The sequence below is a fragment of the Argiope bruennichi genome, chromosome 9 (assembly GCF_947563725.1).
Source record: "Argiope bruennichi chromosome 9, qqArgBrue1.1, whole genome shotgun sequence".
NCBI classification, from domain to species: Eukaryota; Metazoa; Arthropoda; class Arachnida; order Araneae; family Araneidae; genus Argiope; species Argiope bruennichi.
This window is the reverse complement of record NC_079159.1, coordinates 124878830-124950918: the sequence shown is the minus strand read 5'-3', so window position 1 is coordinate 124950918 and position 72089 is coordinate 124878830. Positions and strand designations below refer to the sequence as shown.

The 72089-nt window shown below is 28.5% G+C and overlaps 1 protein-coding gene across 1 annotated transcript; it reads left to right on the top strand.

Annotated features, from left to right (window-relative positions):
- Positions 1-33293: 33293 nt before the first annotated feature.
- Positions 33294-68077, top strand: LOC129983841 (E3 ubiquitin-protein ligase UHRF1-like). Its single transcript, XM_056093500.1, has 17 exons — positions 33294-33432; positions 39376-39529; positions 43449-43601; positions 44412-44468; positions 46200-46402; positions 47908-48126; positions 50292-50407; positions 50483-50669; positions 54107-54338; positions 55132-55236; positions 55659-55765; positions 55861-56020; positions 56991-57128; positions 60743-60827; positions 63623-63759; positions 64522-64620; positions 67636-68077. Exons 2-17 carry the CDS (start codon positions 39377-39379, stop codon positions 67780-67782), a joined length of 2298 nt encoding a protein of 765 aa, XP_055949475.1. The 5' UTR covers positions 33294-33432; position 39376; the 3' UTR covers positions 67783-68077.
- The last annotated feature ends 4012 nt before the right edge of the window (positions 68078-72089 follow it).

Here is a 72089-nt window from a genome sequence, read left to right as displayed (position 1 = left end):
GTCCAACAGTTAATCGAGATCCTAAAATTTTGAACGACGTTTCATTGTTGTAGCTCAACGAGTTTCGATTATGGCCATATACAGACATCTCTAAAGACAGTTTCCGAAATCGTGGAGCACTGAAACATGACGATTCATCAAAAACTCTAGTTCGAATTTTAGCGATTATAATAAGCTATGAGAAATGGCAGGATAAATTAAAACCCATCAAAACGCAAAGCATAACTAATTAGATGCGACTTAATCCAATCATTCAACTGCCCCTAGATGAAATTTCATTTAAGATTGAAATTTTTCAGGAACAAAAAGCAATGGATAATTGCAAAGTGTATAATTTTGAAATGAGAACTCCACAAAAAATTTCTACATAAATAATTGAGCAATCCACAAAGTTAGCGGTGTTTTTCCCTTGTAACCATACGTTGCATTTTCGAAATCAGAGTGGCTCGTTTTGGTCCATTTATCTTCAAAGGTTAACACTACGCTTGCATATAAAATCTTTGTATCCAACGCATTAGAGAATCTACTAAGCTCAAATTATAGTTTTAGGCGTATTTTTAAAGTTAAAACAATATCTTCCAGCTTCAGAATCCCAAAGGATCGCGACTTGCAATTCTCAATGACGAATACAGGCGCTTTCAGGTTGGAGAGTATTGCAGACTAACCACTAATTGATTTCCTAGGAATATTGCTTTCGCTTTATGTTGAATCTCGTAAATACAACTTAACGCTCATGATTCTCTCCTCAACTGAAGCATGTTCTTAATGAAGCATAATTCCATCATTAATTGTTTATTTTCTCAAAATTAAGTTTCCACGTATTCTATATCAAATTTCAAGTGATCTTTTAAGGTAATGTAATTACCAGTTTGTTCCAGTCTTAGCAGAAGCGTTTTTTCCTGAAGCTTTCAGAAATGGAAGGAAGCATGCGATTGCTATTTGGAAAAATATAAATGGTTTGAATATCATTACAATAACGCAAGAAAGACTAATAGTTATTTTAAAAATTGTCAAAATTCAGAAAAATTGTATGGTAATAAGATTTCCTTAAACGATTTTTTAAATTTTAAAAAGACGCATAAACTGAATTTTTGCTTCGATGTTCCAGGAAATAATGACCCAAGAAAAGTCAGGTTTCATTTAATATGCTATTAAAGTTTAATAAAATCGCTTAGAGATAAACATTTTCATCTTATAAAGTATACCTGTGCCGAAGTTAATAGTTTTAATGGCTGTCCTGTAAACTTCCGTCACAAATATATACACTTCCTTTTTAAGTATAGATTTCACTGTTCAGGAGAAAACCAGCCGAGATAAAAAAAAAAAAAAGTAACAAATAAACAGTTAGAATTGAAATATACTTTAAGAGATTCGAAGTTTCATGAAAAAAATTAGTCGGAATATGTTTGAATTCGATTTTTCAAATTCTCGTAATTCTATAGTTTCAGAATTCATATGTAGAGATAAAAGGCAGTTAGAAAGTTACTGTTTTGCATTTGCGTACTAAATATTGCACATACTGATCCAGCCATAAAGGTTTTGAACTTAAAGGCTGTGACCCAAATAGACAAGCAAATTGTTTGTCGGGATATACCGTTGAAACTTTTAATTGATAAATTTCTTATTCGAACTTCAATTAAAAATTCTTCAACTCTAAAGCAATTGTTATAAGCAAATAATTGGAGCTTAATCCACATATTTCGCTTAAATAAGAAGAGCAAATGCTCAAAAAACATCCAGAAAGTGTCGAAAATGAGAAATTAATTTTCAGAACAATGGTTCATAATTACCAACTTGGCATTCAATAAAATTGCTTAATAAAACGTTACAAACGCGGATACATATTATACGCTGGCTGAGAATGAATATTCCATAGATAACTAACTACAGAAACATTAAAAACTAGCGTCAAACATTATTCACTTTCATTTGCAGCAAAATATTTACAGGGTTATGAAAAAATTCACTACTCAGAAAAACTAGGTTGCAAAAAAGAAAATTTTCAGAACGGCGATGGTCTATAATTATCAGTTTATAACCTAAAGCAAAGTACAAGAAAACATCCGCATTGTAATGATATTTATATTTACCGAATATAATAAACAAATTGCGGTAGAAACACGAGAAAAATTACCTTTTTTCAGATTAACAGGAGACTGTCTCAATCCTAAGAGAGTCGGGAACTCCCTTCTCCGACTCAGATGAAGTGAGATATCACTATACCAAAAATCTTTGCAAATTATAATCTACTTCACTTCAAATCAATGGACTAGAGCATAACTCCTTAAGCTATGGGTACAGGTTAATCATGATTGTTTGAAAACTTTTTATGCTATTAAAATTTCGTCAGCCTTTGCAGTATCGATTTTTTTTTTAATTTATCAAGTTACGATAAATAACTCCATTTAATTCTAAGAATTTCATTCCAGTTTTACAAATAAGCACAATAAACTATATTTCTTTTAAAATTCTTTTATTGCAGATCAGTTATTTGTTTTTGTTTTCAATTTCCTTGATTATGAATACACTTGAGAACGCCAATAATATGAACTCAAATGAGGCTACATTTGTAAAAAGTATTTGAACCCCTGGTAAAGAACTCCAGGATAGAATAATATTCTATTATTATGTTCGTGACTTTTTAGAATTTAAGAAAGAATTTTAAAATCAACAATAACAAAAAAAAGATGAGTTAAATACTAAATTGTAATAATAAATAAATACTAAATACTTAATAACACAAATAGCAATCCAGAAAGCAATTTCAAACAACCGAACTTGAGATTATTCACTATCTACCAAAAAGTATTTGGACACCCATGCAAATGAGATTATCTGCCGTCATGATGACGTCACATCTTCTGTACTTAAATATCGTGTAGGATCCAGCAATGGCATTAGCCACGTAATTCAGCTCTGTCTGACTTCGAGAAAGGCGTAATTGTTGCATATCATTGAAATGGTCGATCTTTGGAAGGCATATATAGCGAGTTAAACATACCAAAATCGTTAATGGCTTTTGTCGTTAGGAAGTGGTGGTGATGGTGAAAATACACTTAAACCCAGCAGCCCACATAACTAAGAGGTAGATTGTACCAAACCGATGGCGTACAGATTCGAGGAGTTCCAATAAGTATCTGCGACTATTTATTTAATAAATAAACAAACGCGAGGAAGCCCACTTGCTTGGCTTCCATGGCTTGTTGCCGTCCATACGCTTTCGAATACAAAATCCCACCAGCTCTGGAGCAAGGCACGTCAGAATTGTATCCTAGATTAGTGTAAACGGGATTTCTGGAACAATGATCAAGGTTCAGTTGGATGACAATATGGGATTATAATATATATGGAGAACGCTTTCGACAGAAAATATTATGCTTACAGTAGAGCTTGGAGGAGGAATTATAATCTCGCGATATTACTTGTGGTATAGACTAGGACCTTTGATCCCAATTCATGGTAAGCTCATCGCCGACTCCACTATTCTGAACGACAATGTGCCTCCTCGCAATTTTAAGAGTGGGATCATTGTTTTTTCTAGGATGACGATGTCGTTTGTCATATTGTTGTGATTTATGGCACTTTATGAGACATATAAGCGATTTAAGCCGAGTGAGTGTCTCGCGTTTTCCGTAACTCAAACTAGGGCCAAGAGTACGACTCGGCTACTTCATGCGTCGCTTTCGCTTGCACAATCCCGTTTCTACAAGGAGGCACATTCACACACATCACCGATAGAACACAGAACAACCATGCCCGAACCGGCACCTCCAGATCACGGGAAAGTAGCGCTACTCCTATGCTAGAACGCTGGTATTATTTTGAGGGGTCCACCATGGATTGGTATGATAATGAGGTGAACCGATTGGACTAGCCAGAACAGAGTTGAATCCTATAAATTCTGTCGGAAGAGTTGGATCGTCGAATTAAGGAGTGCAGAAGCCGTACAAAATCGGTGAATGGGCTTGCATATCTAATCCGATCCGAGTGAAAGAAAATACCCCTGCTTACTATCCAAATATTTGTTTAAAACATACCCTGAAGTGTTGATCTGTAATTGCTTCAAGTGGAGGCTAGACCAACAATTGAATTTGAATAAATTGTTTTTATCACAAGTGTCCAATTATTTATTGGTAGAGTGTATCTTAACGGAATATTGAACTCGAATATTCTTTTGCATCTCTCGTACTTTTCTGCTGGGAAACCGAGACCCGCTGTTCTACTATCATGCAATTATGGCACCTAAACTATTTTTATGGATGCCTGGCAATAGCGGTACCAATACTTAATGAAAAAAATAGTTACGAATCATAGGTTAGTGGTAGAATCTCAAGTTGGTAATTGGAGTGGGTCATTACCATGACATGTGTATCTAAACTATTTTATGGATTCCTAACAAATGTGGTAGCAATAAAAAGAAATTACTTATGAACTATAGGTTAGTGGTAAAATCCTCAATGGGGTCAATTCATGTGACCTAAAAGTCACAAGTCATGAACTTCTGCGCATGACATTTAAGATTCATCCGCATCGCTTTCATCGATTAGTCTGCCATTAACGTTCTCCGCTAAGTATGAAGCGGATTTTTTGTTTACATTACAAGTTATAATTTTTGAGTCATTTTTTTTCCCTCTTAATATGTGTTAAAAGAAGAAATACTGGTGTGCTGATGGATTCTTTAATGCGAAACACAAGAGTGACAATCATGATAAAATGTTCTCTTATTTTCCTTTCGACAATCCTGTCTTGGGTTGATAGCTTTGGTTTAGATTTTTTCAAGCCTTCGAAGTCGATGACATGCTTCGCTCATTTTGAAGAATTCCTTCAGTGTGTGTGTCCATTTCTTAAATATAGCTGTTTCAGTAATTTTTTAGAAAATTTCTTCGCAAAAAAAAAAAAAGAATTCAGTAAACGATTTGCCAACAAAAACAAACAAAATCGTGAGTGCATTTCCAATTTACTTTTTTCACATTTGATGAAATTTCTGATCATTTTGAATATGCTTAGAAGGTTTTAAAATGTTTACATGAATATTACATTGCATTTTCTGCAATCAGTTTTTTACAAATTTAATTAATGTAAGTAAACAAACTCCTGTTGCAAAAATAACTGTTATAATGCTGAACTTAAATGGAAGTGAATAAATTTCTTTCAGATTTTTTTAATTAGGGAATCCTTTACTAAGTATTGAAAATCCAATTTTCTTATTGACTGTTATAATATATATATAGATTTATTTTATTAAAAGTGCTCTTAATTTGATAAATTGAATACTATATATATAAGAAATATATATATATATATTTAAGTTTTGAAAACACATGTCCTTTAGTTAAGTATATAAACGCAAGAGAATGGATTACTAAGCAAAAATATATAAATTCTGATTTCAGTGGAATGTACTCTGCTACTTTCCAGACTAATTTTTTTAAATTTTTTTTTTTAATGAAATAATCCACAGGATCAGCAATTTGCAAAATGAGTCCACAAAAACTTCAGGATTCTGCAAGAAAGAGATTCATTACAGAAAATATTGCTAATGATATGAAAATGAGGGCATTGACAGATTTCACTGAAGAAAGGTTTTACTCTATATATGTTCTTCTTTTTTTAATTCTGAAGCAGATCTTCAAAAATTAAATTTGTTGAAGCATCCAATTGATTTATATGTTGTGTTCTTCATGAAATTAAGGACTGGAATTTCAAATGAATTTTTGTTTTGTTTGAAATTTTAGATTCTACAGTTTCAAGGTATTTTAATTTTGTAACAGCAGTTTTTTTTATGAAAAGTTAACAGTTTTTTGCATTATAATGACATGCATTTTGAGGTTTTACTTTTTTATTATGAACCTTAAGGTTTTCTTTATCTTTTAGATCACTAAAAGATGTTGTTCAGTTATTGCTGGGTAATCATGTCTAATAAACAAAAGAGCAAAATGGATGGTCCCAGAAAGCATTATTTCTAATTCCATTTGCAGAATTGTGATGGATTCAAAATAAATTTATATCAAACAACTTCTCTATTGTTAAAAATGAAATGTCAATAGTTTATTGTATTTAAACTGAAATTGATTGTTATCGTAATATCTTGTTATACCATTGTGCACCTCAGTGATTTCTGTTTTAATAAATACAGCTCTTTTCATTGAAAATCTATTTCCATATAAGCATTTATTATATAATTTTTAATCCCAACTTCATTGCTACATGCATGTTTCACTTTTTTTTTTTAATGTATCTATTTTGAATTATAAAATTCTGTAAAAGCATAAAAGTGTTTCTTCCAACTCCTCTTTATATCCTATTTAACTTCTCTCTCTCTCTCTCTCTCTCTGTTTATATGTATATATATTATGACCTTATTCTTGTTTATTAAATTTACTGCATTGTATGTTTTTGTTTTATTTTATGATATTCATTCAATGTAATTTTTATCAATGTAACTTTAGTATTAAAAAAAATTTCATAAATATTCTGCTTTAAAAGTATATTGTTCAACATTATGCTTTTATCTTAATATATATAAATTACGTGTCACGTTGTTTGTCCGCGATGGACTCCTAAACTATTTAACCGATTTTAATCAAATTTGCACACCGTGTGCAGTTTGTCCTAACTTAAAAGATAGCATAGCCCTTTTTTTGAATTTTTAATTAGAATTTTAATTATTAATTAAAAACTAACTTTCCCGCCCAAAAAATCTTTTTCATTTTCCCCACCGCCAAATGAGTACGGCTTCAGTTTTTTTTTTGCAACAGTCATGAGGCTAGGCTTAAGATTTTTCGGCTGATTATTTGAAACGATTCTATTTATTTTCTTAATGTTTGATGTATTTAAAATTAAACATTGTTAATTAATCAATCCTTCAGATTCATTCTGAAGTACTTTTGAATTAAAATAAAACAGAATAAAGGAAATTAAAAATTTCTAATCTGCATAGCGTTACCCCAACTGGCGTAGAAAAACTCACGCATTTGCGTTACGTTTCGAATCCGAATGTTCGAATTATTTATGATCTTATCCGAAAACGTTTCTCAGGAATAAGATATCATTTTCCACAATTATTTTTTAATGCATACAATAAATTTGATACGTTGCAACGGATAAAGTATCACGATCTTATGTTTGAATTTTGTATTACTGTGCACGGTGGCAATTCTCAGAAATAAGATATTTTATTTGAAAATGATTAATTACAAACGTTTTAACGGATTTGTGATTAATATAACATACTAAAATTCTGCTTTTTTTAATTATAAAAGTAGTGGAAAAAGGAGAGTTCTGGCACAGTTTGACCTCAGTTGACCCCGGCTGAATTGGAGATAGCGAAACCCCTTCTCTGCAGCTCCCCCCCCCTTCCCCTCCACAACCCCTTCCAAGACAGATAAGGCTTATCTATCTTTTAGGACTTTGAAGATTTTTGGAGTGTTTTTTATTTTTGAAACTTAGAATTTTTTCAGAATAAAATAATTACTAATTAATTTTTGTTACTTCTCGAATTTAAATTCTGCTTTTCAGGAATACCTTTAGATTTTATTCATTGAATGAAAATCTTTGATTAATTCTCATGAAAGCTGTTTTTATTGATTATATAAGGCATTATTTTCCTTTATTTTTTTATTTATTTTAATGCTGTGATAAAATTTGAATTTAATAGGATTGGATATAAGTATTATTCAATAGAATAAAAATTTTAAATAATAAAATTTCGTTATTATTTTTTTTTCTTAATCTGTTTTAATGAAAATGTTAATATTTTGCCCATTTGATATACATAATATATATTTCAAAATATATTAGCTTTAATTAATTTTTCTAATCTGATTCAATTGACTCGTCATGTTGAATATAAATTTTCCAATGACAAAGGTGATGATGAAACATTCCTTCAATAAAATATAGAAGTGATCTTTTAAGAAATTCTTTTAATGGCTAAGCATTTCTTAGATATTGAAATTCAACCCGAAATATTAATTTTCTAATGATTTAGAAACATTCTAAATTGAATTTTTTTAAAGCTTAAAATTGTCCAAATCATTTTATCAAATAAATCTTAAAAGCGATACCTCTCACATTTTTATTTCTTAAATGAAGATTAATGTGCTTATAGATATATAAGTCTACCTTCAATCATAAAAGTATATTCTAGATGTAATGCCTATATTAGCCAAGACACATAGAGACTCTCTTTCGAAATGTTATGATAAAAGAGTTGTATTTTATCTCGTGCACATAGTTTTCTGCGTCACTGAATATTTTATCGTAAAAATTTAGTGAATCTTCGACAGTACACACTTTTAACCTAGATAATTCAATTTTATAAGGATTTTTTTTTTCCTGACTTCGAATTTTTACAGTAGTATGAAAAGATTTCTAGAAATAGAGTTAACGTTTCATATATTTAAATTCCATTTTTAAACCTTTATGATCGTGAATATTTTTAATTTGTTTTTTTTAAAAAAAATATTATAACTGAATTAATTTTTTTCCACTTCTATGAAAAGTTTGCCTAGAAAAATCCTCATAAAAGCTATTTTTTTTTAAATTTCAAATCAGTTTTATAAGGAATTTTTCATTCAATTTATCAGCTTTGATTGAATTTTAAGTTCTGATTCAAATTTACTCTTTGCATTGAACATAATTTTTCCAATGAAAAGGCATTGAGTGAGTATTTCTTCAATAAAATAAAAGACTTATCATGAAAAGAAATATCTTAGATGTGAATAAGTTTTACTTAGATAATGAAAGTAAACTCGAATTCTTAATTTTCTATCGATTTCAGTATGAACACAACACGAAATTAATTTAAACTTCACCGCTGCAAGTGAAAAAAAAAAATTTAGTTAGAGAAATAGATTTTATTTTAGCGATTTTTCAAGAATTAGTTTTTTTATGAGGATTTATTCTTCTAATTTGTTAGCTTTGACTAATTTTTCTTGCAAGTCTCAAATTCTCTCTATTGTATTAACATAATCTTTCAGTAACAAAACTGATGCCAGCGTAAATCGTCAATAAAATATAAAAGTAATTATGTTATAACTTCTTGCGTATGAATAAGTGTTTTCTTGCATAGTGAAATTTGTTGAAATTAAAATAAGAATTTCATCCTTTTATTAATTCAAGCATAATAAAACTGTGCACTATTTTTAAAGTTCAAGGCTGTTGCTGAAAAATTCTTTCGACTTAGAGAAACAGACTTCACTCTTTCGTTACAAGATTGCGTTATTATCTTAATCTTTAAACATTTTAAACATTTCTAGCGGAAATGCTAAAAGTTAAATATATTACTAATCGAGTTTTAATTCCTTAAAATAGATCAATGCGCTAACAGATACATCGATTTATCTTCAGTAATAGCAACCATCAAACCTTTTATTTTATATTCAATGCATATTTTGTCCACGCACTTGCACTGGAAGCAGATTACTTACAATTTTTGCAAAAATTAACAATAAAAGCATTGTATTATAATCCGTGTCCGCGTTTACTGGAGTACTTCTTTGCCGATTATTTTATCTTCAAAAGTTAATCTTTATGCCAAAGAAGTCAAAATGTCTTATCGAACACTGGTCTTGGCGATTACGAAGTCGCTGACCATAGTATTAAATTATAACAACTTAGAATTAGGTTGGAAAGACAAAATTTATAAAATATTACTCGTGGTGAAATATATCAAAATAAACGAATTAGAAATTTAATATATTTTATGTTTAATTTCATTTAGTTTTAGTTTATTAATTTTCACATTTAGTTTTATTAGTTTCTAGATATTTGTTTCAGCATTAAAAAAATGATTATTTCCGTTTTTTTTTTTTTTTTTTTTTTCTTTTCTGTAACATTTTCTTTTCTTTCTTTTTTTCTTTTTTAAATTTTTGATATCTAATCCGAGAAATGAAAGTCTATTGCTCGGAGATTTTTTCTTCTTATTTTTAACAGGAATCTGTTTTTCCCAGTAATCTGTAATGTCCCAGTTTTCCTATTCTGTAAAATTTCGTTTTAGAAAAGTAAGATCAATCTGAAAAGAGATTCTTCTAGCTTTAAAGAAAAAACGGAGTAGAAAGAATTTGTTATTAATTTTCGATGCTTAATTCTTTTCCGAAAAATCGATCAGTATCATTTTGATGTATAACGAAATTTATCAACTTTACCTCAGTATATTCTCATCCATACACTTCTAAAACTTTCAATCGCTTTCACAAAATTTCATTAATTTCCGCTAATATTAACGATCATTCGCCTAAATATTACCGCACAAACCAAAAATTAGAGATTTTTTTTTAAGTCTTTGATTATTTAATTTCGTTTTAAGTTGAAACTTTTATCGATATTTTAAAAATGTAATGCATTAATTGAATCTCATCTTTTCTCAGGTTTTAATTCTATATGCATATATCAGATCTATGAATTTACTATCATTCATGCTTCCCATAAAAGAATATTTTATATATGATGAGGATATTAATTCTTTTCATAAGCTGGAAATTCATAAGTTATATTCATAAGTCAAAGAACTTCTCAATATCCATACATACTTTTTCAAAATATCTGTATCTTTTGGTTTCGAACATTAAAAGTTTTCATCGTTGAATGTTAAAACTAACAATTACAACCCCTCAGCCATGAAGACTTAGACAGACAGCTTAAAATTTGCTTCAAATATGATAGAAAAGATTTTTTTTTTTAAAAAAAATGCATGTTACAACTCTTTAAGGTGATTACTTGTTTACTTTAGTGTTTCACCGTTTATTTTCATCAAAATGGAATATTCGATCATATATTACTAGTCATCATGATAATTTTTATCATGCATTCTTTCACATGAATAATGCGTTGAAATCCCGACATCTTACTAATGTATAGATACCAACTTAACGAAAGAGGAATAAGGACCCCAGCACATTCAATATATGAAAAAAAAAAAAAACCCAAATCACTTATGGTTGGTGATTTCTTTCAAAAAAGTTTTATTCAAATGTCGAAATGCTCCTCATATTCCTTGGGAAATGGGATTCGCCGACATATCTATGGTTTTGTCAACCTTATTGGCGAAATTTCTATCCTTCAAAAGAAAGATCTTATCAAAGATGTCTTTTGATATGTCTACAATATAAAAACAGACAAATTGAGTCATGAACTAGGAAACAAACATAATCTATAAGAAAACTTTGCCATTCTATTTATTGAATTAAATTTTTGGTAACAGACCTTATTCAGAAAAATGTGCAGATGTTAAACAAATGATTCATTTCTTTTTAATAATATTATTTTGAATATGTTAGCAAATACATCCGAGATGTGTATTGTCTAGGATTCAATGCCCTGGTCAGTAAATAAAAGTTGTTTCTTATAAATACGACTATGTTTAGCGATAGATAATATATACATATATATATAAATTATCTATCTTGAAAAGTTTGTAATAGAATATATATATATATATATATTCACTCTGCTATACGTTTTTCATCATGAAAAATTAGTTAGTGTTTATGCATTTATTACTTTATATAAATACAAGAAACTTGCTTTATCATCCTTTTAACCTTAATGGAAAATGAATGTGGAAACAATTTGTATAATTTCAGAAATTCCTGAATATTTAATCGGTTTTGTAGAAAATATACGAATGCAATTATTTGACACAAACAATGTTAACTTTTTCTATAAAACCGATTAAATATTCAGGAATTTCTGAAATTATAGAAATTGTTTCCACATTCATTTTCCATTAAGGTTAAAAGGATGATAAAGCAAGTTTCTTGTATTTATATAAAGTAATAAATGCATAAACACTAACTAATTTTTCATGATGAAAAACGTATAGCGGAGTGAATATATATATATATATATATATATATATATATATATATATATATATATATATATATATATTCTATTACAAACTTTTCAAGATAGATAATTTATATATATATGTATATATTATCTATCGCTAAACATAGTCGTATTTATAAGAAACAACTTTTATTTACTGACCAGGGCATTGAATCCTAGACAATACACATCTCGGATGTATTTGCTAACATATTCAAAATAATATTATTAAAAAGAAATGAATCATTTGTTTAACATCTGCACATTTTTCTGAATAAGGTCTGTTACCAAAAATTTAATTCAATAAATAGAATGGCAAAGTTTTCTTAAAGATAATGTTTGTTTCCTAGTTCATGACTCAATTTGTCTGTTTTTATATTGTAGACATATCAAAAGACATCTTTGATAAGATCTTTCTTTTGAAGGATAGAAATTTCGCCAATAAGGTTGACAAAACCATAGATATGTCGGCGAATCCCATTTCCCAAGGAATATGAGGAGCATTTCGACATTTGAATAAAACTTTTTTGAAAGAAATCACCAAACATAAGTGATTTGGGTTTGTTTTTTTTTCATATATTGAATGTGCTGGGGTCCTTATTCCTCTTTCGTTAAGTTGGTATCTATACATTAGTAAGATGTCGGGATTTCAACGCATTATTCATGTGAAAGAATGCATGATAAAAATTATCATGATGACTAGTAATATATGATCGAATATTCCATTTTGATGAAAATAAACGGTGAAACACTAAAGTAAACAAGTAATCACCTTAAAGAGTTGTAACATGCATTTTTTTAAAAAAAAAAAAATCTTTTCTATCATATTTGAAGCAAATTTTAAGCTGTCTGTCTAAGTCTTCATGGCTGAGGGGTTGTAATTGTTAGTTTTAACATTCAACGATGAAAACTTTTAATGTTCGAAACCAAAAGATACAGATATTTTGAAAAAGTATGTATGGATATTGAGAAGTTCTTTGACTTATGAATATAACTTATGAATTTCCAGCTTATGAAAAGAATTAATATCCTCATCATATATAAAATATTCTTTTATGGGAAGCATGAATGATAGTAAATTCATAGATCTGATATATGCATATAGAATTAAAACCTGAGAAAAGATGAGATTCAATTAATGCATTACATTTTTAAAATATCGATAAAAGTTTCAACTTAAAACGAAATTAAATAATCAAAGACTTAAAAAAAAATCTCTAATTTTTGGTTTGTGCGGTAATATTTAGGCGAATGATCGTTAATATTAGCGGAAATTAATGAAATTTTGTGAAAGCGATTGAAAGTTTTAGAAGTGTATGGATGAGAATATACTGAGGTAAAGTTGATAAATTTCGTTATACATCAAAATGATACTGATCGATTTTTCGGAAAAGAATTAAGCATCGAAAATTAATAACAAATTCTTTCTACTCCGTTTTTTCTTTAAAGCTAGAAGAATCTCTTTTCAGATTGATCTTACTTTTCTAAAACGAAATTTTACAGAATAGGAAAACTGGGACATTACAGATTACTGGGAAAAACAGATTCCTGTTAAAAATAAGAAGAAAAAATTTCCGAGCAATAGATCTCGATCTCGATCTCGATGATAGCTTATCGGGGTACCCGTCTTTCATTTCTCGGATTAGATATCAAAAATTTAAAAAAGAAAAAAAGAAAGAAAAGAAAATGTTACAGAAAAGAAAAAAAAAAAACGGAAATAATCATTTTTTTTAATGCTGAAACAAATATCTAGAAACTAATAAAACTAAATGTGAAAATTAATAAACTAAAACTAAATGAAATTAAACATAAAATATATTAAATTTCTAATTCGTTTATTTTGATATATTTCACCACGAGTAATATTTTATAAATTTTGTCTTTCCAACCTAATTCTAAGTTGTTATAATTTAATACTATGGTCAGCGACTTCGTAATCGCCAAGACCAGTGTTCGATAAGACATTTTGACTTCTTTGGCATAAAGATTAACTTTTGAAGATAAAATAATCGGCAAAGAAGTACTCCAGTAAACGCGGACACGGATTATAATACAATGCTTTTATTGTTAATTTTTGCAAAAATTGTAAGTAATCTGCTTCCAGTGCAAGTGCGTGGACAAAATATGCATTGAATATAAAATAAATGGTTTGATGGTTGCTATTACTGAAGATAAATCGATGTATCTGTTAGCGCATTGATCTATTTTAAGGAATTAAAACTCGATTAGTAATATATTTAACTTTTAGCATTTCCGCTAGAAATGTTTAAAATTTTTAAAGATTAAGATAATAACGCAATCTTGTAACGAAAGAGTGAAGTCTGTTTCTCTAAGTCGAAAGAATTTTTCATCAACAGCCTTGAACTTTAAAAATAGTGCACAGTTTTATTATGCTTGAATTAATAAAAGGATGAAATTCTTATTTTAATTTCAACAAATTTCATTATGCAAGAAAACACTTATTCATACGCAAGAAGTTATAACATAATTACTTTTATATTTTATTGACGATTTACGCTGGCATCAGTTTTGTTACTGAAAGATTATGTTAATACAATAGAGAGAATTTGAGACTTGCAAGAAAAATTAGTCAAAGCTAACAAATTAGAAGAATAAATACTCATAAAAAAACTAATTCTTGAAAAATCGCTAAAATGAAATCTATTTCTCTAACTAAATTTTTTTTTTCACTTGCAGCGGTGAAGTTTAAATTAATTTCGTGTTGTGTTCATACTGAAATCGATAGAAAATTAAGAATTCGAGTTTACTTTCATTATCTAAGTAAAACTTATTCACATCTAAGATATTTCTTTTCATGATAAGTCTTTTATTTTATTGAAGAAATACTCACTCAATGCCTTTTCATTGGAAAAATTATGTTCAATGCAAAGAGTAAATTTGAATCAGAACTTAAAATTCAATCAAAGCTGATAAATTGAATGAAAAATTCCTTATAAAACTGATTTGAAATTTAAAAAAAATAGCTTTTATGAGGATTTTTCTAGGCAAACTTTTCATAGAAGTGGAAAAAAATTAATTCAGTTATAATATTTTTTTTAAAAAAAAAACAAATTAAAAATATTCACGATCATAAAGGTTTAAAAATGGAATTTAAATATATGAAACGTTAACTCTATTTCTAGAAATCTTTTCATACTGCTGTAAAAATGCGAAGTCAGGAAAAAAAAAAATCCTTATAAAATTGAATTATCTAGGTTAAAAGTGTGTACTGTCGAAGATTCACTAAATTTTTACGATAAAATATTCAGTGACGCAGAAATCTATGTGCACGAGATAAAATACAACTCTTTTATCATAACATTTCGAAAGAGAGTCTCTATGTGTCTTGGCTAATATAGGCATTACATCTAGAATATACTTTTATGATTGAAGGTAGACTTATATATCTATAAGCACATTAATCTTCATTTAAGAAATAAAAATGTGAGAGGTATCGCTTTTAAGATTTATTTGATAAAATGATTTGGACAATTTTAAGCTTTAAAAAAATTCAAGTTAGAATGTTTCTAAATCATTAGAAAATTAATATTTCGGGTTGAATTTCAATATCTAAGAAATGCTTAGCCATTAAAAGAATTTCTTAAAAGATAACTTCTATATTTTATTGAAGGAATGTTTCATCATCACCTTTGTCATTGGAAAATTTATATTCAACATGACGAGTCAATTGAATCAGATTAGAAAAATTAATTAAAGCTAATATATTTTGAAATATATATTATGTATATCAAATGGACAAAATATTAACATTTTCTTTAAAACAGATTAAGAAAAAAAATAATAACGAAATTTTATTATTTAAAATTTTTATTCTATTGAATAATACTTATATCCAATCCTATTAAATTCAAATTTTATCACAGCATTAAAATAAATAAAAAAAATAAAGGAAAATAATGCCTTATATAATCAATAAAACAGCTTTCATGAGAATTAATCAAAGATTTTCATTCAATGAATAAAATCTAAAGGTATTCCTGAAAAGCAGAATTTAAATTCGAGAAGTAACAAAAATTAATTAGTAATTATTTTATTCTGAAAAAATTCTAAGTTTCAAAAATAAAAAACACTCCAAAAATCTTCAAAGTCCTAAAAGATAGATAAGCCTTATCTGTCTTGGAAGGGGTTGTGGAGGGGAAGGGGGGGGAGCTGCAGAGAATGGGTTTCGCTATCTCCAATTCAGCCGGGGTCAACTGAGGTCAAACTGTGCCAGAACTCTCCTTTTTCCACTACTTATAAAGTTGTTTGAAAAAATACTTGGAGGTGCACACGGATAATTATTACTTTTCGTTTTGAATGAATTCCGATTCTTTATCTGACTGTTTACAAAGAAAAATGTTGTACGGCAATAACATTTGTTACCTTCATTGAATTTTCAATTAAATGATTTTATTTCTTTTGTTAAGGATATCGTAAAAATGGTAAGTGAACGAGCCAATAATAAGTTCCTCTAATCGGATAATAAAAAAATATTAACTCATTTGAATTCTAAATGAAATGTAATCTTTTTTATATAAATTATTGAAGATATGATAATAAAAAATGGTTACAATAATCGTTTCAGTTTTTCATTTCTTTACTAATAAACTGCATGTACGTATCAAGTTATGTCAGCTATCATCAACTCAGCTATCATTCACTTCGGCTACAATGCTTATCATTATTTAATAAATGTTTCTGAAAGTGATTTCATTTTGTAAATGAATTTTGAATTATTGCAACAGACAAATGTATCAATGACGGAATAAATCTCATGGTAACTTCATGTGTGGAATATAGAACTTTAGCCGACCACGTGTTATTTAGACTGAAGTATAAATTGAATTCATATTATAGTAAAAATAATACAGTGGAATTCTTCTTGCTTTTTAATTATTAGTGCTTCATTGTTCAACAATCTTTAATTAAAATATATACATGTAAGTATTATCAGATAGTTAAAATATTATATATTTGCTATACATCAAATCACACTGTATGATATATGTATTTTGATGGTTATGAGGTACTTAAGGCTTCAGGATCAAAAATTAATTAATATATATATATATATATATATATATATATATATGAAAAAGTGGTACAACGCTTCTCACACTTTTTCAATAATTGTTTAAATGGCAATGATAAACTTTTCGGTGGTGCTATCTTACTTTTGTCTGGTGATTTCCGTCAGACCTTACCGGTTATACCTCGCTCTACTTTCGCGGATGAGGTTAATGCATGTTTAAAACAATCATTCTTATGGCGAAGTGTTGAAACACTTCGATTGGCCATAAACATGCGCGTACAATTGCAAAATGATCCATCAGCACAAATATTTTCTGAACAATTACTAGATATTGGGAACGGTAAAATAGAACTGCAACCAAATACGCAATGCATTAAACTGCCAGACAATTTTTGCACTGTTCTTCAGGGGAAAAATGAATTGATTCAGAGTATTTTTCCGGATATACAGAGTAATTACTTGAATCCTAACTGACTCAGTGATCGGGCTATTTTGGCAGCCAAAAATGTTGATGTTGACGAAATTAACTTCCAAATACAACAGTTGTTACCAGGCGATCTGATGTTTTTTAAATCAATCGATACTGTTGTTGATGAAAATGATAGTGTAAATTTTCCAATTGAATTTTTAAATTCACTAGATATACCTGGAATGCCTCCACATAACCTTCGATTAAAGATTGGTTCACCTATTATTCTCCTGCGTAATTTGAATCCACCTCAATTATGCAACGGTACGCGTTTGGTCATCAAAAAGATCACGGAAATATACTTGAAGCTACCATTTTAACTGGAAAGTTTAAAGGAGAAGTGGTCCTGTTGCCACGTGTTCCGATGATACCATCAGAATCTACGATACCCTTCAAAAGGTTACAGTTTCCAATTTGTTTAGCTTTTGCCATGTCTTTAAATAAGTCTCAAGGCCAAACAATGTCCATCTGTGGTTCAGATTTGAAAAAATCCACGTTTTTCTCATGGGCAACTATATGTTACATGTTCACGTGCAGGAAAACCGTCAAATCTATTTGTGTTAGCTAAAGACAGGTTAACCAAAAATATTGTGCACCGATTAATGCTAAATTAAATTGAAATTAAAAGTATTTATAACTTAAAATAATAAACATTATTGTCAAAGATTTAAAACTATCTGCCCTACCTACCTCATTTATAATTTTAAGTGTTACGTGTTTTTTACTAACAACTTTGTAATGTACTCATTTGTTACAAACTTGAATACAAAAAATAAAGAAATTTAAATTTATTTTTTTGTATTGATTTTTGCTCAATATCAACGGTAGTAGAAAATCAATCATGGAGGTCCCCATGTTTTTTTACAAATGGCATCTGTGTAAAAAAGCATGGTGGTCCCCATGACTGATGTTCTCCTACCGTTTCCCTTGAATAGTTTACTACTATGTAATATAAAAAAAACCTTAGCCACAGCAACACGTGGCCGGGTCTGCTAGTTGATGATAAAAAAGAATTGTTGTTTAGTATCTATGATGTTTATGTTGAATAAAATTGATTTCATCATTTTCATTGACATTCTTGTCACATTGTGTTTATATTTTTTCTAAGTGTCTAGAAAAATAAATGTTGATAAATAGTAAATAGTTTTTTCAGTTAGTGAGTACATTGAAACATCCATTTGATCATATTTTTTGAAATAATTATCATATATATATATATATATATATATATATATATATATATATATATATATATATATATATATATATATATATATATATATATATATATATATATATATATATATATAATCTTTTTTTTTTTTTGTAATGTGTAAATAAAAAATATAAAAGTGTAATTTTGTTTGTTTTCCTTTAAGGATTTCTACAAATTAAAATGAAATAACTGATTCATAAGTTGCATAGATTTAAAAAAAAGGTATCTATACTTTTTTATATTTCATAATTTGAAATTATAAACATAATTTATTCAATATATACTAATTTGAGTTTCATGTTCTTTCGACTGAGCAAACTGAAAACATCGAAGTCTTAATATTAATAAAAATCATTACATAAGGAAAAAAAAATGTAATAATTTTATTAGTAAGCTTTAAAATATTAACTTATCTAAGAGTAATAATTATTTTTAAAAAGAACTATATTCATAAGATTCAACATTCAATAATATTTAAATAATATGTATAAAAGAACATATGTAATTTTTCAAAAACACTGCCATAGTCATTTGTCAAAATGTATACTTTGGATAAAAAAGGAAAAGGAAAGTATAAAGTGGCACCAAACGAATTAAAAAGCAATATTAATTAATTATGCAAAAACAATAATTCCATTGAAAATACTAATTAAAATGTTAATATAAGAAATAAAATTATATAAATACGAAAATTTGGAGAAAATAATTCAAAATAATCTTTTTTTTAAAAAAAATCAGAAGTTTTTAATAATTGATCGGCTAGCTTAACATTTGCTAAACAATGGTTTCATCAACGCTATCGGCAGACATCCCGACAGGCGCAGAACAGTTGAAAATTGAACAGAAACGGTTTGGTACCTGACACGTGACTGTGAATTGACCCCATTGGAATTAGAGTGGACTAGTTAAGATCTAATTAAAACGTTGAAATAACCTTGTTTAATGAGATTTGACTATGTCAAATTTAGTAGCCCTAGAATCAACAATCCATGCAGAATTATGATTTTTAATTCTGCGAATCGCATTACCTCGTTGCAGCTAGCAGATAGTATGCCAGTCTATAAACATCATCCAGTGGGAATAGTTCCCCAACACTTTCTGGCATATTCTGTAATAAAGATGTTATCCCCTGCCCTGCGCAAAAAAATTGTGAATCTTGGATAAGGCAGAGAATGCCTTGCATAGCATTGGCTTGGTAATAATTGCACTTTTGGTGCGAATGGAGCATTTTTACTGAATCTAATGTGTGATCCTTGGCGTTGAATCCCTGGCATGCAGTTAATTGTACCCAAAAACGGAATTTGTGTTAGGCGTCTCTATCCTAACTGATTCAAACCAAAATTTGACTTAGAAATAGAATTATAGTCGTAAATGAATGAAATTTGGTATGTGGTCTTAAGTTATTGTGTCATTGGTTTACATGCTTGAGAAAGCACAGGTCGACAAAAGTCAAAAATCTTGATGAATTTGGCTCCAAATATGGTAAAAATCTACTTTTGAAATGCTATTCTTATGCGTCAAATATTATCTGTCTAACTCTCTTCAGTTTGCAGTTAGAAGTTAATTTATATTCGAACACCCAGACGGTATAATATTGAAATAATATGTACTAAGATTTTTAAATAAAAAATTTCTATAAATAAATATCTCGTTTTTTTTTTATTTTTTACTTAAATAAAGTAAAATTATTTTGCCTTAGAAGGGCTTTTTTTTTTCTTTAAATATATGTAGTTATTCACGCATCTAATTGACGCGTGTTGTAAAGATAAGTATATAAGAAATGTCCGCAAACATAGTGTTAAGGAATATTTCAGTGATTTTTTTTTTTATTTTACAAAATTTTAGGATTCTATCACATCAGGAAAAAAGATCTTTTTTTAAATTCCCTCTTTACAAATATAAAACAAATCAAACTAAATTATAAAAAAAGTCCCTGACTGCAATTTCAAATTTAATACCTCGAGGCTGATATGGAAGAGTGATTTCTCTCATGGTCGGCAACAATGGTGCTGTCCGTATCCATCTCTCGTATAAACCTTAGACGGGCCAAAAGTGCGCATATTTTTAATTTTAGTGTTCCGTACATGAGGGTTTTGTATTTTTTACTTTCTCACAAAATAAAGTTTTTTAATTGTGAAAAAAAAATTCGAACTCGGAATCTTTTTTGAATTTCCATGTTTAAGACCTCCAAGTACGAAAAACATTTTTTTTTTTTTTTGGCACAATGTCTGTTTATTCACGAACTCGATGATTTAAAACCGCTTTGAGCTAGACGGCTGAAATTTGATATATCGAATTATGACTAAATTTGAAGATTTCTATCAAATATTGAACGACATCCATTAAATAGATAGTCTGTCTGCCTGGCTATTAGAGAACCAAGTGAACTTAATATCTACAAAACGCAAAGAACTATGTAAATAAAATTTGATATACAGATTTAGAATCTAAAATGCAGATACTTATTATATTTTGAACCAAAGCTGTCCTACAGTTGACTGCCCGTCTATCTGTATTTTCGCGTACATGTAAATGCCATAACTCGCAAAGTTCAACGACTTAAATCCATGAAATTGAGTATATTATCTTGTGACTACAACTTTGGTTTTGTGTCACATTTTGGAATCAATCGGTTGCCAAAGAGACGGCCAAAATACATGGTAAAAATGGAAATAAAATGAAAACTACATTACCAAATGAAATGGTCATAAAATGAAAACTACAGGACCAAATGTTATCAAACTTCGTAATAAACTGCTCAAAACAATTAAAGGATATTGAAAGCCTTGTATAAAATAACGGTATAAGCAAAAATTTTTTGAATAAAATGGAAGAAGAGAGTCACAAAAACATTTTTTTTTCAAACTTCGCAATATGCAAATTTTGAGTTTGACGTCGAAGACGACGCTTTAACGGCAGCGAATTTGATTTGGCTTTCAACTTAATGTAAGACAAAGCGGAAAAAAATGATCTACATTCAGTAAGTGTGTTGTTTCGGTCAGTGCGATGTCTCAACGAAGTCATTTAACCTAATCAGAAGCTTAGAGAGCTGTTGGCAAGTTAGAGGGGGGGGGGGGGGGAGCCAAACACAAGTCAAAGTAGCAAAAGCCATTGGAGTTTCACAAAGTTTGATTTCCATGATCTGGAACCGCTTTTTGGAGACTTTAAATGCAGACCGAAAATCAGGGCAAGAGCGTAGACGCTCAACAATGCCCAATGAAGACCATTATTTAATGCTAACGGCTCGGAGATACCGATATATGAATGCCACTCTTCTTCAACACCACCTTCGCTCGACAACTAGTACCTCAGTTTCGGCACAAACTGTCCGAAACCGCCTTTACTCTGTAGATATGTATGCTCGCTGACCAATGGTGTGTGTCACGTTAACAGCAAGGCACCGTTGTGACCGTAGAGAGTGGGACACAGAGCATGTGAACTGGAGGAGAAATGAATGGCGCAATATTCTTTTCTCTGACGGGTCCCGTCTTTTTATTCATCCTGATCATAGGGCGTATTTTCATCTGGAGGGAAAGTGGCATTAGAAACAATCCCGCGTTCGTGCACAAAAGTGTAAGATTTGGCGGTGAGGGAATGATGGTATGCTGGCATCTCGATTGATGGGCGCACCGATTTCCGTATCATTCGAAAGAGAGCTCTGACCTGTCGTCGATATAAAGATGGGATCCTGAGACCTATTGTAGTCCCTTAGGCTGCAGCAATTATAAATGACTTCATATAAATGGATGTCAATTGTAGGTCACATCATGTTAACTTGGTGAATGATTTCCTTTTGGAGGAAGGAATCATGCGAAAGGATTGGCCAGCGTGTTCTCCGACATGAACCCAATGGGGTCAATTCATGTGACGTAAAAGTCACATGTCATGTACCTCTTGCGCATGGCATTTAAGTTTCATCCGCACCGCTTTCGTCGATCAGTCTGCCATTAACGTTCTCCGCCAAGTATGAAGCGGATTTTTTGTTTACATTTGAAGTTATAATTTGTTAGTCATTTTCTTTCCTCTTATTATATGTTAACAGAAAAAATACTGGTGTATTGAGGGATGCATGCTTTCATGCGAAACACAAGAGTGACTGTCATGATAAAATGTTTTCTTATTTTCCTTTCAACAATTCTGACTTGGGTTGATAGCTTTGGTATAGATTTTTTCAAGACTTCGAAGTCGGTGATATGCTCCGATCATTTTGAAGAATTCATGCAGTGTGTTTCCTTTTATTAAATATAGCTGTTCTAGTAATTTGTTAGAAAAACGTCGGTAAAAGAATTCGGTAAACGATTTGCCGTCAAAAACAATCAAACAAAATCGTGAGTGCATTTCTAATTTACTTTATTCACATTTGATGAAATTTCTGATAATTTTGAATATGCTTAGAAGGTTTTAAAATGTTTACATGAATATTACATTGCATTTAAAAAAAATCGTATCTAAATTTAATTAATGTAAGTAAAGAAACTCCTGTTGCAAAAATAACAACTGCTATAATGCTAAACTTAGGTGTAAGTGAATATTACTAGTTTTCTAATTACATTTGAAGATTTGTGATGGATTCAAAGAGAATTTATGTCAAACAACTTTTCTATTGTTAAAAATGAAATGTTAATAGTTTATTGTATTTAAACTGAAATTGACTGTTATCATAATATTCTGTTACAACACTGTGCACCTCAGTGATTTCTGTTTTAACAAATAAAGGTCTTTTCATTGAAAATCAATTTCCATATCAGCATTTATTATATAATTTTTATTCCCAACTTCATTATTACATGCATGTTTCACTTTTCTTCTTCTTTTTTTTTTTCTGTTTCTTTAACATATCAAATTTGAATTATAAAATTCTGTAAAAGCATAAAAGTTTTTCTTCCAACTCCTCTTTATATCCTATTTAACTTCTCTCTCTCTATATATATATATATAAATATATATATATATATATATATATATATATATATATATATATATATATATATATATATATATATATATATATATATATATATATATTTATCATGATCTTATTCTTGTTTGTTAAATTTTCTGTATTGTATGTTTTTGTTTTATTTTATGATATTCATTCAGTGTAATTTTTATCAATGTAACTTTAGCATTAAAAAAATTTCATAAATGTTCTGCTTTAAAAGTATATTGTTCAACATTATGTTTTTATTGGTGATAAAAAAAACAACTATTGTTTAGTATCTAGGATGTTTCTGTTGAATAAAATTGATTTACATTAACCTTCTTTATATTTTTTCTAAGTGTCTAGAAAAGTAAATGTTGATAAATAGTAAATAGCTTTTTTGAAAAAGTGAGTATATTGAAACATCCATTTGATCATATTTTTTCAAATAATTATCATATATATTTTATCTATTTTTTTTTTTTGTAATGTGTAAATAAAAAATATGAAAGTGTAATTTTGTTTGTTTTCCTTTAATGATTTCTACAAATTAAAATGAAATAACTGATTCATAAGTTGCATAGATTTAAAAAAAGGTATCTATACCTTTTATATTTCATAATTTGAAAATGTAAACATACTTTATTCAGTATGTACTAATTTGAGTTTCATGTTCTTTCCTCTGAGCAAACTGAAAACATCAAATTCTCAATATTAATAAAAATCATTACATAAGAAAAAAAATGTAATAATTTTACTAGTAAGCTTTAAAATATTAACTTATCTAAGAGTAATAATTATTTTTAAAAAGAACTATATTCATAAGATTCAACATTCAATAACATGTAAAAAAGAACATATGTAATTTTTCAGAAATATTGCCATAATCATTTGTCAAAATGTATCCTTTGATAAAAAAGGGGAGAAAAGGATATGGGAAAGGAAAGAATAAAGCAGCACCAAACGAATTAAAAAGCGATGTTAATTATTTATGCAAAAATAATAATTCCATTGAAAATGAAAATGAAAATTTTAATATAAGAAATAAAATTATATAACTACGAAAATTTGGAGAAAATAATATATTTTTTTTAAAAATCGGAAGTTTTTAATAATTGATCGGATAGCGTAACATTTACTAAACAATGGTTCAACGTTATTGGCAGACATCCCGACATGCGCAGAACGGTTGAAAATTGAACAGAAACGGTTTGTTTGGTACTTGACACGTGACCGTGAATTGACCCCATTAAGCATGTTTGTGACATTCTAGGTGGACGAATTTCTGGAAGCCTACCCCCCCTACAAACTCCTGAAGAACTGGAAAGACCTCTTCTGGAGGAGTGGACATAATACCCCAGCTCATCATCAATAGCCTCATTGACTCGATGCTTCAAAGGTGTTCAACGTCTCTGACCGTCCGGAGAAACCACATCCTCTACTAAAAACGATTTTCTTTTAAGGAAACACATTTTTTTAATTTCCTTTTCTCAATTTCGTTTTTTTCCCCCTTTTGTACCCAAATACTTAATAAAACGCATTTTTTTTCTGCCAGACAAATGTCATTTTTGTCTCATATTGCCTACTACGTCTGTCGATAATGTATCAATCACTCAAATAATTCTTTAGGTGCAAGTTCAACCCACAAACTTAATATCCTTTCATTGTTTTGAGCAGTGTAGTTTAAAGGATATCATGAGAATTTCTTTCCTGCCCCAACCACAAATAAAATTCAAAAACTTACCACCAAGGGTGAAATGGCGCTATAGGCAATATTGTTAATCAAACTAGGACAGGAAGACACAGGTTTAAACACAAAGAAGGAGAGAAACAGAGAGAGTCTCACTCTCATAGACGCTAGTGGCAACGTTATTAACATAGCGCTTCCAATAGACAGTAGCGCCTCTAACTTCCCGCAATTGAACTCACCGGTCTACGTCATTGAGACGTCATCAAGACAGGAGAGGATGCCTGTTGCCATGATAACGATGTGAAAAGTTTTTGGAATTGCTATCATTAATTTTCCTAGATTTTGATAATGCTTCGACAATTATGAAATTTAGGAGCAGCCGTAATTTTTTATGCATTGTTAATTTAGAAATACTATTTAGTCATCAATGTAAGGAGTCTTTCAACTTTCTTCTACAGATTGGAGTAGATTTTGTACTTTATTTTTAGATATAGACGGACTGAAGTTTTTAGCTAATTTTGCTTCTCATTCATCTATGTGAATAAACCACTCAAGGACTATTATGAAAAAATTCTAATCCAGCACCCTTTCCTCACTATTTGAGATTTACTTTTTGTAGAGAATTAATAATTTAAAACATGTGGAAATTTCATTAAAAAAGTATTAAATTTATTTTAAATAAAATCATATTCATTTTCTAAATATATGAACAGAAAATATTTATCCCTTTCGTAGAGTATTAATATTTTAAAATACGAGGATAAAAAAAATTAAAAAGTGTAAAATATTTTTCAAATTAATACCTTTTTATTCTTTTCTCAATTTTTTTTTCAAATATAAGTTTTTATAAATTAACCCCAGGAAATTATTTTTAGGGGGATTAATTTAACTTCTTGCTATCTGTTGAGAATATATTGAAATAATAAATTCATTTTTCCTAATTTATCATGCATTTTTTAAAGATATAAAAATTTATGGAATGTAATTATGGTAAAGAAAATTCTTTGTAAAGTTAATTATCAGTTTTTGTAACCATAGAGAAAAAATGTTATTTAGCTTTGCACCAAAATGTTATAATAAATAACAGACTTAAAATATTATAAAACAAATTTATTGAGCATACATAATAAAATATTACAAATAAGGAACATTCCAAAAAATGTCACAAATATTTCACCTTTTTTTCATAATTAAAATTGGGTTCAAATCACAGTTCATCCTCTTTACTTTATATTTTATAATCTTCCTAGCAAAAGAAGATATAAAAAAAATTTGCACTTCATGATTATCAAAAAAGTCCATGTTTAGTTTACATAAGATACCAGCAAATTTGTTACTTATACATTCTTTTTCATAAAATAAGTGGAAATTAGTCATAAAAAATTTGTAGTTTTACAAAATATTGAAGTACATCATTTACTGGCCAGTTTTACCGAGGTGTAAAAAAATCATTCTTTCAAATGCAAAAAAAAAAATGTGATTATCTAAGATTTTTACCTTATATACTAATAATTTTTACCACGGAGCAAAGAGAAATCAGAGGAATGTTTGTTACACAGCTGGCAATCCTTAAGATGTACCTTAATTTTTCTGATAGTATGTTCCATTTTAGGGCCATATTGTATTTCGAAAATATAACATAAAAAATTTATAATCAACACAAATTACATTTCACCAAATTTTAAAGTACAGTTATACGAGGTGAGATACATATGAACAGTAGGTATTGGCTGTGAAAAAGCAAAAACCTCGCATATACATATCATGCAACTATATAAATTGCCTAAGAAATCATAACTGTTCTCATCTGGAGGAATTCCGAATAAAACTTGTCCAGGGATTTCACATAAAGAAGGTTCTAATTTTCGGACAGGCATCATCGGCGTTCAGATCCATAGCAATCCTGAAAACTATAAAACACACACACAGAAAAGAGTACATATACAAAATTATATTTAGGTCAAAATAAAAGATAATCTCAGGAGCAATGAGAACGCAGGTCACAGGGACGAGAAAAAGAACAACAGAATAAGGCGGAATAACCAACACGATCAATATGTCACCCACGTGACGTCATTGTGTTGTTAGGGATATTTAACTGACCTTTTTTATATTTTCATTGCGCAAGAGTAGATAGTATTTGAATTAAATCCATCAAACGCAAAAAAACATGTGGTCAAATTTTAATAGTAGAACATGACTCATTACAGGTACACACAAATAAGTTTTCATAACATGATACGATGAAAATCTTTTAACAATCATTAAATATAATTCTTTAAAAAAATAAAGTAAGATTTATCTTAAAAAATTTTCAGATATAATGAAATATACAAGGTATTTTATCATATAAATGTTTTCTTTCTGGATAAATAAAAACATTGGCAGTGCTTTTCTTTTCAGCATATTACGAAGTCATAGCTGTTCCAGAATAAACAGATCAGTAATTTCAAACATTCAATCCCATTGAATATAAAGGATTTTTTTATAAACATTTTTGCTTTTAAATAAAGAGAAGCATTTTCTTTAAAAATTTTACATGGAAAAATCCTGTAATAAAAAGCTTTCGTATTGGGCTTCAACAATTACAAAATCTCTTGAATTACTTTCATAATATTATATAAGTAAATATAATTTTAAAATCTTAAGAAATCAAATGCAAGATTTTTACCTAGTTAAATGCAAGATATTCACCTAGTTAAATGCAAGATATTCATTTAATTCCCAGTTTGATGTGCAATTTATTTACACAACTGAGGATAATCTTTTGTCCATCTTTTTATATTAATTGCCAATGAAATGCTCTTTTTTTAATTATAAAAATAGTTGTGTATCAAATTTATTATCAACATATGTAAACTTTGTAAAAATATATGGACAAAATGTTTCAGGTAAATAAAGTATGACTTTCTAAATGTAATTTACATGCTTAATAATCTGGAAAAAAAATGACTTAGAGGATTTCATAAAAAGTTATTTTCTTAACAAAGATAAATATCTACAACTAACATCTAATCCTATAACTTCTTAATTGGCATGAACAGGTACAGAAACAGAAATGTGTGATGAGTTGTACATGATTCAAAATATTTGTATCGTGTACAGCTTGCAATTCTTACATCCATATTAAACATTATTTCACAAAATAATTACATTCGTAAATAACTGAAAGATAATACTTTTTCATATGCACACTATAATTTCATTTATTAATAAATAAAAGTATTTTAAATACGTTCAAAACAATGTTTCAACTGCCGATAAATAACGGACACAACCATATCGACCATTGAGGATATAGGCATAATATGCTAATAGTCTAAAAATTTTCCCCGCGCAAATTTTCCCCTTCTTTTTCCCTCGGAGCAGAATTTTTGGGGCAGCCCCTAGACGCTTCTCAGAAAAATGTGTGTAGTGACGTCACGTGGAGATTTGCTGTAAGGTAAACCTAAAACGCAGGTGTACTTCATGGCTAATTTATCGCTCTTTATTCGGTTTGGTGAATGTCTAGTTTATGTGAATATGTAGTTTACACATTTCGTTAGTGAGATTCCTGTTCATACATTATATCCTGGGATATAGTGCTGTTCCATCAATTTTGTTAATTTTTCAGTAATAATGACAGGTTTACATACAAAAAAAAAACTAATAATTGCATAATGTATCTGTATTGGTATTTTATAGATTAAATTGTGAAAATCAAATTGAAAACAGAAATATGCTAAAAAGGCGACTTTGTGAGTTGGATGTGCAATTAATTTTAAAAATAAAAACTTCACTATTATTTATTAATTAAAACATTAAACAATAACAGAATCATTCATATTCTGCAATTCCCTTAAATGTACTATATAATGTGCTGAACAATATTTCAGCGGTAAGAAAATGAATTTATCCTTATTAACTTTCACAACAGCATAGGAATTAAACAATTTTTCAACTGTAAGGAAGATGTTAATTACATATTTTAGAAATTCAAAAATTCTACCATTATTTTTAAAAAATTAAAGATTTAATCTGCTCAAATACAGTTCACAAAAAGAGACAGTTCACATAAACATTAATAATTTTTTTTAATTCTGAAAATAAATTTTCTTGGTTTTAATGACTATTTACGGGTGTAAATATCTCTTCATCTTCTGATAATTATTGTACGAATTTCTTCGTGTAACATTTTTCTTTAATAATGAATATTCAATGGATTCCAAATAGCCAGCTTTTTATGAATAAAATCGATCAAAACCCATTTTTTTATCACACGACCATAGAACATTTTGGAAATGTGTTTACAAATTAGTTTCATATTGGTGTCAATCGCGCCATTCTTGGCAACTACGTCACTACCAAAGCCATGCACGATTGATTGAATTTCGTTTGCAAACAATCTTTCCGTCACTATCGTCTACACTTTCAAGCCGGTTGAAAACAGTCCACGATGACGAAAATCCTGCTTGACCGGTTGCCTTCGGGTATAAACGGAAAACTCCACGAAAGTGTAGACGGTATTTGCCCGTGTGATAATCCTTAATACACATAATTCTTTAACTTTTAATTAAAATGAAAACACAGTTGTCAACAATTAAAACACACTGCGCATGCGTGAATTTTCAACGCCAGTTGGGGTAACGCAATGCGGATTAGAAATTTTTAATTTCCTTTAATCTGTTTCATTTTAATTTAAAACTACTTCAGAATGAATCCGAAAGGTCAATTAATTAACAATGTTTAACTTTAAATGCATTAAACACCAATAAAATAAACAGAATCCTTTGAAATAATCGGTCGAAAATATATTAAGTCTAACCTCATCAGTGTGGGGAAAAAAACGGAAGCCTTACTCATTTTTGGCGGGATTCGGCCTCAGATTTGTGGCGGAAAAGTTAGTTTTTAATTAATAAAAAATTTACCACTGAATTAACCGGAATAATTAGTAACTTATGTCCTATTCCAGACTATAATCTATCTCTGTGCTAAATTTCATCCAATTCCGTTCTGGCGTGATTGACTAACAAACATCCATCCATCCATCCAAACTTTCACATTTATAATAGTAGTATAGATACACATAACTGTAATGCACTGTTGTGAAAATCGTCTTGTGGGTGTACATTGAAAGAATAGTGGGAAACAACGGTTTGTTCTACGAAACCTCAGAATAACATGGATCACAGGTAACAAAAACACTATCGATATATATAAAGAACAGCATTTACAGACACTAAAAATATAAGCAGAAAGCAAATCGCTGATACAGCAAAAGAACACAGCTTTTCGTTCACTCTGTGAATTTCATCTAAAAAATTTCTTAATCACGTCGGCATTTCGAATTTATATAGGTTTTCGACTGGATGTGATGTAACGAGGTGTCTTCCAGAAGAATCCCAACTCATAATAGAGATAAAAACATAATTCTCCCTTTTTCTCAGAATATTCATTTTTGTTGTTAAGCTTAAAAGGTCTATCTGAATCATCATTAAAAATATGTGAATATCCCTCTTTTTTACAGTTATAAGACTAACTGTGTGGGAAACATTAATGCAGATTCGTAACAGTACTGGGCATATTAAATATCAGCGAAAATGACAGCACATATTCAACAAAAATTACAAACACAATGAAAATGTTTATTTTCACAGAAGATGAAACTAAACGAAAGAAAGAGTATTTTGTTATTTCCATGTGGAGATTTACTAATTTTTAAAATTCCCATGTCATGTCCATATTTGGAAAAAAGAAAAATTACTTGAACCTTTTAAAAATTTGGTATGTACCAAACTTAGCACCAAATTTATGGATTAGGAAATCTGCGCAAACACAAGTAAAAACAATAATTACTAAATCTACTGGATAAAATTTGATATAAAAATTTAGTATCTAATATGTAAATCAATTTCAAAAGAAATCCATTAATGCAAAAGAAATGCATTGATTGATAATATCTGTTTTCACCTGCATCAAACGTAATAATTCAAAAACAGCTTAGATAAATGAAATTTGATAAAAAGTTTAAGTGTCTAATATGCCATATTGCGCCAAGCATATGATAAAAGCATGGAGCATATTATAAAAACACACTTATTAAAATATAAATGCAAAGATATCAACATAAAAATGCAAAAATAAAAAATGGGCAAGAATGTAAAATGTTAAAAACTTAAAATAAGGCACTGGTGCAAAAAGAAGAGAAACAATGTGAAAAGGTTAAACCGAAACAAAAATTAAAGAGGGCTAAATATAAATATAAAAGTCAATAGTATTTAAAAAGTTTTAAAAAAATATTTTGTGGTATTTTTCTTTTCCACCAGGTCTTGTAAGTTAATGAGAATTATTTAAATTAATGTAAATGGTAGGAGTTAAAAAATGGACATTCAATAAAAATATTATTTACAGTAAAACCCATACTACATGTAGAGCACTTTGGTACACTTTCCATAAAAAAGAGATCTACGCATCTAGCGAATATGTCCAAAACTAAGTGAAAGTCAATTTGACATTTTTGACTCTCGTATATAAAGAACAGACCACAAACCAATGGTAGGATTGACAGAATTCAATTTGCTGAGGACCCACAGATCCCATGTTTTTTTTTTTCAAATATAATAAATATGATTAATAAAGGTCCTTTTAACATCATTGCATGGAATTCCTTGATTCAAAAATGACAATGCAGATTTTGCATTGTCATTTTTGAATCAAGGAATCGGTTATTTGACTGCCAGAAATACCTGCTTGACTCGAAACCCAGCAGAATATGATTTCAAATCCACCATTTTTAGGAGACGCAAGTAAATAAAATTCTAATAGCAATCGGATGCATCCGATTGTGGTAATGAGGAAATGTCTCATGCTATCAGTATAGATAGTAAATTTATGTTCAGTAGAGGATGGAATTTTCTAGAGAGCTCATAATATAGTCTATAACTCAGTATTAAATACTGAAGAACAGCTATGCAGACGATGGTTTAGTGTTTCAGAGGGAAATATTATGCCGCAACCAACATGACCATCCGATTTTGACCTATCCATTAAAACTGGAACAAAAGAAGGATACTCCAGAAGGCATTGGGAGCTGAAGTTTTATCGAATCCTTTAAAGGAATTCAGAAAAGAAAATTTCGAGATACCCTGGTGGAAAACTAAAAGAATTCATAGCATTTTTATGAACATTTGTAAGGTCCCAGTCATATGGGAGTATCTTTGCTCTCTCATCACATGACAGAATGTGAGAGTGATGGGTATCACACAGTCTGCGAAGACTAATTGGGAATACCATTTGGCATATGGGATGTTTCAGAACCAACTTTTTTTCTGAAATAATATAGGGTAGATATTTTTTGAGACCTAAACAAAGAGGTAGCTGATGACAAATAACATATAGGTACTCAACTGGGAAAGTGCGAAACGCTCCTGAGCAGACCTTTAAAGTAGAATGGTGGACAGTATCAGTACGTTTCAAAATCGAAGTACGGGTGGAACCATGCATCCATAGAAAGGAAAACAACAGGAGCTGTTGATAATTTATCAAATACAGAGAAAAGATTCAAAAACGAAAATTAGAAGATACACTAGGGTAAGAAGTAAAAGAGTCAAGAGTACATGAACAATGTTAAGGTCCGAGTCATTCAAAAGCATTTTGGCTCTCTCAGAGAATGTGAGAGGGACGGGCATTATAAAATCGACAAAGATCTACTGTCAGTAACATCTGGCTAAAGGATGTTTAAGAACAGATTTCGTACGAAAATTAAATAGGATAGACAATTTCTTACGCCTTAAACAAAGGTGTAGAAATAACTTTCAGCTGGAGAAGTACGGAACTCACCCCAGCAAATACGCAAAGCAGAGTGATGATTGGTATCCAGTCACCGCAAAACGGATGAGTGGCAGAAACCGGCATCTGCACCTGGAAAGTTGGTGTCGCGACAACAAAACTTTATGAGAAAATTGTTATTAAAACAACAATTATTTTGAATGGATATTTGAAAATAATAAAAGCAAAAATATGCGGTAAAAAATCGAGGATTATGCATTCCAAATTCCACATTTGACCTTTTGACTTGTGCTGTAATTTTATGCTACAATACAGGCCTTGATTTTGTTGAGCAGTTGCAGTTAAAATTTGCCCGCGAATTTCGCTTGCACTTCTGTTACATCCACTCACTATTAATGTACACATGTGTTTATAGAAAATTTTGATTTTAACCTGATATTTCACACCTGTTGATCACGTCTACGTTTTATTCTTTTATTTAGGTATTTTATTTCAGAAATCATAAGTAAGTAAAGTTGTTTGCTTATATTTTGTTTTTGATGGCTTATTTTTTAATATCTTGATAAGAATCCGTGCACATGCCTGATAATTTTGGATCAAACCGAAGGAAGAAATCTTATTTTTTTCATTTATCAAAAAGATATACTACTGTATTATGCAATATTCAAGACATCGTCTTCTTTTTAGAGTAAAAGCTCTTGTTTTTCACCAAGAGCCTTTTTTGAAAATTTAGATTCATATCTGAAATTTATGTTTATCAAGGTAATATTATATGCATACGCATGTGTGTTATGGTTAAGGAAAATGAAGTTCAGACTGGTCATGATATTCTATTAAAAATAATGAGATAATTAAAGAAAAAGAAAGTTAATGAAGATGTCCCATATGCCATAGAAATTATGTAAAAGTAAACAGATAAATTGTGGGATTTTAATGAAATTTACTGAGAAGTAAGCATCTGTATGGTAATACAATTCCACTTTTTGATTCCTCATATTAGCTAAGCAGGAAAAACAGCCAGTATGAAATAGTAATAAAAATAATGAAAATGAATTGAGTTTCATTTCAATAATGAAATATTTTTTTGTAAAGTTTTTAAAAATAAGTTAAAAAAACACAGTATTATATGGCAAAAAAGAGGTCTAATTAAAAAAATGTTGAAATAATTTTTGAATTGTAATATTTTCAGAAATTATTCCAGAAAAAGTATGAAATTTCAATTAATTTTGCATTGCTTAAAATTCTAATTTAAATTTAGAAAATTTCTTAAAGCTCTCTCAAGTTTAAAGTGCCACAAATTTGATGTCAAATGGTCTAGCTCGTAAACTGTCAACACACATACATTCTCCTCTATTATTAGTATTCAATTTATAATCTTTTTTTATTCTAGAAAAATATTATTTAAGTATTTGATTACTGTGGAAAAAATACAGTATCAGTAATTTTAGTTCATTTTTTTTTTTTTTTAGTACAATAGTATATTAACTTATTTAATTGTAAATACTATAAAGATTTGCTGGTACTTGCACATTAATCATACGCCAGTTTTTTACTACCAAGTATTGCATGTTCATTGTTTCTTTTGTAATTAAAAATGTCTTTATTTGTCAGTGATATATTTTACTACATTAAGTCTATTGTATTTATTCTTAAGAAAGGTTGGCATTTCATGAGAATAAACTAAGACATTTATTTACTGCAAATGTACTTATATCGATCTGTTGCTATAGTTGTATGTATTTCATAAATTAAAAATGAAATATATTTTTAAAGAAATGCAGTTTAATGGCAGAAATTTAATATAATGAATTGTTATATATCATCCACATCAGAGTTGATATTTTTTAATTTAAGATTTGCGTTTTCTTTTGACTAATATTGTATTGTCTAGCATAATTATAAGACTTATTATGCATTTATCACTATTTTATTTATATTATTTCTTCAAATTTAATTCTCATTTTCATAGTTAATGCATGCAGTTGTATATCCTTATCCTACATGTTTTATGAAATCTGTTTATAATATGAATCTTTATATTTGATATGTCTTTTAATTTTGGGCTGGATGAAATTTAAAATGCACTCTTAATATAGGAATTTAGTAAAAAATTGGTGGGATATCATTCTGCCCCCCCCCCCCATTCCAAAGCAATAGAGAGAGAAAACTATTTCTGTGACATTCTGTCTATAAATCTATCCACCATATAGTGAGGTATACATTCAATTAGAAAATACATGCTAGAAGATTAGATAAAAAAAAAGATTAATCCATGATAAGAATCTAGGTTTATTGATAGAGGTGAAAATTTTGATCAGCATTTTTCTATGAAATGTGTGTGTGTGTGTGTGTGTGTGTGTGTGTGTGTGTGTGTGTGTGTGTATATATATATATATATATATATATATATATATAATTATACTCTTAAATAAATTTTATATTTGTTTTATTCTGTATAAGGGTGTGTAGCATCATTAAAAGTCTTTAAAAGCTCCTTTTTTTAGTCTTTATATTAAGGCCTTAAAGGTTTTTTTTTTTTTTTTTTTTGTATGTGTTTCCTTCTAGAGCCTATATTTTTCTTCTAATGAAAAACAATTCATTTCATCGCTCTAGATTTATCCAGTTACAGGCTATAGTTTTTTTCCAGTGTCAGATCTTCCAACAATTAACAGATTTAATGAATCCGAAGGTCAGAAAAGATTTTATATGAGTTCAGGGACACACTGACAGAATGGGGAAAATGTCTTTTTTTATTTACTTGACTCTTTTTTTTTCTCCTCCTTTTCCTCATTTAGATAAGGAAAAAATAAAAATTTCTTTCATTTTAGAAATAATTTTATGTATTCATGTTATGTTTTTAACAATAACTTCAGCTCATCCTTACTTTTCTGCATGTGATTACTTGTTTGTAAAGCATCTGTTAGTTATATTTCAACATCATATAGTAAATTTTTGTTAGTGAAGTATTTAAGCATTTTCATTTCAATTAAATTATGCTGAAAATTTAGAATTTTTTAACAGTATGCCAGAAAAAGAGCATTTGATTCATTATGGACTTTTAAAAATGAATAGACTGGATGGTTCAAGACTTCCGCAAATAAAAATAAAGCAAAACGTTCATGATGCCCAAAATTACTTGCAGGTCATATGTTACTCTCGCAAAAAGATACCATAAATAAACTAATATCAATAAAATTCTTTTTTGCATACAAACTTTTAAAAAAAAAAAAATTGCAATTGCCAGAAATTTTGAACTTGAGAGATTTTGCCCTATCCCCATGATTCAAACCTCCAAATAACACATTTTTGGTATAATGTTTGTCTGTGTGAACATGCTAAGTTGTTAGAGTGTTTTGAGCTGGAATACTAAGTTTGCAGATTTCTACCATATATTGAGTAAAATCCATTTCCATGAAGTCTTTTGTTTGTCTGTTTGTTTATTTTTCTGAGTACAAGTAAATTGGATAACTTCAAAACACAAAGTGCTACGTCAATAAAATATGGCACACAGTTTTTGCATCTAACGTGTAGATCCACATGAGAATTTTGAACCAAACCCATTAATGAGTAGACCATTTGTAAGTATATATATATTTGCCTGCATACGAACTCTGTAGCAACAAAACACAATTGAGATAAATAAATGAAAAAATTGGTTTGAAAAATTTTAGCTCTGTTGTAAATTTTGGGTTCAATTGTCCTGCCAAAAGGTTTCTGAACATACTCGGGTTTTTTTTCTTTGTATACTGGAACTCTGAAAATAAAAATCTGTGTACCACTGGCATTCATGGCCTTGCTTAAGGTCTCTAATTCTTATTGCAAAGTGTGGGGTGATAACCTTCATTAAGAAGTATGCAATGAAGCAGTGTTCAGACATTCTCAGCTGGTTTCACATGTATTTATGACAGATTGAATTAAGCCATTTTTTCAAATGTTTCAGTGATGACCCACTTTTGCCTTTTCAATTTGAAAATCAGCTGAAATAACTAGGAAAATGCAGGGAATTGTATTCCTCAGTTATTTTTTCCCCATTTAGAAAATGTCGATCTCAAAAGTATGTAAAATAAAAAATCGTAGTCGTATCTTCTGAAAACGAAACAATATATTTCACAATTGTGTAATGTACCTTGCAACTTTTCTGCTCTCTCCCTTTTTTTCTGTATGGACCCTGTTCAGTTTCGATTTGCGAGACAGTTGTTCTTTTTCCATGAGATTCTTGAATTGAGCTAACTGCAATGTGAGACTTCTGAAACTGCTTGAAAGATTAGAATAATATATTTCTGTGGCCAGAACATTCAGAAGCATTATGATGATATTTAGTTACTCATTTGTGAATTTATTGAATGGTTTATCATTTGAGAAATTGTGAGCTTATTCAGAGTAGATTAGAAAAAAAATTTTAAGCAATGAGCTGCTCAAATCCATATTTAAAATGAATTAGATAGATTTAAAAAAAAAAATCAATCCTGATTTTACTGAGTGAGTTCAAGAAAACCTGAAAAATCTTTTGTTGCATATTGTTCGCTTTATTGGAAAATAATGGGCCGAAGTTATATAGGAACAGGCACTTATTAGTCATTCCAAAAATGGGAAATAAAATGTCATGCTAATTCTGAAAAGTCACATTAAACTTTGTATCTAAAAAGAATGAAGGAGAAGGTGACATATCAAGTCCAGAAGTGTCAAATTCAATATCCAAAAATAAACTGATTTTGAACTTTTTAGTTCTAAAACAATAATGTAAGAATGAAATTTTTATGGACATTAAAACTTGTTGCTCCCTTTAATGCATTCAATGATATATCAGAAATATTTTCACTGAAAGTGAAATAGGGAAAAAATGTATGTTAGGCCATACAGAAATGTTGTATATGTTATGTATTACGTTCATTAGCTCCATGAAACTGATGGCTAAAAAATCTGCAGAAATTGATGCCCTTGACTTGACTTGAATTGACAAAAATGAATAAATAAAAGAAAAGTAACTTGCTTTGTAATGTTTTTTGTTAAGTAGTCATTATATGATTTGTATCATGATAACTAAAATGTTTTATTTCATCCAAGTCTTTAATTTTGTGTGACTTGGAGTTAAAGGTCACGGGGGATCATATATCCCTTCCCCCTTTATATATAAAATTTTCTTGCTGAATACTAGATAATAAAGATAGATTTTTTTGTATGTAAATATCAAAATTCTTATAATATGCTATTGTTTTGAATAATGTTAAATTGTGGTTTCGTTCCTTGCTTTTTCCATTCCTTAAAATCATATTGCATTATAACTAGCACATGAGTGCTATTTTTGCACTTCCTTGTATCTTGAATATATGCACAGGAATTTTTTTTTCTTCTAGATTTGAGTGGCAACCCTTTTACTTGATTCCAATAATTTTCATAAATAGTCAGATTAAATTATTTTTTTTTTAATTCTTTATTTAAAGATCGTAAATTTAAAAAAATGTAGATAGTTTTTAAAAAAAAAATTTTTTTTGTGTGTGAAGCAAAACCTGTTGAAAGAAGATTCGGAATTAATTAAAATATTGAAGTGGGAAAGTCATAAAGTTGTCTGTCAGGATGTAATCGTTAAACGTTATTAAGGAATTGAGAATGTTAGCAATATCGGCCCATTCAAAATATTTTGGAAACATAAATGGCGAAAGCAATAGTTGTTGGTGACATAAAGAAAGTGAGACTGATTTCTTGATCTCTTTATGGAAAAAGACGTTTCTCTTAGAAAAGGAAATTTCTGAAATTGAATATATAGCTAGTGCGCTTACTTATTCAAGAATCCAGAAGCTTGTCACTAATAAAATTAATTATTTGAATGCTAATATTAATGAAAAAAAATGAGCAAATTGAAAGTTTTAGGCAAAATATCTGAAGAGAAACAACCTTTTATTTATATATTTAATGAAATTAGCATTTTTTCTATGTTCTAATTTGTTTACTTAAGTTCTTAACCTTTTTGAAGATGATGTAGCAGGGTAATCTTTTTAATTTTGCTAACTGCAATGTAATTAAATAATTTAAGATGTGTGATGAAAGTCTTTTAATAAGAGTTTTCAAACAAAACTGGCATTAAAAAACATTTAAAATAACTTAGTTTCAATGTTGGAAAAATATTCAGTGATTCCTGGTAGTAGTTTATGTTTATATTTGTATAAAATTGAACATCTATTAGTTAACGCCAACTTAATTTATTTTACTGAACTTATAGTTCAGTAAAAAAAAAAAAAAAAAAAAAATTAGGTTAAGGTTGTTTTTATTTTTTCTCTAAACACGTTTAAAAAGTACTTATAAAGTGCTTTTTTCTTTTAAAGATAAAATTAGTCTATGAACCTTGTGTATTTTTAATTACATGCATATGTTTCTAACTGACTAGAAAATTACTTTCTATTGTAATTTTTGATGCAAATATTTACTTCTATATTTTTAATTCATTCATTAGCATGTGGATCCGGGTGAGAACTATGGATGGCAAAATCTCTTGTCGTGTAAATGGTCTTTCAAAATTAACAAAGATTGAAGATCTACGAAAGATGCTTGTTGATAAATTTGATGCACCAGTAACTAGACAAAGGCTTTTTTACCGAGGAAAACAGGTAAAGTGGTTTTTTTTATATTAAAAAAAAAAAAAACTTTTACTGTTTTTTAGGTTAAAATGCCTCTCAATATTTATTGCTTTATTGGCTTTCAGTAACCAGAAAATATATGTAATTTTATAAATGGACCCAGATTTATATGCAAGAGGTGAAATCCGTAATCAGGAAACTAAGAAGTTTTATTTATTAAAGAAATGTAATTTCAAATAAATAAGATTTGGAATTTAAAGTTAATATCTATGAGATAGTGAAAAATAATTGGCTAAATGTATATTCGTACTATAAACTAAAAATTCTGGTATTAATAATTTTATTCGGATAATGTTGTTTTGAAGTTTTCTAATAACTACGATATAAGACTGGAGCCATTATTTCATAGATGAAGTTACTTTGATATAGGAATTTTTAACTATATTCCCCCAAATATTAATTTAAGGATTATGTTCATTTGGGGATAGAGTATTGTCTTGAGAATGGAGGGTGCTAGATTTAAAACCTTAGATAAGATCCATCACGTAAGAGGGTTGGAGTAGGATAGATTTTCTGTCTAGGATTGAATATCCTCCTATTTGTGTGTTGCAGATGTTTGAAGAGAAAGATGCTGACATAGTTGTTCTCTTTGTCATTTAATTCGAGTTTAAAACTGTCAATTTTTTCCTAGGAAACCTCATATTGTAAAATGATGTGTTAATGTGCTTAAACTAAATTTAATATTGGTTGTTTCATAAAATATATATTTTTTGAAGCGGCAAAAGTTATCTCTATTGGATTGTTTCTATCAACTTCTTAGGTGTGAATAATCAAAAATATCCTGAAGCAAGGTATGTAGCATCAAGAAAAGTGCTTATATTTGTAAACATTTTTTAAGCACTTGAAAAATGGTCCTTAAAAAGTGCTTAATTTTCTTGGGAAGTTCAAAGACTACTTTTTGTTTCCCAACACATTGAATATAGTAATTCAAAAACATAGTTCATAAAGACTTATTTATCAAATGTATCAAGTAAGAAAACTAGGAAAAAGAAAGAATTTTGACAAGGAATTGAGGGTTAAATAGATCTAGGAGTTCCAATACATATTAAGATAATATTTAATGTGGCTCCCCCCTCCCTGCTTTTTCTTTTTTTTAGCCATATGCATTGTTGTTTATTGAAATAAAATAGTTATCCAAAAGGGCAGTACAAAATATGTATTGCCCCATTTTGTACAACATGTATTCTGCTATACTTGTTGCTCATGAAAATGTTGTTTTGAAGCAATATCTTGGACGACTTATTAGAAGGGTTTTAATGTACTATACTGAAATGTAATCATTTGCAATATGTAATTATGTTAGTTCATCAATTAAAATCTAGTATGATGAGATTTTAACCTAAAGCCATAAGTTTTCAATGATTGAACTTTCTTGCACGGTGTAGTTTTTAAATGACACATCCAATTATTTGTTGGGTCAATTTTAATTTTTATTAACAAAAAAAAAAGTTTTGGTTCTTCAAATTTTTAATAAAATAAAAAAGAGTTTAAAAAATTTATATTCTTTAGGGTTTAGATTCCACCTTTTTATGACGATTTTTTTTTCTTTTTCTTTCTTTTTATAATTCTTATAGAATTTTTTCCTCAGTATAAACCTTTACATGTAAAGATTTTTTCTGATGGCAGAACAAAGTGCAGCATAAACCATTGAAATAGGAGCGTAAAATTTGGGAAGCTAATATTTAAGTATTAGAGGTCCACTAAGAAGTTTAGTTTGAAAAATAAAAACATAATTTTAATGTGTTATCCGTAACATCAAAGCATTATCATACAAAAAAATTTGTACTGTTTTAAAGGCTAAAAAAATTAGTTTATCAAGTGTACCAATTTTGTTTGAATGAATGCATCCCCCCCCCCTTTAGTTTTAGTACTTTTTGAAGAATTAGTTTTGGATTTGTAACCATGCTTTTTAATTGTCCAAGTTTGGTTTTTTTAATAATATTTTTTATTATAATGAAATTCAAAATCATTGCTTCTTTGAATCGTTGAGTCACGTTATTTTACTGCTGTTAAAATTGGGATAAGAGGGGGGGGTGCTTTCTTTGCCTTTATTTAAACTTAAAAGTTTTTAAAGTACTTCATTGAATAAAATTCTCCATTTGATGAGTTTTGTTAAATTTTGAAGCTATGCGATATATTGTCTTGTGCTGGTTTCAAGAAATACTTTAAAATATGCTGTAACTAACATTTCGTTTTGCTTCTAACTACAGAACTTGCTCTTTTTTTTTTTTTTTTTTTTTTTTTAACTTTGCCAATTTGTATCCATTATTATAAAAATAGAAATTGTTAAGAGATTTTCATTTCTTCTAACAATATGTAATCACATTTTCTTTAATTTTTTAAAAGTTAAAAAAAGGATTTATATATATATAAGTTTAAGAATATTATATATAAGTTTAAGAAACAAGTTTTTATTAAATTTTTTAAAACATTTAAAATGAGGCCTTTACTAAACTTCAGAAATAAGAAATGGCAAGACTTCTTTTTTTTTTTTTTTTTTTTTTTTTCCCCTGTTGAAAAACACTTGTTTTTTAATTTAGAACATAATTTTATTCTGTCGTCAATTTCTTGGCAGATATTCCAGATTGTTTAGTTTTTAGCTGCTATTCTTTTCTATTAAAAAAACAATTTAAGAAATTTATTTAGAACTTGGCATTATACTGTCATTAATTTCATGGTAGTTTTGCCAATCTTATGATGATAGCCTTCTCAAAATGCTTAGTTCTTAGCTTTGTAAGACTGCAACTAAAATTTCTAAATATAGCAAGTTAGTGCAAGTGAAAATTTACATTTTTCATACCAGCTATGTCGAATTTTATTTGTTTTTGCACATATAGAAATCAAATAAAACTGTGGTTATGCTATGTTTCTACATTAGTGTCAATATTTTCAAAAATGATGTATCCATCTAAATCAATGGACAGTTTTTAATTTTAAAAAATATTTTAAAAGATAACAGGTCTTTATTGGCAATTAATAAAAAAAAATTAACATAATCTTTTTGGTATTGATAGTTTTTTTAAAAGTCATTTATGAAGAAGCAACAAATATTTGCCAGCAAATCATGCCATTCTTAATTTCTATTCTTTGTATCTTTTTTTTTAACTTGAAAAAATATTTTTACTTTAAATTTAGTTTCATCGTATGTTTCTTTTTATAAACAGTTAAAATCTTTAAATGTAGATAGGCCCAGCCTTCTCTATAAAGGGACCTGAGTGCAAAAAACCATTTAAATTTTATTTTTTTTTTGAGGCAATGCGGAATAGAAAATTTTTAAAAATTAAGGATTTAACAGAGCAAGTACAATTTGTTTAGAAAATTATAAATAAATAAATATATATATAAGTGAAAGTATAAATTTAAAATATTTTAATGTCATTTTCCCCAAATACAGTATCTTATGTATTGGTGGAATGCATTGGTATTAGTATAATGCATTTGAAATAGTAAATATATTTGAATTAGATTTATTATTTGTATCTTTATGTCTAATATACATAAATTTAGTATTTAAAAAAGTTTTCTTAAAACTTCTTGAATTTTTTTTTCCTTGAGAACCCTGTTTTCTTATATTTAATTAAGCAATTTATTTGTATCCCAAAAATTAAAAACTTCATTACCTCAGTGTATTTTTTCTTTTGAGATTTTTTTTAGTAATTAAAATAGTTATTCTGAGTTTCTTTTCTAACCAATATTTTTGAGGATTTACTTCATCTTTTTGCTTTAATGTGAAACTTAGAATTTTTAAAACTGCATTTCATGTTTTGGCTTTATGTAAATAAGAGTTTATGCTTCAAGAATTTTGCTAGTATATTATAAAAGTATTTATTATTTACATACTATAAAAATATTATTTTAATCATGATTATTGTTATTATTTTAAATTTAGCTTGAAGATGGTCATACTTTATATGACTATGATGTAGGTTTAGACGACACTGTACAAATAATGATCAAAACAGTTGATATTGATATGGGGAAAACAACTTCTCCTTCAAAACAATCTATCAATTTGATAGACAAAGTTGACAAAGAAAATAATGTAAGTTAATCAAAAAAAAAAAAACTATTTTTTTTTTTTTTTTTTTCATTTGAAACATATTTTGTTTAGTATTCTTCTCAAAAGACTTTATTTTTTGCAGTATTTCAAATTATTTTACAAATATCTATTTACTTTTCACATTTTGTTGTTAAAAGTGTATAAAACTATGGAAATCTCTGTATAATTTCCCAAAATATTTTATGGCATATTTTTATAAAAATTGCAATTTTATTTTATACAAATATTTTATATTATATCACCTTATATGAGTATGAGTAAGTTTGGGAATTGTAATTGTAGATTTAATATTTTCAATTCAGTTAAAAAAATTAAAACTTTTTCTTCACATTTTTTCATTGATCAATAAATAAAAATATCAGTGAAAATGCATTATTTTACTATTAAAAATATCTCCAAAGAATATTGACTTAATATGAAACCGAGTAATAAATAACATAAAATTTCAATGTATGCAAAAAGTTTTTTTTTTTTTTTTAAATTAAACTGGTGAGGTATTAATTCTTTAAAACATAAGAAATGATATTTGTTACTAATATATTTTATTAAAATTTATTTATATAGTCAAGTGATACTTAATTGACTCTTCATTATCTTGCATTTATATCCAACGAAAATCATGGCTAACTTTTCTGAAAATTTAATTATATATGCTACATTTTGAAATGAAAATTAAATCTTTATTGAAAAAAGTTACTGTGTGATAGGTGTTTTCACCCTCCAACTGAGAAAATAAATATATATCCTCTGATGTTTCTTTTAATCATATAGTAATGTTTGTTACTTTCCTAGAGGGATGCATTGCTGAACAGCAAGTTAGAAAATCAGATTTCTAGCCAATATTTTAAGGTGTGTATATTTCTTTCATATTATTTTTTGCAAGTTTTTTGTATTTGATGAAAATTTGTGCTTTAGCCAAGCTATTTTAATATCACCTGATACAAAAATATTTATAGCAAATCCTTCAGAAAAAATTTTGGTGCATATAAGCAAAAAATGGAAAGTAAAATAATTTTATTATAATTCATAAAAAAACTGTATTAAATTATATTTTTACTGACTTTTCATTTATGTTTTATTTGTTTATTTTCAAACTTATTGTACTTGAAGTAATTAAAAGAAGAAAAGAAGAATTAAAAGAAGGATTTTGAGTTTGTTAGTTAGTGCCAAAAAGTGCCAATCTCTAAAGATTGCAAGAATAAAAGATCTTATATCAGTCTAATTTCGATTACAGTGGCAGTTGTTCTCTTTCCATGAGATTGCTTTATTAAAACAATTGATGATGTGTAAAACTGCTATAACTGCATGAGAGAATAGAATAAATTTCTTTGGCGGGAATAGCAATATTCAATTTGCAGAATCATTTTGCAGGTTTGAGTCTCTCAAACCTGAATTTATTGAATGATTGGAGAAATTGGGAGCTTATTCAGACTTGATTAAAGAATTTTTTTAAATAATAGGTTGCACAAAACTGAACTGGACAAATAAAAATATGAATTCTGACTTTGTCAAATTGGTTAAGAAAGTTCTATAAAATCTATTTGCTGCATACTGCTTGCTTTGTAAGAAGATAATAAGTTAATTAATGTTGGAAAACAAGCACCTAATAGTCATGCAAAAATAGGAAAAACCTACAAAATTACGTGCCAGTTCAAAATTGTCATAATTGATATTGGACTAAAAGGAATGCAGGAGATGATGAAAACATCAAATTATATGAAATATGAAATAGCTTTTAAAAAATCTTTACGTTGTACAAAAATACTGTGCATTTTTGTTATGGATATTTTTTAGCATCCTTGTTAAACAGTAGAGAAAAATGCTGTCAAAAGACGCATGATTAATGAAGTAAAAATAGAGCTTGATCCTAAAAATCTAAGGCTGTGAAAATACCAATATTGGAATAATAATTACAGGTTATTAGATATTGATGAAGCTACTGAAACTGATTAACAGAATGTTTTATATTTGGGAAGAATTCTATAAAAAAATATTTGATTGAATGTCCAAAAATTTTACTGATTTAAAACCTGCATCATGTTTAAATCTACATTTATTGAATAACCTTGCTTTTTCCACTCATTAAAACTATGGAGTATTGTTATTCCATTATACCTGACACATAAGCACTCTTCATATATTTCTTCTTATATTGCATTCACATATAGGGATAACACTGTGAATTTTTTTTTCAGGTTTAAATTTCTATTTTGATTTATTTTGTTGTTCTAGGCAAAATTGCCAAGTGTGTAGAGCATCACCAATTATATATTCGCTTCTATTATTTTTCATGATATTTATAGTATTGGATGATATTATCTTTGACACAAAAGAATGAAAAATATCACATACGTTGATATAAGGAATTGTTGCATATTTTTATATTCCAGATAATTAATTAATTTGTTTACCATTTCTATACCATTTCAGAAAATGATTATATTTAATGATTTCTATAGATCTGCATAATCTTAAGCATAATAAATCTTACTGAAATCTATTTCATAAATAAATGATGCTTGCATTCTTAACTTCCCAACTACATAATGAGATTTCAAATCCTTTTTATTTTTGCTTTAGATAGGTGATTTGGTTGATGCTAAAGATTTAACTAATGGTGCGTGGTTTGAAGCAAAAATTTTAGACATCAAACATGCTAGCAGCACTGACAAGCATATACTTCAAGATCAACAAATGAATGACCAGTTGGAAACAGACAAAGATACAATGGATACATCTAAAATAAGAAATGATGGATTTATTTATCGAGTTGCATTTGAAGAGTGAGTTTTTAAAGCATAGCTTGTATTTTACTAAGACAATTTTTTAAGATGTTCTTGCATTAACTTAACATGTTAAGCGCCATGTCAATCATCAATGAGTGACACTGAACTTTTTGTATAGGTTGCATGAGTCACTAGTGACTGGTGTTAAATTTTTTGTTTAGGCAGTAGACAGTGTCTGATAATATAAAATAAAAATGAGTAATTCTATTAATAAATGCACCTAAATTTTCCCAAGTGTTAAAACATGGTAAATACCTTGCATGTAAAATGAATCTAAACATTGTTGAAGACCCCAGGTCAAATGGAAAGGAAGACAAAATCTACATTTTGTTTAACATGTTAAAGATTTAATTAAAATATATATCTTAGTTTTGTGATTTACAAGAAGCTGGGAACATTTTAAATTAGTGTTCATTAAAATTATATTTTATACTTTTGACTTTTTAATAATCTTCTATCATATATATATATATAAGTAACCAATCTAAAGTAAGAAAAAGTTTGAAAACAAAACTAAAATGAAAACGAAACAAAACAGTTTCGAAATCGCAACTAAAATTTATTACCTATTTAAACTAAAGCCAAAAAAGAACTTCATAGTATTTAGAGAGCGCAATTGCAGCTACTTCTAAAACACAGATGAATTGATACAAAAGTATTTGAATCAAGTTAATAGGTAAAACAAAAATCAAATAAAAATTAAACCAAAAAAATTATTAAAAAAATATAAAAAAAAGAATCCAGCCTGAAGACTTTTTCAAGGGTCACCCTCAGGCAGGGATTCAAAGAAAGGGATTTTTTCTGTGAGGACATACAGACATTGTCTAATAATGATTCCTCGTGACCCGAAAATCCCCTGAAATTATGCTCAAGAGATATACCATTTTAACAGAAAGGAAATACAAAATAACAAATTAGAAGAAAATAATCACAACAAAGTAAAAATACAATAACATTATTTATTATTATTTTATATATATATATATATATATATATATATATTAAAAACATGTTAAACCATATAAATAAATTTCCAAACCTAAGTGATAATGATTAGTATGATATTTTGTATGGCTGCACTTATTTTAATTAATACTGCATAAATTGAAACATTCTAAGATTTTTTTTTTTTTTAGGGATTGTAATATGTGTGAAAAAATGATTAAATTAACTCACTGCCACTATTGACCCTTCTCATGTTTTATATGTTTGTAAACTAATTCCCAAATCTAAACGATTATATCTTTTCAATGACACAAAATTTTTATATATTGCATATATTTGGGAACAATTATTAATTTTAAAATAGAATTTTCTGGCATTAATTATGTTGAAAAATTAATTCAATGCAGGTGTATTGTTTACTCTATTTTCATTATCATTGCATGCACTCTTATTTTGAAATCTGACAATTTTAGATTGATATTTGGAATAGATTGACTGTTATAAATATGCTTATCTGTATAGAAGATTTGAAATTAAAAAAACTAACTTTATTCTAGCTATGAAGACTTTGAAGATCCTGTTGATTTAAGTTTGCATAATATTCGCCCAAGAGCCCGAAAGTTAATGAAATTAGAGGATTTAAAAAAAGGTGATAAAGTGATGGTAAATTACAATATTGAAGAACCAAAGGAGAGAGGGTTTTGGTATGATTGTTGCATAACTGATGTGAAAATAAATAGAACCACTAAGTCGATGACTGCTACAATATTTATAGGGTATGTATTTATTAAATTTACTTGAAAAATATATAATTTTCTTATTTATGATTAGATTATTTTTTATTAACAACATTTAATGCTACCAAATAAGAAGGCTTGTTTAATTTTCAGTGTTTTTGGAACTCCATCATTTTGGGTAATGGAAATATTTAAATTGTGGAAAATAGCATTTCAGTGAAATTACATTCGCTGAAGAAAAATTTATCCATTTTAATTCAATCATGAATTTCATGTTAATTTAAGTAAAATAACAGTTTCAGATATTTTACTTAAATTTATATACTTTCCCTTCTTATAAAATGCTTTTCAAATAATTTTGAGAGGAGAACTTAGCTAACCAGCTACAATGAATATATGGTATTCATTGCTTTTATCATTAATTTTTAAAACTTGAAAATTTTTAAAGTCACCCTAACTTAATTCGTATTTATGTAATGCACCATAATGAAATAATTTTGTGTTCACTTTTGTTATATATGTGTTTTTATTTTATGGAATTAGAAAGGGCACAATAGACTGGTGATTTAATCATTGGTTTCATCTTGATATTATTTAGTTAATATATATCAAAATTGAGTATTTAGGTTTTTCATATTGTGATATTAGAATTTGTCATTAATTAAAATCTAATGTATCATCTAATTAAAATTTATAATTGCATTGAATCCTCCTATTATATGGTTTATTCATTTCATATATTGAAAAAATAAAATTCAGCACAAATGAAACAATATAGGGGGATATGCTCATACTATTTGAGGGATGTCCATACTTCTAAAATCATGCTATATAAAAGACACCACCAAAAATGCTGTTATTTCACGTTTAATCAAATTTTGCTAAAATCCAGTTATAAAAATGTTACTTTATTAGAGACCTAAGTGTATGAGCTTCATGTTTAACAACCTATAAGGTAACTTCAAAACAAAATATTCATCAGTAAATTCAGTCATTAAAAATAGTTATGATTTATAATGTCATTAGGAGTAGAAGATCCTGTATGTACTGTTGTACACTATGATTTCATACTTTTTCCAACTCATACATTAAGATTACAAAACTAAGCACTCCAAAATATAATTTTTTTGAATTTCAATTTTTAAAAAATTTTTATTTACCAAATTTCCCCTTTTGCAACAAAGAGAGGGAGGAAGAAGGAGGGAACCCAGTAAAAATGGGAAAAGAAGATGAACAAGCAAGAGAAACACAGGTTTAGATTAGATCTTCAGCAGCACATGAAAGGCCATTGTGCATTTAATTGATTGAAGACTAAAACCAACTTTTTTGAATTAAGAGATGTCAGAGCTGCAATTCCATCAGATAAGCTTTAAAAAATTGACAAGTGATCCTTTTTTTTTTTTAATTGTCAAACAAAACCACATTAAGAAATTAAAAATTCCATTTTCTTAATGTTTTCTTTTTTTTATTATTTGTGCTTTTTCTCATCATCTAGGTCAGCAGATAATTTGCTGAGGAAATTATATCCAGAGGAAAAATTTTGTAAAGAATGATCTATTGTTTTTATTACATGTAAACAAGGATGTTAGCATTGCAGATCTGCAAAAATGTATTTTTGCAGTTTTCATTCAAATAATATAATACAGGTTGTTTCTCTGTACTAGATTTGAGCCATTGTTCAAAAGTCTTCAAGCAGGAAAACCTAATATCAGCAAAAATTTCTGTAAAACTTATTATAAACATGGCTAAGTATGTGGCTGTAACGTAAAAAATGCTTCATTTATTTTTCTTATTTACTTAATGAAAGAGATAATGCATGGACTGTTGATAGTGTAAAATTTCTTGTCTAGTTTGAAATTTTAAAAAAATTAAACTACTTATGGGTAAAGTAGCATTAAAAAAATACAGTTTCTTGATAAAGAAGTTTGCATCATTTCTAATTTTTGTGATGTTGGGTTGCCTGTGCTCTCTCTTTAAATAACTTCAAAATAAATGTGTGCGTGAGCTCTTGAGTGTCCCTTCTTGTAAAAAAATGTGATATGCTGGCTATGAATGAAGGAGCAAGTCCCTTCATATTTTCCCTTAAAACTTTTTTTTTTGTGACAAATAATTTATAGGTGAGATATTTGATTAACATTTATATAATTAAAAAAAGTTTTTTTCTCTCTTTTGTTAATCATATTTTACTTTTGTTTTGTTCTCAGAGCTGATTCTACCCCACTTGAAAATTGTAAAATTATTTTTCTTGATGAAATATTTGCAATTGAAAAAACCATTGCATTAGCTGATAAAACTTCAGAAGAAAATGTAGTTGCACCAAGTAAGTACACTTTTTTTCATTATTTTTCTATCTTATAATTTTAAGTTACAAAATATAATTAAATTTATATTTAAGGAGGAAAGATGCCAAAATGCACCCACTGCAAGGATATACCAACTAGAAAGTGCAAAATCTGCAGTTGTCATATTTGTGGTGGTAAAGACCAACCTGAAAAACAGATTCTGTGTGATGAATGTGATCTTCCATATCATTTGTGGTGTTTGACTCCACCTCTAGCTGAAATACCTGAAGAAGATGACTGGTAATGTTTTAACAAAAACTTTTTTTCTTGTTTTTTAAACCCTGAAACTCTTTTGCATGTTATATTTCTTTCTTTTGAAGTAAAACTTCAGTATGTTTAGTTAAGACACATTTCCACAGATTTTTGCCCAGAAATGAATTTTATCATTCTTGAGATTGACTGATTTTCTTTTATGTAATAATTCAACAATTTTTTAATATCTCAAGCTCTTTTTGTATAAATTCATACATTTTATTATTCAATTAATCAAGTTTCTTTTGTTCCAAGCCTGTTCATGTCTATGTATCATGTAAGATGTATGAAATGTAATTATTTGAGAAAATTGAAGTTTCTAAAAGCTGGATTTTGGTAGAGAAATAAGAAGGTGCTTTAATTGTATATTAATTTGTTGAAAGATAGGACTCTTAATTGTTTGTTGGACAGAAGTGGATTTAGGCATTGTGACCTTTCATGTTTTAACTTAATGAACATGTTAATAATTTATCTTAGATTTATTATTTAGAAGAAGCATGCATTTTGTATATATATTTTTTTACGATCCTTAATTGTGTGGCTTCCATCTTTGCTTACACTATTATCCAGGCAGAAAGTATTTGTAAATTCTGTAATAACAAAGTGAATGTTATAAAAACAGTTATATTTAACAGAATACAGTATACTCCGAAGTATCTACTTAATGTGACGAAAGGGTAGACCAAATGACAAAAAAGCCGAAAATCTAGGAATTCACTTCTTTGGCCAACAATACCAAAAGACAAAGTTTTTATACCAAAACTCACTGTTATAATACATATATTCTTTCCTCTTATTAAGTACTGAGCCCTTCATTTATCTCAATGTGAATACAGCCGCGGCCCCGGCGAATCATAGAAACAGTTGCCATTTTTTGATATTACAGCAGTGTCTAGTCGCTGTATAGTGTATAATTTCACCTTCATAGTCAACTTTTCTTCATTTATCACCCATTTTGAAACTTTCACTGTGGTACACTTAAAAAAACATTACGCATACCCCAAGAATAATTTACGAATACTGTACATTTTGTGCATCTATAATCAGGAACAGCGGCAGCAATTGAGATCCGTTACACACTGAGGAAACAATGAGCAAAACAGTTTTCTTATCCTTTCGCATCTGGTATTTTGCACACGACTCATAGGAGGATCATAGCAGACATCTGCTTCCAATGCCATGGCAAAGTTGTCAACGCAAGCCTTTCATTCCTCATTTGATTACAATAAAAGAAAATTACGTTGGATAGTATGAAAGCTGGATAATCGTGAGTGTACTGTATTGTTTAGATAAGAGGAAAATGAAGGATCATTTCTTTTTAGAAATAGTTTTACTTGATTACTAGTAGAGCTACTGAAAACTGGGGGGGGGGGCGTTTAGCAAAATATTTTATATTTAGGAAGTATTCTATAAAAAATATTTGAACATATCCCAAAAATTGTATTGTTTTAAAACCCGCATCTTGTTTAAATCCATATTTATTGAGGAATCTTGCTTTTTCCACTCATTAAAACTGTGGAGTATTGTTATTCCATTATACATGAGTGCTCTTCATACATATATTGCATATAAATACAGATAACTTATTTTTTTCTAGATTTTAAGGGCAAACTTTAACAGGTGATTAGAGAACCAATAAATTAACAATTCAAGAGTTAAACAGGGTTACCACATCATCGGAAGAACAGAGAAAACATAGATAATTAAAAAATTGTGTAAAAAAAGCAATGGGAAAAGGCAGGGGAATTTGAAAAGTTTCATTAAAACAGTAAAATTTGAGAAAATAATAAAATTTTTTAAGTTTCTTAGTTATTTTTTCATCTAAAAAGTATCAATCTCTAATGATTTGCAAGAATAAAAAATAGTAACAATAACTAAAAACGGTGACAATACCATTCAGGATTTTGTAATGCGAAAACTGGCCCCTTTTCTACTCTTTTCATTTTTTCTGTATAGATCAGTCCAGTTTCGATTAAAGTGACAGTTGTTCTCTTTCCATGAGATTCCCTAATTGCAGCTAATGAGCATGCACGAGACTGCTGTCACTGCATAAAACAGAATATATTTGCCTGGTGGGAACATTGAATCTGTGTAGATATCGTGGTAGCTTTTAGTCACTCATACATGAGCTTATTGAATGGTTTGTTTATTATTTAAGATATTGTGAGCTTATTCAAAGTAGATTAGAGAATTTTTTAAAACAATGAGCTGCTCAAAATCCATAGTTAATACAAACAGGTGATTAGATGAATAAAAAAAAATCAAACCATATTTTACTGAATGGATTAGAGAAGTTTTGCAAAATCCATTTGTTGCTTACTGCTTGCTTTGTAAGAAGATAATAAGCCTAAGTAAAATGGGAAAATGAACATTTACTAGTCATGTCAAAAGAGGAAAACAAACAAGACTGCTTGCCAGTTCAAAAGAGTCATCACTGATTAGTATCTAAAAGGAATACAGGGGACACTGACACGCTATATCCAAAAGCATCAGATTTAATGTCAAGAACTATAATTTAATGCTGAATTTATATGAGCATCAAAATTTGTTGTGTTTCATTTGCCCTTTAAATGCATTCAGTAATATATAAGAAATATTTTCAGATACTGTTCACTGGAAGTGAAACAGGAGAATAAATAAAAAGTGAAAGTTAAAAAAAAAAGTACATTATGCCATTTAGAAATTTGTACCTTATTTGTTTCAAATTAGGTCCATTAGCTCCATGAAACTGTTAACTAAAAATACAGGAAAAGCACAGGAATTTTTTTTCCCTAGTGTTTTCAGGCAATTCTGTTAAATCTGAAGGAGCTACTAGTAATGTATCATCTCTTCTGCTTTTCAATAAAAAGGTCAAAAACAAAATTGTCATAAAACCAAATCCTGAGAAGTTATTTAATTTTTAAAATTGTTCATTTTCTTAATTTTATAATTTGTGAAAATAGAGTAGATAAATTATTTAAGCATTGTTAATATTCTGAAACATATTGAGACCAAACTTATGCTCTGCTTAAACTTTAATCTTGAAATTAAAGATAATAAATAGAGAAAAGTAGCCTTCTAATTTGTGAATTTTTACGAGTTCTGACACTTTAATTATATATCTGGCATTCTCATAAATTTTGGAGGTTGGGAGTTTAATGTATTAAGTTAAAAAAGAATTCTTAAGAAAAGTTTTTTAATTTTTAAGTATTTACAGTTAACTCTAATTACATTGTACTTTTTTTTTTTTTTTTGTATAATTTATGTAAAGAAAGAATGAAATAAGTAAGTACAAATTTCATTAATAATCAATAATCTCTTAATCAATTAATTGCTGGAAATATTAATAATAGTTAATTTAGAGATAATTTTAGTATTTTTCTTTCTTTTCTTCTTACTTCTTGCCAACATCAATAAATGCATGTGTTGATACATTTTCCTGTTAGGTATTGTCCTGAATGTAAAGTTGATGAAACTGAAGTGGTTCGTGCTGGTGAAAAATTAAAAACCAGTAAAAAGAAAGCCAAAATGGCATCAGCAAATTCATCTACTTCTCGTGATTGGGGTAAAGGCATGGCTTGTGTTGGCCGAACAAAGGAATGTACAATAGTTCCATCAAATCACTTTGGTCCAATTCCTGGTGTTGAAGTTGGAACATTGTGGAAATTTAGAGTTCAGGTAAAAATTAATTAATCCATCAATAGAATTATCTAAAATAATAAATATCTTGTATTTAAGAAACTGAATGCCTCCATAGAATCATCTTTGTCTTATATTTTATTAGTAATGTTTGCTTTAGTTTGGATTACTTAAATGTTATAATTAATTATGTGACTATGCAGTTTGTTTCTCTTTCACTTGCTAAATATGGTGAATTAGCAGTGAGGAAAATTTATACTTTCCATCCCAACCATGCCAAATTTTATTTCTTGCATATTTAAAAATTGAATACAAAATTTGTGGTCATGTTATGCATCTACATGAATGTCAACATTTTCAGAAACAATTTATCCATCCAAATTAATTGATAATTTGTTTATGAAATGTTGAAAAAGGTCTATTTTGTTATTCTAAAGTTGACTTAATTTTTTGTCCAAATTATTATTATTATTGTTTTTCAAGCAATGCATAGAACACATGCCGGTTTACAAATGCATGAATGTAAAAAGGTTTTCCTTTTTTTGCTAAGGTGCTTAATTTTTCATCAATTTTTCACTACATACCATGTATGATTTTTTAGTAGATTGACTAGAATACGGTTTTGAAAATGGAATAATAGAGATCTAAATTTCTGAGTTAAACGTGATACAATTTTTATATGTTGGCTTATCCAAGCAGAATAAAATTAGTTTCTGTTTCATAATGAGATGGCTTTTGAAGCTTTATGAATAATGCTAGATATTTTCTTGTATTTATTAAAATCTTTTTTTTTTTCCCAAGAGCCATTTTACAAAGGAAAAATATGTTTCAGGTTTCTGAAAGTGGTGTTCATCGACCTCATGTTGCTGGTATACATGGACGAGAGAGTGATGGTGCCTTCTCAATTGTATTATCTGGTGGTTATGAAGATGATTTGGTATGGCATAGTATTTTAAATTTGCATAATATTTTCTAATCTTCAGTTAAATGGTTTTTTTTTTTTTTTGCAGGTTCATTATTATATTATTAAATGGAAGATCGACAATGTAATAAGTAGAGTTCTGTATTTGTAGAAGTGTGTTATTTTATTCTTCTTGTATTTCTAACTAAATAATTTATTTCAGTATTTAAAGGGGTTTTTTTTTAAATGTTAGTTAAAAATAATATTTATGTAAGCAACTGTTTTGCAATTTTTTTCCCCATTTACATCATGTATGCTCTGATATATTTCAATGTCCGATAGAAAACAAGTATTGAAATATTAGCTTTGTGAATTTTATAAAGTAAAAAGATCTCTTTATTTTAAGTTTCTAAAATGCATATTTTATGCAAATTTTCAGGTTTTAAAATTTATTTTAGGATGAAGGAGAAGAGTTTAAATACACAGGAAGTGGAGGCAGAGATTTATCAGGAAACAAACGATGTGCGGAACAATCTTGTGATCAAACTTTAACTCGAATGAATAAGTAATAGGTTTATTTTAAAATGTCTTTTGTTGTTATGTTAGAAAAAAATCAAATTGTAGTTATAGTTTTGTTTATTTCAATACTGTAATTTTTAGGGCTTTAGCATTAAATTGTAATGCTCCTTTAAATAAAAATGGTGCTGAAGCTAAAGATTGGAAGGCTGGGAAACCTGTGCGTGTAGTAAGGAACTACAAAGGCAGGAAACATTCCGAATATTGCCCAGAGACGGGTAATCGATATGATGGAATATATAAGGTACTATTTTTAATATATGTTTCATAATTTTTCTTGTTAAGCTTTGAATGCATTTGTACAATATTATGCTATCACTCAAAAGAAAATAATTTTGAAATATATTTCATACTTCTTCATGAAAAATTTGATATTTTAAGAGTGATTATGACTAAAATTACTTATTTGTTCTTAAGACAGTACAAAATAATCCATTTTCCTTCAAAATCTCTATGTTTAACAATTTAATCAAATTCCAGAGGATCTCTTAATAATAATTATTATATATTAAAATTTTCAAGGTTTTTTGCTTAGATGAATTTCTGCATTGGACATTTTTGCTATCTGACGTTGAACTAGCCACATGAAAAACATAATAAGCCCTGCAGAATTGAAAACAATTTTCTTTAATTTTAATCTCCATATAATGGAAATTTCTGACATTTTTTTTTTTGTCTTTGGTTGCTTTACAGAGAGTATGCTACTTCTCTGCCAGATCACAATACAACAAATGAATTTCAAAATTTTCAGTAAAATAAAAATAATGTATAAGAAATTATATATTATTAATATATAATAAATAAAATATAAGAAAAAGGTATAATTCAGCTGAAAATTCTTTTTTATTATTATCATGCATTTAAGTGTAATTACTGGATTGAAAGCACTTTGTTTCCAGTCTTTGCCAAATTGCAGTACGTCCTTATTTATTGATTTTTGATTTGAGATCAAATATAAAATATTAATATATGCAAAGGTATTCTTCAAAAAGCTTCAAAACATCTTGAAGAGATTGTGTTAAATGATTTGTATTCATGGTTTTTATGTAAAATTACTGGTATGAAATGCAATTTGTAAAAAGGCTAGTTTGTAATATTACATTTATCTTTTAACATATTAACTAATAATACTATTTTTTCTGATGGAGAAAAATGGTTCAAAAATTATCTTTACAGTATTGTTACATTTACATTCAGTAATTTTTCCCAATTAGGTTGTAAAATATTGGTCAGAAAAGGGGAAATCTGGATATTTAGTTTGGAGGTATTTATTGAGACGAGATGATCCCACTCCTGCACCGTGGACAAAAGCTGGAAAAGCGAGAATTAAAGAATTAGGATTGGAAATGCAGGTAAATATTAAATATAAATGATCAAGGTTCACATGATCCTTTACGTAGAAGCCTATTTGCAAAAGCCAACACTGCAACTTAAGCCTAGAAATTAATAAAATATACATACAAATAAATTGTTTTGCATTTTTTCCACATTTAGGCATTTTCATAACAAATCAACTGGATTACTGGTTTTTCCTTAAGAATTTAAATAGAAAAGAGGTTTTGATATGGGGGTCATCGATTTTTTTTCTCTCTCTGTATAGTTTGAAAGAAAGGGAAGTGTTGCAAGGAGGATTACTTATCAAGGAAAGAATTTTCACAAGACCTGGCAGCTTGAGATAATATTATGCCTTAAATGCTCTTTGAAGTGCAGGGAAAGTTATTATTCATAACACTCTTACAAGGATGGTTTATACTCGGCCATGTTCTATATATTTGGGACATTCTATTTAAGCATCTGGTTGATTTTTATTTATATAGTCTAATGCTTGAATATTCAACCAATCCTTGAAATAAGTTAAATGAATTTCTATTTTGGAATGGGGGGGGGAGAGAATACCAAGGAGGTTAAAACCAGGTCTGATACTTCGACCTTAAAGGGCCCTTCAAACAGCTGCAAAATATTTCACAAGACTTTTGTGTTCTATGGAAAAATTGAATTTAAGTAAGATTGTCTACCAGTAAACTGGAAATTGTTGGCTTGTTGAATAATAAAATCCAAAAAGAATTTTCAACTTTGGAAATAAATGTGTGTAGTAGTAGCCTGCATAAGATTTTGAATCTCTTTTTGTCTAATTATATTATTTATTAAAAAATTCACTAGTGAGAAAAAAAGATTATACTTCAAATTTTAGAGAATGGGAAGTTTTCTAAGAATTTTTGAAGTACCAGGTATCTAGTGACTGCAGCTATTTCTGAAAATTCAATCAAAATGAAGAACAATTTGGTATTATGAATGAAAAAGAGCAATTTATAACACCAAAATCTAAATGCAACAAGGATTCTGTAAGTCAAACAGTGGCTTTTTTCATCATTGACCAAAATGATCTAACCATTTTTACATTCTTTTATATGGAGTGCCTACTTTTACCATTTTTAGCACAGGATATAGAAAGAAAAAAAAAGATGTTTCCTGACTATTTGAAAATTTTCACTATCACAAAAACTGTAAATAACATATCTCTGGTATTTTAAATAATGATTCATATGTCAATATCAGAAAAGTTAAAACTGGGTTCTTTGATGACAAAATTCTAAAAAGTCTTATTAATCAGAAAAACAGCCAACAGATTTGAAACATGATTGTCTGGATGTAGTATATATTTTCATTCATAAGGTTTTGAATAAAGTTCCTTCTCAATTATTTACTTACCACAAGTTTCAGCATTCAGGTCTAATAAAAATACTTGAACAAGTCCTGCTATAACAAGATGAAAATGATTCTTTCTTGTGAATTGCAAATGCCTTCAAGCAAAAGAATGTGATTCTATTTAAATAAAATAGATGTGGTTTGCAATTCAGTCGAGTTTGGTAAATTTGAAGTATCCAAAAATCAAATTGGCAAGTTTTCATCAAAGTATTAAAAAGGTTCAAAGCTTTTATCAAAAATTGTGCAAAGTAATTTAAATTCTGATGATACAATCTCATGATCAGGCCACACTTGAAAGTGAATTTTCTTAAATGAAAATATTCTAGTTGTAAAATTAAATGTAAAATGTGATGTATATCATTTGGTTTCAGCTGAAAGGAAAAGAAAAAAGGCAAAGAAGTAGAGAAATTCCAAATCACAAAAGAATTTATATATGCAGAAAAACTCTAAATACTAATGCCCCTTCTAAATATGTCAAAAAAAAAATTTTTTTTTCAAGTGAAGATTACGATCTTAAAATGGTGAAAAGCATAAGGAAAGAAAATGCATTACAGATAAATTATAAGATTTAAAATCAAAAAGGACAAAAATAGAAATGGTGATTTTTAACCGTAGAAAATTTTAGCAGAATCGAATAGTTTTGGAAATTGCTGCTTTAACAGTGTAATTTTAATGGCACATTGTTTCCAGTTCATTTGTTTAAAGTAAATATATTTCTTAATTTTTATCTGTCCCTTTCATTCTACCAAATATTATCAAAAGTAAGGTCCAGAGATTCTTAAGGAATTAACATTTTTAGTCAATTTTGTTTCAACTAAATGTTAATGGGTTTTTGAAGTAACTCTCTTTATTACTACTACACTTGAAAACTCAACAAAAAGCCATTTATTATCATAGAGAATTTGAAAGAAAAGTCTAGAATATTACTGTTTTTCATTGCTTGAAAGAGAAAACCAAGTCTCAACAACAGAACCCTTCAAAGAAGATAACAATCGGACACTCTACACAGATGTATCCAAAACCGAATTGGGAACGGGTTGCTTGTAGTGCGAATTCAAAAATGGCATTAAAGCCCTTGAAGGGAAAAGGAAAGTGTAAAAATTTCACTCAGTGTTTCAGAGAATTGCTTGGATTGAAAAAAGCTATTATTCGAGCTAGTGTAGAAAATTAAATTAAAATTTGGACAGACAATCTTGAGTTTACTAGCAATATAAGATGCCCTTACATCTCATCAGCTTTCTGAGGGTGTAATTTCCTTCTCTTCCAAAATCCAAACATCCTCTTAAGATGGATCAAGGCCTATGTTGGTTATCGGGTTATGAAAAAGTTGACATTCTCGTGAAAGCAGCCATCGCTGAAGGCATTTCAATTAAAGCTGTAAAACTCTAGTGCAATCTTAGTGTCTCCAGAAAATATCTTTAAGGAAATGGCAAAACCTTTGGGACAGTGAAAACATTGGCTGTTTTGTTTATAAAGTCATCAAAACAGTAAAATTGCAACCACTCTCTTGCACTCGTAAGGAAATCCTGTTTGTCACTGAACATGGTCTGTTTCCTTCTTTTCTTCTCCGTTTCCACTTATTAGAGGATGACTTTTGCTGTTGTATAGAATACAGTGATCTTATCCACTTTGCGACATCCTGTCCTTTATCATGGCTCCTCAGAAAACCTTATTCTTTGCTGGAAAGTCTGATATAAAAGAATGCTTAATAATTCATCATCAAAAAATATAGAATCATAAACATGACTAAATTTTTTATTGATAATGGAGAATTATTTCAATTAGACTTATCCTGTAAATTTTTCCTTGCAGTCTGCTCTCATTTTATTCATAGTATATCCTCAGTCCTCCTCTGGACCTCATTTTTATAATTGCTTTATTTTCACACTTGTATTGTACATCTACTTCTCTAATAAATTTTATACAATATGAATTTAAATAGTTACATTGCAGATGTAGAATTTCATTATTTCTTATTATGCATTTTCGTGTGATGTTTACTACCAATAAATTTACTATATATTGATTTATCATAATATTTTGCTAATCTTCATCAAAATATAATTGCGAAGTATTAGAAAAATAGTCACCAGTTTTTTATATTTTTATTATAATGGATTGTTTTTAAGACTGATTTTTTTTTGACATGGCATATTGTTTAGATTTTTAATTATAATGCTATTTAAGATATTGTAGTTATGCTTTTCAGCAATAATGCTAACTAAAGTCAAAGTATTGATAAATAGTTTGTTTGCTGCAGTATCCAGAAGGTTATCTTGAATCTCAAGAAAAGGAAGATGCTGCTGAAAATGTCAGAGGGAAAAAAGAGAAAAAAGGTCAAAACGGTAATTTAAATTATTCTTGCAATTGTTTTGTAAATCAAGTAATTTTGAAATTTAAAATGTAATTATGACTGCCAAAATATTAAGCACAGGATAAAAGGCTATTTTCCCATTTTTAATATTTTTTCATGAATTTTAATAATTTTCAAATTTAAAAAAAATCTTTTACATATTTTTAAATTTTTATTGTTCAAAAATGTATATGTAATGAGTTAGCATTTTCATAGAATTATTTCTTTAACAGGGCGATTGTGAGTTTTAGTATCACATAAAAAATCACATGGCTAAAAGAATTTCTAGCTTAATTAATTTTTGGTAAACTTCTCATTTTTATAAAAGTTGGATATATTCCCATATTAGGTAGAATCCTATTAGAAGACTAACTATTGTAATGGTTCTCATTACAAGACTTTGGGGAAAGTTCTTCAGATTTTCATTGATCATGATCCCTAGAATATAATCTGCTTTTTTTTAAAAAGAGGAGCTGAAATTTTCCTTTCGCTATGACTTCCTTAGTATTGAAGATATTGAATTAGTGCCTCATTAAGGCAAACAACTTTTGTATTTAAAGATTTTTAATAACTGCAATATCGTAGAAGTTAGAGGGCCAAAAAGTGATTTTTGAAACCCTAAGTTTGACTGTTTCTAACTTCAACAATATATGTTGCCAGTTGTTAAGGAAAAAAAATCTTACACTTTTCTAGTTGAAGTTCTGTATATTTCTAGTTTGAAACTGCTTAAATGTGCATGGAGCAAATATTAAAAGCTCGAAAAAAAATGACTAAATAAAAATAAAGAAGAGAAAAAATTTAATGACAACATTATATAAAAACAATCAATTTACAAATTTCTAGAAGCTTCGTATTTTTTTTTTTTTTTTTAATGAAACCTTGTTATTCTCGAGTATTTAATTTCATGATGCTTTGGTTTGATGCCTGCTGCATTACTGAGTGTTTACTGTATTTTAAATAATTATAAAAGATAATTATTATGGCTTTAACCCAAGTATGTGCACTTTTATTAGCCGACTAAAAGCAATTAATTGCTAAAGATCATCAAAGTTATTATGTTAATCTATTGACTGTATTCACCAATCGCATGCAGTTAATATTAAATACAATTATACCGAAAAATATATTTAAAAAAATTCTGATGAGAAATTTTTTTTTAACTCCAATTAATAGTTATAATTGAAAGATTTAAATATGCAATAATAAGATCTTAGTTCCAATATTAATTATGAGAAGAAGACAATTGTTTTCCTTCAATGTTGTAAAAATTAAACAGTAAATTCGTACTTTCTACTATAATTGTTTGTATTTAATTGAAAGAGCAATATTTGCATATGAAGCTAATTTCTTCTAATATATTTAAAGTGCAGAGATAAAAACAAACTTTTGATATTTGCTAAAAACTTTAGCCAAAGCTTTTGAATAATATAAACTTTGTAACAAACCTAGATTTTTATATTATTTTTATAATATTTGTACTTTTTATGTTTTTCAATAAATACTAAATTATTTTATAGGAATATAAATATTACCTATTGTTGCTTCAATATGTAATACTTCAATTTTACTTCATTATAAATAAAGTATAGAAAAGGTATTGTAATCATCAAAAAATTGAAAAATCTCAAGATTTTGATGAAATTTTTCACTTTGGACTTCCCTGAACCCAGGAAACATATTTTTGACATTATGGCTGTCTGTCTGTAACAAAGATAACTCAAAAACAAGACAACTGAAATTTCATATATGATCTTTTGACGAAATTTATCGATTTCTATCAAATGTTGAGCAAAATTTGCTTGGAAGAATGTCTGGTTGTTTGAATAACAATGAACTCAATAATTACAAAGTGCAAAGAGCTATATAAAATTTTGTACACAGATTTAGTATCTGAAATAGAGATTCATATGAACTTTTGAGCATAATCTGTCCAGTGGTTGACCATCTGTTGTCCGTACTTTCTCATGCATGGAGATGCAATAATTCATAAACCCCATGACTTAAATCAATGAAATTTGCTATATTATCTTGCGACCACAATTGCAACTCCGCATAAAATTTTGGTGTGAATTGGTCTGCAAAAAAGATGCCCAAAACACGTATTCTCAAAATGCTCTCTATCATATAAACTTTGCATATGAGTGGGGGATTGGGATGAATTCAATTCATTCATTATCTGCCTGTTTAAAATTGTTTTTCTTCCAATTCCTCATTTTCAAACATAAAAAGTTCTTAGCTTTTCACTGACTTTTTTTTTTTTTTTTTTTTTTTTCTTCCTCACTACGCCTTTTAGGGTCTAATTTCTGTAACTTTAACTGTCTTTCTATCTCCTGCATCACTGTGATGAATATGAAATCATAGAATAATTAAATCATCCAAAAGATGCAGGACTTTATGTGATTAAGCCACCAGAGATATATAATGAGTTAACTAATCAGGAATTGAATGTTCTAAATATTACAACTTTGTTTCTGGTGCATTGAGCTTTCTTCTTAATTTATTAACTTTTTCTGTTTGAACTTTGGTAATACTTATAATAAGCCCTCTTTTTTATATTATGAATTCTACATCTAAAATTACTATTCCTGGTTGGAGAAATGGGAAAATAACATGTGTAATTTAGAATTCTGGATTCCTTTTGCATAAGAAAAGTTATCTTACATGCATATGGGGAAAAAATTCATTTTAAATTTATAGGTGATGAAATCTGGGTGCTTTATTTATAAAAAAATATATCATTCATTTTATTTCAATATATTCAATTAATATAATTGAATTATGCTTTAGATGACAATCCTCGGTCTAAAAAGAAAAGAAAAGTGTGTTATAGTGTGCCTTCTGAAGTGGAAAAACATATCAAAGATGATAAACCGAATAAAAAGTTGTGGAAAGAATGCTTAGAAATTGTTAATGAAGGGCCTCAAGTAAGTACTAATTTTTCTCAAGTATCTTCATGATATCGTTTTGTACAGTAAAGGGATATTTTGCCACATCAATAGATATTATCTAATAAAATTTTAAAGAACCTTTATATCTTATATTAATTTTATGATTTTTAAAATATTTATGTGGGAGGATGTGAAATGTAAATTTTTTACATCTGTAGTTTAATTGATTTTAATATAATTATATTTGAGCTTATATATAAAGCTTCGAAACAACTTTATTTATATTTAGTAATGCCTTTATTATTTCAAAACTGATAATTGCTTGCTACATTTTGGATAAATTTGAAAGCAGTCATCTGAAAAGATGGACATTTCTGTTTGGTAGTTGACATTTTCTTCTGGTGCATTGGGCTTTCTTTTAAGTAAAAATGTTTTTGTCTTCTGTTACACTCTTTATTGAAAGTTGAAGAAAAATATGTTAATGAAATGTCAACTATAAGGATTCTTCTTAAAGAAGACTCTATTAAGTAACTGATGTGATATGGGGGGAGTATCCTCTTTACATAATATTTTTTTTGTAAGCTTCTCATATTTATTGTATTTGTGATCTTAATTTCATTGTATTTCTTATTTTATTGAATTTCTTGAAAATTTTGTTTCGAAACAGCATTTTTATCTTTCATAGGACATCAAAATGACTGATGAATCAGCATATTTAATATTTTTTTAATTAAAACTTCATATTTATATTCTGTATCTAATTTAATCATTTTTATCTCCCTTCCTCTCTTCATTTAGCAATTCTTGAAAAAAGTCGAGGAGATTTTTTCATGCATTTGCTGTCAGGAAGTTGTTTTTAATCCTGTTACAACTGTATGTTACCATAATGTATGTAAGGTAAGCATGTATGTATGTTATATGCATAATTGTTGCTGGAGTTGTGACTTTGTTTATTAAAATTCTTTGTTATGGTTAAATTATCAGATTTTAATATTTAACAGAAATGTTCAATTTAATCTTGCAAGATTCCACTTTTTATTTAAATTTACAATCTTATTTTGACTAAAATGCTTGTTTAGTCTGTTTCTAAAAATGAAATTGATTCTTGTATTCTACTGCCAAGATGAAAACTATCTTGTGCTATTCACCCAAAGGGATCTTGTTAATTTTGTGTTTCTGTTCAGTTTTGTGATCTAGAAGATATCAAAATTTTATTTCAATATTTAAGAAGATAGTCCTTTATTTTAGATGTGAACTTGTAGAAATATTCTCTGTATTTTTGCAACAAAATTTCCATAAATTTGCTATTAAAATTATTTCAAATATATAAGAGAAAAAAAATCATTTCATTTCCCAGATAAGAAAATGCAAAACTAACAAATTAAGTATATAATCTTAATCTCATACATTTAATTTTTTTTAATGCTGGAATGCTCTTTGCACTAAAGTAACACACTACTATTTGCATTCAGATTTAAAATTAATACTTTTAAGTATAAAATACTTTTATGAAAAAAAAAAATGTAAATTAAGTTAAACTAAAAGTCACTTAAATATGAATTGTTTGTGAAAAATGAAACAAAATTGTTATTATGTAAAGTAAGAAAATGATGATAAATAATGAAAGTTTTCTCTTCTACTTGTTGCAAATAATGTTATTAAGGACATATGAAAGATTGGTATTTATATATCAATTTATATTTTACTTTACCATTTAAGTTTCACTTTATGCATTTAATGTATTTATATTTTGTTGAATTTTTTATTTACTATACAAAGTTTCTTTAAAAGACTTTGAAGAAAATTTATTATAGTGAATTTAAAATAATTTTATTTTTTTGACATTAGACAGTTTCATATGTGATAAATAAGCAATACATTTTTTGAGAGAAAAAAGATTTGAACCTCTAATTTGTAATGTTGTAGATTATATGTTTTATGTACAATTCATCTATCCTCATTTTATTTTTTAAAATTTGTTCCTAATTATACAGCACGTATGCAAAGAAAAATATATTTAAGATCTTTGAAATATGGGTGAGTGTAAATTTAGCAATTAACAACAAATTGAGCAACCCTTCCCTCAAATGGCAAATGACAACCACAGTTGAACCTATTAATGTGAAAAATTGGACAGGCATTTCAAAAACTATTTACACTGGATATAAAATATCGATTCATTATTATAATTTCGAAACAATTTGTTTTAATTAAATATTTTACAATAATTATTTTTTCCACTTCTTGGAGATCTTTTTGATGAATTGTGAAGTATCAGACATTATTGCTAATATTTCTGTAAAACAGTCTTTAGTTTATTTTGAAAATCATAAATACGGATTTATTAAGTTCTTCATGTGGACTGATGTTTGGGATAACATGAAATGAATGCTATTAATAATATTTTCTTTTGACATTTTTTTTCTTTTTTGTATTCATTTAAAATTCTCCATTCATTCAATAAAATGCTCTATAATTACAAAATAATATTAAATGCAATTAAATGTAAGAAATTAATTTGTTTTATACTTTGCAAATACACATTTCTCTTGTAAATTTTTTCAAAATAATTTTAAGAGAAAAGCAGCATTTTTGTTATACATTTTAATGTATGTGGAACTATTTGCCACAAAAATTAACAAAAGTCATTCATACTGTCATTTTTGAAATTTATACCTTTAAAACATTTTTCTTTTTTATGCAATAGAAAAAAAATTGTTGACCAATTTTTCACTTTTTTCTTTATTTATGGATTAAGCATTCAGGCGATTTTTTTTATTATAGTTGGTGGGCTAAAAGTCAATGCAATTTTGATATCATTGAAGAATTTTTATTGTTTTGGTACAAAAATTTCATTTTGTGTTTGTAATTTTTTTTTTAGTAAAATTATTTTTTAGTTCTTATTTGTGTATTGGTAAATAGTATGAGAGAAACAAATCATTTCATTCTTAAACATGCTGCATCTGCAGGTTTTTTTTTTTTTAATTGCATTTTTCATGAGTAAATTTGACAAGCAGTTCTAAAATATGACTAGTTGGCTAAAATTCGGTCTATATGGGCATATATCTTCTAATGTTGGTTAATATATTTGCAAATAAAGGGGAAGAGTTTTCAATAAGAGCAAATGATGTTTTATTTTATTATTTTTTTTCTGAGCATTACATTTTATTTTACTTCGTTTTTAATTAAAAGAGTTGAACAATTTTTTAATACAGTTAAGAACATATTGTGCAATAATTAAAGAAAATAAAATAAAACAGCATCATTCTGCAGAAATTTTTTTAAAAACCTGGAAATATCAAAGAAATACAATCAGCAGAAATGATGGCCACCCTACTTACAGCTATTTTGCAGTTTGTGTTTTTAAATTATTATTATTATTATTTGTTATTTACATCTTCATAAAAATTGGGGAAATATTTATAAAAATTTTGCCTATCTATAACCTAATAAATGAATGAAAATGATAACTTTTTTTAAATTATATATTGATTTTAGTTAGAAAGAGTAGAATACTATTTTTTCACATACTATTAAGAGTGTAATGCAAAACTTGTAGAAAGTGAAGCAAGATCATTTTTAAGATTTTAGATACTTTTTTGAATTTTTTGGGATAGGGGAATTTTTTTTATGCGACCTGGAAATAACAAGGGAAAATGTTTACTAACTCTATATTCAGAACTAATCAATGAGATCGTGATAATATTTCCTCTATTATCAGGTTGAATTGTCAATGGCCATAGATGCTCTAAAACTTCTACATAGGAAACTGCTGAAAGTGTGAAATTTTCTTTTCAAAGGAGATTTTGTTGAACAAACAAATTCAAAAACAGAACAATAAGTTATGCACATCTTTCATTAGTTTATATAATTAGGTGTAATAACTCTTTTTTTTTTTTTTTTTCCCCTTAGTCTTGTCTGGATAGATCTTTTAAAGCAGAAGTCTTCAGCTGCCCGATGTGCCGTCACGATCTAGAAAAAACCTGCATCAACCAAGTGAACAAGAATCTTCAAAAGGCTCTGTTATCACTTTTTCCTGGTTATGATGCTGGTCGTTAACCAAACTATTTGCATGGAAATGGTAGTTTGAAAGTATGCAGATATTTAATCAGCATTGATATATATATATATACATTTGTAACATTATTTTTTACTATAAAAATTAGAATGACTGTGAATGAATGAAGTTTTAGAATTTAAATTTGCATTGTAAAACAGTGCATATTTAAAATTTGATCTATAATTTTTTTAAAAATGAATTATTAGAATATATTTTAAGATTTCTTTCATTTACTGTATTTTACAACTTGAATTTTTAATGTGCCATCTGGAATGAAATTTATATTTTAGCATTTTATACTTTTTACTAATGCATTTCCATTTTATTTTTTAAGGATTTAAGGACCTGATCATATATTTTATTGTTATATCATGAATTTCTACTGTATATATTTAATGAAAATGCCTTATTTTAAATAAATTTTCCATTGGAATTGTATTATTTTATTTAGTGCTTAATTTCATTTGATCTGTCTTCGAAAAACTACAATTTACAGATGAAGTTATGCAATGTAATGCAAGCTGCTATAAATTAAGATTTGACACCATAAATGAATTTAGGACAAAATTCTTGAAGAGGTCATTAGTTTGAGAGCCAGTAAACTAAGATCACTGTATTAGCACAAAAGGTTTCATTTTAAAATGACCAATTCGGATTGTCGGGGGGGGGGATTCCTATTCCAGCTTGCAGTTTTTGCGAACTTCACTGCATAATATCCAACTAAAAAAGCAAATGAAAATTTTTCATTAGAAAGATCCCTATCTTGTGAACTTTCACTATATCTTATCTAATACATTTATAAAAAATTAGTAGAGAGTGAACAATTCTCACTGCTGATCATTTGCTCAATACCTCTGCCTTGAAGATGGTTGCATTATTTCCAATTCTTTTTTAAAGTTCCCATAAAATTTCACAATTGTTATCATAAAAGAACATTCTAAATTTAACCCGGTTTTCAATGCAAGATCCATATGTAAAGATCCTCTCACTCCTATATTTCCAAGGTCCATAGAGTCGAGTAAACTTCTCCTAGTGTTTTTTTTTTTTTTCAATCAATGTTAAGACCCATTATTTCGCTTCGTTTAATTGTTTTCTCTGCAATCTTAATTCATTTCCTTTAATATAGACTTAAATAAACTAGTCTTCATTTCAGCAACTAAGTCTACAAGGCATTTGATGAAACAGTCTTAATAATTTTTAACAGTGCAACTCTGAATTTCATTTCATTTGCTTTTAATTTTTACCAAATCTAGAAATCAAAATTGAAAACTGTATGAAAAAAAAAATCAATTGCTCTTGTATAAATTTCATGAAATATCAGGAGATTTACACCCAAGTTGGCGTGAAAATAACACACAATTTTATTTTATTAATTCATTAATTTTCCACAAAAGCACTTTTGATATTTTACGGGCAAATCTAAACGTGCTTCTCTTAGTGGGCAACAAATCGTATCAAATTCATTTGAAAAATATTGAATCTCTTTTTTAAGAATCACATCTGGATACTTTCCCCACTTTTAGTGGAGAAAGCATTGATGGAGAAGTTGCTTCAATTCGAAAATTGCATTCTGGAGACTTTCTTGTGGGAATCAATTCCTGAAAGCAAACTCGTCAATTGCTGAAATTGAAAGCATCAGCTACCATTCCAGTAGATTTGAGTGCACATCGAAAGCTGAATTCACCCAAAGTTATAGTCTGCTGTGAATTGCTCAATGTCTCAATGGAGGAAATATCTGAGAAACTGAACTCGCAAGGAGTAAAACTTGTTTGTTGTATTACTATTCGACGTGAAGGAAAGCTCCTTGATACAAAGCATCTAATTCTCACATTTAATTCCCCTAAAGCACCAGAATCTATAAAAGAAGGATATATCAAATGATCTGTAAAAGCTTTTATCACCAGTCCCTTAAGATGCTTTAATTGCCAGCATTTTGGCCATTCAAAGGCTAACTGTCGCAGCATGATTAGATGTGCTCGTTGTGCAGAAGCGCGCTAAAAGAAAAATGTACAAACTGCATGGGAAAGCATGCCCCTTTCTCACGAGCCTGTCCCAAATGGAAGCCCTAGAAAGAAACTGTAACCAATAGACTAAAAAGATATCAGTCATCTGTCTTCCTGAAATGATATATATTAGCACAGACTCCAACGGAAGGTTGTAGTTATGCCTCTGTAGCAAAATTCATCAAAAACGGTGAGGTGCAAACAAAACCTGTCACCATTTTATAAACCGATTTCGAATCGGACTTCATTTCAAATCCAATAAAAGAAAAACAATCCCATTTTAACAAAAAGATAAGTATATCTAAACACTAGTAGTCATTGTCTTTTAAATTTTCAAATATAGATCTTCCTTTAAAGATTTGAAATCTCGGAGATCAGTTGCTCTTGAGATAGGCAAAGCTAGTCTTGCCTAATTTATTTGGAAATCCATCCATCAGAGAATGATGACGATTTCTGGTAAGTTGCGAACAACCAGCAATTCCACTCACTGACGTTGTTAACGGTTTTCCTCCCACACTTTAATGGTCCCTTTTATTTTCTTTGCCATGAAATTAGGACAAAACTCGAGGACATCAAAGCTGTCGTGAATTCCCTACACTTTGTTTGTATAGCGCTTCAAGGAACTCTTGAAGTCAAATGTTCACTTGAAGCTACTTGCATATAATTGTGTACGGAAGGATAATGATATTGGCTTATCTTTTTATGTGTGCATTTTGACATCCAACATTATCCCAATACCGTCCTTAACTTACACACTTCCTTGCAAGCTGTGGCTGTACAGGTGCATTTGAAAACCTTAATTACGGTCTGCTGCATTTATTTACTACTAAACGATGTCATCTCTCAAAATTTTCTTAACGTTTTGGTTGATTTGTTTCCAGTGCCTTTCGTACTATTAGCTTCAATAGCCACAGTACTTTATGGGGTTTCTGATAGAACAAATTCTCGTGGAGGACAGATCGAACAATTCATTTCTGGTAACTGCCTCTTTATGCCCAATAATAATGAAAAAGGCATGTCCCTGTCACAAATGGAAGCCCTAGAAAGCCAATGTAATCAATAGATTAAAAAGAGATATATCATTTCAGGAAGACAGATGACTGATAAGCATGAATACAGTACATTTCATTCTGTTGATTTGGCTGTTTACACTCCAGTATTTCTTCCCTTGTTGAAGTAAGTGATCTCTGTAACAGCGATCATTTTCTCTTCATCGTCTCTTATGGTGATGGCAACAATGCGACACAATATCCAGAGGGCAAACTGGGGTGCATTTACTGTGAGAGCAGTGATCATTGAGAAAATGATTTCTTCTATTATATTACTAATGCGGTTCAAAGCGTTATCGACTATAACATCGGCTCTGTAAACGTCATAATTCCTAAATGTTCACCCTTTCCTCGAAAATATCACAAACTTTGGTGGGACGATGTTTGTTGTGACGCTTATTGGAACCTAAAGAAATTATGGGGAATTATGAGTTATAGGTACCTACAACTGGAAATCTTATTGCATTTAAGAAAGCAAATATCCGACGTCACAGTCAGACAGCATCATGGATGAAATATTTTTCCTCAATCATTTATACTACATCCAGTGCCCAAGTGTGGAAGAAAGGGCGGCCAATGTTATGATACGAGTTTGCACTCCCTATATTAAGAGTTGGGTCGTCTTGTTACTCTTCGCCTTTAGACATTGCGAACATCGTAGGTAAAACGTTTGCTGTTATTTCCATTTCTGCTTCTTATATTCCAGTTTTTCTCTGGTTCTGCACATACTAGTGTTTTAAAGCAATTTGATACTGTACATCATGCTGCCTTCAGGATCTGTTCTGGAGTCCCAAACTTCGCCGGTGCACAGCTTATACCACCAGCTACCGCTAAATACGCTTCGCAAAAGTTGTGTGCTTAATATTTTTTCCGCCTGCAATGACATACTATTCACTCTATATTCCTATAGCAGGATTTCTGTGTAACTTTGAATGAATTCTTGTCGTTTTTTTAAAAAAACGATTGTCTTCGAATCCACTGTATTTATTTATTTCATGCGTCTCGGAAACGCATCGAACTATTTAGATCAAATTTTATGTTTAGATAAATATTTGCTTTATAAGTTTATCTATATAAGTGTCTTTCAGGGTAAAAAAGAAAAAAAAAAGCGATTTTAAACATTTAGAAAAACATTTTTATTTATTATTAAATATTAGAATGAGTGTATTCAATTTCCACTTCGAAGCATGAGCAATGCAATATAATGGTCAGAACAATATAAATGATATGTGTATTGCGGGTCCTCGGTTCGAG

Bases quoted from the DNA above. Each gene is read 5' to 3' on its own strand.
- LOC129983841 (XM_056093500.1), top strand. From the start codon at position 39,377: ATGTGGATCCGGGTGAGAACTATGGATGGCAAAATCTCTTGTCGTGTA. The intron at 43,602-44,411 runs GTAAGTTAATCA...TTACTTTCCTAG, and splicing joins AAGTTGACAAAGAAAATAAT to AGGGATGCATTGCTGAACAG. The intron at 57,129-60,742 runs GTAAATATTAAA...TGTTTGCTGCAG, and splicing joins AATTAGGATTGGAAATGCAG to TATCCAGAAGGTTATCTTGA.